Source organism: Stenella coeruleoalba, assembly GCF_951394435.1.
Source record: "Stenella coeruleoalba genome assembly, chromosome: 20".
NCBI lineage: Eukaryota > Metazoa > Chordata > Mammalia > Artiodactyla > Delphinidae > Stenella > Stenella coeruleoalba.
The window spans coordinates 58,295,905-58,367,993 of NC_137166.1; the positions used below are offsets into that span (position 1 = coordinate 58,295,905).

The following is a 72,089-nucleotide window of genomic DNA, read 5'->3' on the forward strand; positions in this document are numbered from 1 at the left end:
AGCCTGGGCTACCAACTTTTCCTATGGTGTCATCATTGCATGGGGCCGGGTTAGAGTCCCTCACACCTTGCTTGGGTTCTGCCCAAGGTGGACCCATAATGATCCCAATCCAAGCTGGCTTTCTTCCATATCAGGTCCCATTGGATGTCTGCTCCCAGCATGACAAGAATCTCCAGAGCACTGGGTCTAGCGGATCGGGGTTGGGGCCAGGAGGTCTATATTTTTAATAAGCCCCCAAGTGACTTTTAGGATCAGGAGTTTGGGGAGCAAGGCCAAACTTAGTGACTTTCTGCTGGAAAATCTGATCGGGTTCCCTGTGATTCGGGCTCCCAGTTCTCCACCTGGGGACCCTCCATCCTCAGGGCATAAATACTTGTCTAGACTCTTCAGCAGTTCCTCCCACCACGAGGACCCACCTTGAGAACATTGCTGCCCATAAGTGCTGCTCACTCCATCTGCAGAGCGATTTTGTCTCTGTGACGACACAAGGGAGGGTGTTGCCTGTGCAGACAGAACAGCATCTGCAGGGAAGGCTGGGATGAGCCCTGACCCTCGTGACTCGAAGACTCTGTGTTGCTGGAGAGCAGGACCACCCACATTCCTGGCCACTTCTCTCCTCTGCCCACAAGGTGAGTCTGATTTGTGGTGTCTTTGATATCCACCCCCACCCCCCATTTTATGGCCAAGCCTTCTGACTAGTCCTTCTCCCACATACAGGTGTTCTTGACCATCTGTCTATGATTGCGAAGCCCTTCTCCCTGTGGGCACCACTCCACAGTCACCCCCAGTCTCCTCTCCCTGGTCAGGAGACCCAGGATGATGAGAACTCATGGCCACCCCACCTGATGAGGTCGGGCTGCTGGGAAGCACAAGCAACAACCTGCTGGTGTGTTCCAAGCACTCACAGAACCACTGGACACTAGGGACACAGCACGACCAGGACCAACGAGGTGCCCTCCCCCATGGAGATCACAGCCTAATGTGTGGTTTCGGGAGATGGTGTGGACAGTAAGGAAGGAAAAAAATAGACCAGGTGATGTTCTGTAGTGACGTGTGCGATGAAGCAAGTAAACAGGGCAGTGAGGTGGAAAGTGAGGAGAATTCGTTGACTGGATGGTCCGGCATCACCCACAGCTGCAGTGACACAGCCTCTGGTTCAGGCTTCCCGAGGAGTGGAATCAAGGCAGGGCTTTGGAGTAGCTGAGAGACAGGCAGAGACTACATCACATCAGGCACATGTTTCTCCACCCTGCCTCCACAGAGCCCTGGGCTGGTGAATCACATTTCAGTTATCTTGTGAGGTAAGAAGTCAGTGATTGGCTTTCTGATGCCTTCACCTCTCCATCCTAGTATCCATCCTCCCACCCCTGAATTCAGTGGGGTTTACAGGGACCAGGATCTGATCCTGTCTCATGTATGCATAAAAACTGATGGAGTAGCTGCTTCCCTAAGAGAAATAAATGTGCTCACTGGCCAGGCAGTAAGCAATTTTCTGAGCATAACTATTTCAAAAAGAAAAACACCACACTGGATTACAGATTCCACCAGAAGCACGTATATTAGAACAGATGGACCAAAATTTTAACTTAGTCAATTAAGTACATTTAAAGAGATATGGCATGATACTAACAATAGGAAATGAGAATAAGAACACATAAAAGAGAACCAAGTAGAAATATTAGAAATGTAAAATAGTGGTTGAAATGAAGACACAATAGAGGAAATGAGCAGCAAAATGGACAGCTGAGAAACAAATTAGCAAGCTGAGGAAATGTCCAGACAAAAGGAAGAAAGGAGAAGGAACTAGAGGACATAAAAGAGCAGGTAACAGATATGAACAACAGACACAGATATGCTGACATCTAAATAATAGGAGTCCTAAAAAGAGAAACTTTTTAAATGGCAAAAATGAAATATTAAAAAATAAGAGATAAATTTCCCAGAATGTAAAACGTAATAAAGACATCAGATTAAAAGGCCCATAGAAGTGTCTTATGAAGTTAAACATTTACTTACCATACAACTCAGCTGTTCCACTCCTAGGTCTTTACCCAAGGTAAATGAAAACCTGCATACACAAAAAAGCCCTGAAGAAGAATGCCCATAGCGGCTGTATTTACACTAGCCCAGAACTGGAAACAAGTCAATGTCCATCTAGGTGAACAGGATGACTACTACCTGTGGCACATCCGCATAATGGAAAGCTACTCGGCAAAGAAAGTAGACCACTGATAAATGCTACAACGTGGATGAGCCTCCAAAACATGCTGAGCAAAAGAATCTGCATACAAACGTAGCATATGAATACTGTATGATTCTATCTTTATAAAACCCTAAAAGACAATTCTAATATGTACTGACAAAGCAGACATGTGGTTGCCCAGGTCTTGGGGTAGGGTGGAGATTAACTATGAAAAGACATGAGGGAACTTTTTGGAGAAGGGCAAATATTCTCTATTTTTGTTGTAGTGGTGGTTGCAAGGGTGTTGACATTTTTCAAAACTCATCAAACTGTGGCCTTAAAGGGAGAGTCATCAGCATACCAGTTGTGTTTACAGGGCTTCCAGACTGGATGAGATCAAGGCACTGTGAGCAGATGGGAAGTGGGCAGTCTGACAGTAAGAGGTAAAGGAGGTGGAGAAGGAACAGCAAATGGGGCCTGAAATGAGAGAGGCGGGAGGCAAGTCCCAAAGGCCAGGTGAACGTGTTTCAAGGAGGAAATGATCTATTATCTAAGAATCTAAGATGCTGCTGATAACGTCAAGGAAGAAAACAGAACTGACCACTGGATTTAGCAATGTGGAGGTCATCTTGCAGCAACGCAGGTTTTGGAGTGGGTCCAAGAAAGAATGGAAAGGAGTCTTCCCTGGTGGTCCAGTGGTTAAGAATCCGCCTTCTGATGCAGGGGACGCAGGTTCGATCCCTGGCCGGGGAACTAAGATTCCACATGTTGCCAGGCAACTAAGCCTGCGTGCCACAACTAGAGAGAAGCCCATATGCCACTACAAAAGATCCCGTGTGCCCCAACTAAGACCCGATGCAACCAAAAATAATAATTTTTTTTAAAAAAGAAAGAAAGAATGGAAGGGAAGTGAAGACTGCAAGAACAGACAACTTTTGAGATATTTTGCTTTCTGAAACAAAGCAGAAAGTGATTCAGGAGCCAGAGGATTTTTTGTTTTGTTTTTTTTAAGTATGTTTACATGTCCATGGGGATAATCCAGTATATACAGAAAACCTGAGGATACAAGAGATACGGGAAACTTGCTGGAGCAATGTCTTGGAGTAGTGGACATGGGACAGGCTCTGGTGCCAACCCAGTCAGTTCATATACACGCACAAGTGGGAAGGCACGGAAATTATGGAAAGTGGGCAGAGAAGGTGGACAGATGTCATGCAAGGCCTCTGCTGGCTTCTATCACTCAGGGAAACAGGAAGCAAAGTCTTCTGCTGGGAACAAGCGTAAGGGAAGATTCAGTGAAGGGAATGTTGGAATCTTGGTACTAAACAGCCAACTAGCTTAAGAAAAGACACTTGAAACCGATGGTGGGGAGGTTCCAGTCACTGGTAATGGAATGGTCCTAGGGATGACAATGGGAGTGACTGTCTGTTGCAGGGTGGGTGACAAAACCGTGAGCAGACAGGTCAAAGAACTGTGAGGTCAGGACACAGGAAGATCATCTACTGGACAATAAAATCAGGAAGTATTACGATGGGGGTGGTTTTAGATGCAATACAGCAAGAGCTGAAATCTTTACGGATGGGAAGAGTGAACCATTCATAAGGTGACTGCAACAGAGGGAAGCAGGAGTGATATGACAGTTTGGTGTCCCAAGAGTCAGAACTCAGTTTTAGAGAGAAGGGAGGGGAAACAATCTAGAAGCAACAAATGAAGAAGAGTGGGAGACAAAGCAGCCACTCCCTGCAAGGATCGTAAGAAAAGGTACTGTGCAGAGGGGAGACCCAAGTTTCAGTCACAGCAGAAGATGGCTGAATGGAGAGTTCCAACTGGGCCCAGCAGGTTTCAGAGTTGGGGAAGAGTGGAGCGTGGGGATCAAAAGGGCAATGAACTGAGCTAGATGTGGGTTAGAATAGGGAGGTAAGAGGGGACCTGGGAGCCCTGGGCATACATAAGGTTGTGTAATAGGTGGTAGGGAGGTAGGGAATCCTTCTAGGAGGAAGCAGAAGTCTGGGACCCTTTTAGAAGGACACTTTAAAAGTCCAGGAGGCCCTTTTAGAAATATTTTTTAAAAGATACTAAGCTTGGTGGTACAGTTACAGAACTTGCCAGGATGCTTGTGGAATATTTGTGCATAACTTACAAAATCCTTTGTAGTCCCTAAATCAGAAAATCTGGGTTCAAAGTGTATTACTTTGGGTATTAGAATACAATACCCATATATTGGCAGTACACCTCTTGATGCATTAGGCTGCTGTCTCTTACAGAGGTTAATAGTGCTGCCTCTATTCTCTCCAAGGATCTCTGCACAAATCATACAAGAAATCCAATTAATTTACCCCTGCAACCTTTACTGGGCAACCCCTATACATTAAGGTAGGGTCACTGTTACATACCTATGGAAGCGCCAGCTACAGGAGTTTGACAGTGAGCACAGAGTCCCACCATACCAGCAGGCCACTTTTTCTCAACCACTGGAGAGTCATGGACCCCTCGAGAACTAGATGAACCTTCTGTACCCTGGATTTCTAACCAATGCCCTTGAAACCCATCCAGGAAGGACTGCTGGCCCCTAATTATAGCCCTACCTTAGGGAAATACAGGAAATATTTGTGAACCGAAGAAATGCCACCCAAGTCCTCCTAGTCATCTTGCCCCCTTTCCACTCTGAGCACTCAGAGAAACTTCCTCATTTTATGACTGATTAGCTCCCTTTCCTTCTGAATCTTCCTTACTATCAAGTAATCTCTTCATCTGGAGAAGATAAAGAAAATATAAACATTGAATTCTACGGAGACCTTGAGAAATGGTGCTCTCATGTGCAGATGTGTCTCTTGCCCTCTGCCTCATGAAGGGCATTCTAAACCCATCAAGGGGCATTTCCTCTGACTTGCCCAAACCTCCAGTGAGTCCTCCAGCCCCTGCTCTGCTGTAATCTTCAGGGTCATAGGTGGTGAAATTCTAGGGAACCCAGGGCCCAGAAAATGCACTGATTCTGAATGTCCAATCCAGACTTCATATTCCAAAGGAAGGTTTGCTCTCATGGTACCCGAAATCCCACAGGGCAGAAAGCCAGGTAACTTTACTTCTCATTGTTTAGGAATTTGATTTTTATTATCAAATATCTACTATAAGAACACTGGACAAAATTAAAAAAAAAAAAACATTAGGGGAAAAAAAATCACTGCAGAGGCAGTGCAACACAGTGGTTAAAACAATCTCTGGAGCCAAACAATCTTTCTATTCCTAACTAGCTGTGTGTCCTTAGGTAGGTTTCTGATGATTTCTGCCTCAGTTTCTCCCTTTGTAGAACTGGGATAATAGTACCTATCTCATAGAATTAAGGGGACTGAACAAGTTAATATTTGAAAAGTATTTAAAACAAAGTTTAGCATGTGATAAGTGCTGTATGTGTTTGTAAAACTTAAAAAAAAAACCTTAACGGGTTAATTTATCCATGGGTCTTTCCAGTCGTTATGCATATACACTTTTTAGATGTTATAGTAGATATGTATATACAATTTTGTGTCCTTTTTAATTCCTTTTTTGTTATGTATATTGACTCAGTATCCATAATTATAACTTACAGTGACTGCCTAAAACAGATTACAAACTAATTGTCCAACAATGCAGTAATGAGTAAACCATGGTCACTGACACACTGGGTTATTAAGTATCACCTTTTGTTCCAACAACATCAGTCTCATACTTATGGGCAATACTTTTCCATCATTAGTAATCTCATTTACTAATCTTTTCTAAGGTTAATCTCAATCAACAGTAGATATCCCATTCAACACTTTTTTTTTCCTTAAATTCAGGTTTAGTATTCCATATTCTATTCCTTAAAGGGCACCCAGACCCTCCCCTTATAATAGCACAATCTGTGTTTCCATAATGATGCACAAAATGTTATTGTAAAGCTTCCATCCAATATTCCAGCTTGATGCAAAACAGCGGATTTCTAGTTGAAACACTTTTCCTAGGATAAAGTTTTTCCTTAACAATGCACTCTGATCCACAAATAGTTGAGATCTCTTACAAAAAGATGTCTCATTCCCTACGTTCATGTTGCTCAAGTAGGATTCCTGGTGTCCTCTTCACTGTAATTATTTGATGTTAAATAAAGGCTACACAACTGTGGAAGGATTTTGCCTATTCTTTTCATTCACAGGTTTCTTCTACGATGATAATTTCTACTGATTAATAAGGGGAGAAGTCTTACTGAACTAGTATTAAAAATTTCCCCTCTTGATTATACTTATAGGTTTTTTTTCAATGTGTTATCAAATGTACAATAAAAGAAAAATCTCTCATCAATTCAATTCACAGAGTTTCTCTTCACTATGATTTCTCTGGTGTTGAAGTAGGGCTGAGTGACCACTAAAGGCTTTTCCACAGTCAGTGCATATAAAGCGTTTCTCTCCACTATGCATTCTCTGATGAATAATAAGAGAAGAATTCTTACAGAAAGCTTTCTCACAATGATTACATTTGTAGGGTTTTTCTCCAGTATGGTTTCTCAGATGTACAATAAGGGAAGAACTCTCATTAAATGCTTTCCCACATTCATTACATCTATATGGTTTCTCTCCAGTATGAGTTCTCCTGTGTGCAATAAGATGAGAGCTACAGTTAAAGGATCTTTCACATTGATTACATTTGTAGGGTTTCTCACCAGTGTGGATTCTCCGATGGGCAACAAGGTGGCAACTCTGGCTGAAGGATTTTCCACATTTATTGCACTCATAGGGCTTCTCTCCAGTATGAGTCCTTTGATGTCTAACAAGGTGAGCCATCTGGCTGCATGATTTTCCACATTTATTACATTCATAGGGCTTAATTCCAGAATGAATTATTTCATGTTTAGTGAGGGCTGAACGTTCTCTGAATGCTTTGCCACATTCCTGACAGTTATAGGGTTTCTCTCCTGTGTGAGTTCTCTGATGGGCAATAAGGTGGGAGCTCCAGCTGAAGGATTTTCCACATTCAGTACATTTATATGGTTTTGCTCCAGAGTGAGTTCTTTCATGTTTACTAAGGGCTGAGTAATCCCTAAAAGCTTTTTCACATTCATCACATTTAAAGGGCTTCTCTCCAGTATGCATTCTCATGTGGGCAATAAGATGGGAGCTCCAGCTGAAAGATTTCCCACATTCAGTACATTCAAAAGGTTTCTCTCCAGTATGAGTTCTCTGATGTCCAATAAGATGGGAGTTCCAGTTGAAAGACTTCCCACATTCATTACATACATAAGGTTTCTCTCCCGTATGAATTCTCTTGTGTACAATAAGATGAGAATTCCAGCTGAAGGCTTTTCCACATTTATTACATTCATAGGGTTTGATTCCAGTGTGAGTCCGTTCATGTTTAGTAAGGGCTGAACGATTCCTAAAAACTTTTCCACATTTATCACATTCATAGGGTTTCTCTCCAGTATGAGTTTTCTTATGTTGGATAAGGTAAGAGCTCCAGATAAAAGACGTCCCACATTCATTATATTCGTAGGGTTTCTCTGCAGTGTAAGTGCTTGTATGCTGTGTAAGGAATGAGTCATACCCAAAGACTTTCTCCCATTCATTGTATTTATATGCTTTCTCTACAGTACCAATTTTTTGATGTTCCATAAAGGATGAAAAGTAAAAGATATTCTCATATTCTTTGTAATCATACTGGTTTCCTCCAATATGAAGTCCTGGATGTTCACTAAATGACGGGCTCTGGTTAAAGATTTGATGGCATTCCTTATATTCATATAGTTTTTCTCCTGTATGCATTCCCATATGATCACCAAAATGCAGTATATGATTGAAAGATTTAACAGCATCAGTACATTTGAAAAGATTATCTCCAGTTTGCACCCTTGCAGGGTGAACAGGTTGCATGGAGTGGTAGAAGGCTTTGTCATACTCATTATTTTCACAGGTAATCTTATCTGCATACATTATGGCTGAGTTACATCTCCAACTTTCAGCATTTGTATCAGGCTTATAGAAATGTTCTATTTGAGAAACTTTCTGAGATGGAACAATGCTTAGTCTCTGGCTACACCCTGCCCCAAGTTCACAGAACTCAGCGCCTCTTTGAGACAGTACTTGCTTTTGCATGAAGACCATTTGCCTCATAGCTGTACTCTGGTTCATGTGATACATTTCTAATTGGTCTTTACATCCCAAAACTTCTAACCTGGAGAACCAAGGATCATCCCATATGTATCTCTCCAACTTCATGCTATGGGACTGTTCCTCCTCAAGAATGCTCTGTGTTGGGATCAACGCTTTGCTTTCAAGATTTCTCACCCATTCTGAAATAAACAGAAAATATCCATGAGAGCATAGGGAAAGAACTTCTAAGAGTAGAGTGGAAAAGGTAAGATTTACTGTCCATATTATTGAAAAGGTAAGCATGAACTTGTTTCCAAATAGACTTGTAACCCAGAGGAAGATTGTAATAGGAAAGAGAAGAATAGTAAAAAGTGAACAGAAGTAGTTTACCAGAATACAAAGTGTGCACTGAATATGAATAAAACCCATTTAGGAGTATCTTCCCATGAAAAGGAGGACCAGTTATTACGTGTGTGCAGGAAAGAGTTAACTCTACACACTTGAGTTGGTCACACTTTGCACATTCCCAAGAAGGCCTGTTTCATGACTGGCCCTCGGCCAACTCCTAAGGCCTGAGATCCTGCAATGTTCTAACTCATAAGAGTGTTCTGCATGCTTGAACCCTTGAAGTATACTGTACCAACTTCTCTAGATAGTTTGTACAAACAATGTCATTTATGGTGAACACCTGCTTCCTTCTGGGGTTCTGGAGCTTCCATGATTACTCAGTCAGTCATGTGTGTCTAAATGACCAACCCCCAATAAACACCCTGGACTCACAGGCTTGGGCAAGCTTCCCTAGTAGATGACACTTCACACAACTCATTGTTGAAGGAATTAAGTGTGTTCTTTGCAACTCCACTGGGAAAGAACTACTGAAAGCTTGCATTTGGTTTCCTCCAGACCTCGCTCCATGCACCTTTACCCTCTGCTGATGTTGCTTTGTGTCCTTGCACTGTAATAAACCATTACCCTGAATATAATGCCTTTTGAGTCCAGGGAGTCCTTCTAGTGAATCACTGAACCTGGGGGTTGTCTGGAGGATCCAGATGCATTTAATACTATTAAGGTGAAAAAATAATAACTGGCTTAACAAAAGACAGATGAACAACCAGCCCCTCAGAAACTAATGTTTAAATTATTAAAGTGTGCTAATTCATTTCTATGTTATAATGTCCTTACTGTTCCCCTACTTTGACACCTGCCAAAAAAAGAAGGGGATGGGGTTAAGAGAAAGTATCACCAACAAAGCCTTCAAGCTATCACATTATTTCCTATCTCACAGAGTTCAGTCAATAACACAAAATCATCCTCCTGAATGGCAAAAATCACGTGGTTTCAGGATACTCCTAAAGTTCTTCTAACATGTGTAGAATAATGACAAAAGAGATAGACTGGAAAGACAGCACACTGCAATGAAGCAGATACAGGAGTTATAGTCTGATAATCTGTATTTAAGTACTGGCTCTGCCACTATCCTTACGTGACTTTTCTGAAGATTAAATGAGATTGTGAATCCAGCAAAATGTCTGGCAAATTCAATACGTGGAAGCTACCTATCATCACTGCTGAGGTATCAGTCCTCCAACAACAGGGGTCTGTATTAGTTTCCTATTGCTGCTGTAACAAATTACCACACATGTTGTGGCTTAAAATAACAAACTCACTGTCTCACAGTCTGAAAGTCAGAAGTTCTAAATGGCTTTCACTGGGCTAAAATCAAGATAACTTTCCTTCAGAAGCTCTAGGGGAAAATCCACATCCTTGCCTTTGCCATCTTTAAAAGCTGCCTGCATTCTTTGGCTTGTAGCTCCCCCCTCCATCTTCAAAGTTTATCATTCCAACCTTTGCTTCTGTCAGTCACATCTCTGTGTCTCTGACACTCCTGCCTCACTCTTAGAATGACCTCACAATAACATGGGCCCATCCAGACAATCCAAGATAATCTATCTCAAGATCCCTAGTTTAATTCACATCTGAAAAAGTCTCTTTTGCCATATAAGGTACCATATTCACAAGTTTCAGATGTGGACATTTTGCAGGGGTGGGTATCATTCATTATTCAGCATACCACAGGGTCTAATGCTGCAGGTACCCAACAGGGCCTAGACCCTTGTCCTCTTTCTCCAGGTTTTTCTTCTTCTTCACTATACACCATTTTCCCTCTTTTATTACCCAAGTCCATTACAACAGGAGAGATCCTACTCTGCTCAAGAAATGGCACTTACTATCAATTTTAAGCTTAGCTTCTAGTAGTTAGGGAATGATCTTCAAACAACTTTTGAATTTTTCCAGTAGAAACTTTAAAAAATGGTAGCTGACCAAGTCACTGATTAGATAAATAATGTCCGTCCAGCTTCATACTCAGTACTTACGGCCTGAGTGTCTCTTCCACCTGTAAATTATAATCTATGTGATGAGGTGACGATCTAAACAGTTATGAATACACACATTACATCACTGAGAGTTTGTGGGGTTGTAGATGCTAAGCGGATGGGAGGTCAGAAAAGGAGACCACGACAGAAGCAATCAAGGAAGGTTTCACACAAGAGAAATAACATGAGCTCAGTCTTCGGGCATGGCTCAAGTACAGACAGACTGCTGGTATGGCATGAGCAAAGGCATGCGTGATGTGACTGAAATGTAAGGAGGGCCTTAAGGATGCCAGCTGAGTAAACTGCAGGAACTAGTCAGGAAATGAGCAAAATAATAGAAAAAATTGGAAGGTCTTGAAATCTGGTCAGAGTTATTTAAAAGGCAACTCAAGTCACTGTAGGTTTACTGGCAGAGACCTCATAATGGAAGATTTCAGGGATATAAATCTAGAAACAACATCTGAGGGGGCTAATAACAAATAATAATTCACTCACCAACTTGAGCTGGAATTTTATGAGGATGCCTACCTGAGGGTGATGTTGGTGGAAGCTGAATGACACAGCTGACATTTCAGAGGAAGAAAATCTCAGAAGTCAGACAAGAGATTACTTCTTAGAGAGGAAAGAGCAGGCAGTCAGGATGACTTCCCCATTTCCAGCTTAGCAGACTCATAGAAGGTTGGCATCAGGGATATAGATCAGGAAGACGGGGAAACAATCTAGAAGGGAGAGCTGAGATTCCTGGTTCTACCAAGATCAAGGAGACAGTTGAGATGATTTCCAAGAAGGCAGAAGTGTAAGGATGGAGGTGGTAGAACCACAGGGCTCAGGACAGTTACTTAGAATGGTCAGCACTGACCATTAAAGCTTCTGGAATTCATGACTCCTTGGTGGAAGGTTTCAGATCCAGATAGGGGGCAGCTGGTTAAGACTCCACAAAAGTTCACTTCGTTAGATGGGAAGATGTCCAACTTCAGGACTCAAGAGGGGGCCATGGTATATCGTTAAATTAAAAACAACAAGATACAGAATGATGTGTATTGTATTCTACCTTTGGAAAGGTGAAAAGTAACTACATATGCCTATATTCTTATAATTGCATAAAAAAAACTCAGGAAACAAACAATAGAAATTATTGCAAGCAATTAACCTCGGTAAGACGTCAGTGAAATTTCACCACTCCATAAAAGCAACCATAAAACTGGCAAAACCTGACAGAATAAGTTTCTTCTGAATTCTCTAAATTAACCAAAGACTTGCAGCAACCCAGGGAGAGTTTATTCAAGGAAAACTGAGTTTCAATAATAACGGTGAGTTTTGTGGCATTTTAACTTACCCTAATCCCATCTGACTCCTCAACTCAGCAGTAGCCTTGGAAAATAACAGCTCACATTTCTGGTGATAGAAGGAACAGAACAAAGCTAGAGCTTTTTCAAAGCCTCATTCCCAAAGAACAGTCATCATCTGACCTGTTTGGTGGTTCCCAGGAAGACCCCACTTGAAAGGCTTGTGGGAACTTGCACAGCGCTAAAAACTTCTAGGAAGTAGGTATTTGTCAAACGTTTAATGGCAATGTTTTAAAGCATTACTGTCTGAGGTGATGGAAAACAGACGGGGTACACAATACACAAACCAGAAAATGAAAGGAAAACCTGAGGAGTGAGATGTCCATAGATTTGAAAAGTCCTAACATATTCCTGGGAATCTAGAAGGCCCATGCATACACACTGTAATTAAACTTTCAAAAGCCAAAGCCAAAGAGAGAATCCTGAAAGCAACAAGAGAGAAGCAAGTCATCATATACACGGGATCCTCAACAAGATAAACAGCTTATTTCTCATCAGAAACCACGGAGGCCAGAGAGAAAAAGAAATATGTCAACCATGAATTCTATACCTGGCAAAACTATCATTCAAAAGTGGAGAAATCAAGACATTCTCCGATAAAAAAAGCTAAGAGTTTGCTGCTAGTAAACCTGCCCTACAAGAAATGCTAAAAGGAGTTCTTTAGGCTGAAATGAAAAGACACTAACTCGAAATACTGACTACCAGTAAAGGTAACTACATAGGTAAATACAAGAAGACCATACAAATGCGTTTTTTGTTTGTTTCCTATCTGATTTAAAAGACAACTACATAAAGCAATAATTATAAATAAATTAAAGATCTGTTATGAATCTATGTTGAAACACAATGTACAGATGTAATTTGTGACAATAATAGCACAAAAGAGGGAGGACAGAGCTATACAGAAGCAAAGTTTTTGTATACTATCAAAATTAAACTGATAGTAACCCAAACTAAATTGTTATAAATTAAGATGTTAATTATAATTCCCAGGGCAACCACTAATAAAATAACCCCAAAATTTATAGTAAAAGGAAAGTGGTTACCTGTGTGTGCCTCTGTGTGTCTGTGTGTCTATCTGTGTGTCTCTCTGGAGAATAATAATAATGTGGATAAGAGGAGAGAGTATAAATGAGATTTTTTTCAGCTTACACATTTTATATAGCTTTGAGTTTTTTGAATCATGTAAATACATTATCTATATTAAAAAAACATTTTTTGTTGTTTTTTTGTAAGAAGAGTTAGTGACTACAGGCCACAAGTTTGGCAATAAAACATTAAAAAGCAGGTAAATGAATGAGAAGTCTTCTTAGACAAAGGGACAAAGCAAAGAACATGAGAGGTGAGGAGGGAAACTGTAGCATACAAAAACTGTTACCGTGTTAAAAAGGTGGGCATCTTTGCTCTGAATCAACAGCAGAAAAAAGTCAAGGGATAAAGGGATAAAGCTCCTTGGAAGGAACTGTGACCGTCTCTGAGGAAGTGAACTCCTCACAGCCTCAGCCCACTTCCCAAACAAGGATGGCTTGGAGGAAGGTTCCTCGCTCCCACCTGGGGTCTGCTCTCACCTGGACAAGTGCCTTGAGGAGGATATGCCTGCTCCACTGACCACGGTTCTTCTCCTTGCTCCAACAGGGAGATGACCTCGGGCTTGGCGATCTTATTCCCTACATGTGGAGGAAAAACACAGACTTGTAGAGCCATGTAACCCTCCCTTGTCTATTTCTCATGAATGACTTCACTTCATGCTTTATGAGCAATAGGGATTTCATCCTTGAACCTCAGGGCTCTAGATCATCTCAGCCCTTCTGAGGCCTCGTAAGCTTGTAAACAGAGAGTAGCACAGGGGATTGCAAGGGGGACAGCATTGTTTACTTGGGCAGTCCCCGCCTTACCCACAGAGAGCAGATGCCCATAGGTCTCCAGCATCACATCACGGTACAGGGTCCTCTGAACAGGGTCCAGCTGCCCCCATTCCTCTTGGGTGAAGTCCACAGCCACATCCTTGAAGGTCACTGGTTCCTAAAAGAGCACACATGTTCCTCCTCAGCCCGGAGCTACCCCCACTCCAGTGTTTTCTGGGGCTGGAGTGAGGCTGACAGCCCTGGAGAGGAGATAGTACATAGAGGAATTGTCCTGGATGCGTTCGGTATTCTCACTGACGTGGGTCAGGTCTCACTGGGAGCCACCCAGGGCCCTGCATTTGGGATGTACTCTTAGGGAGTTAGATATCTGGGCCCACAATAACCACAATAGAGATGAGCAGGTCTCTCCTAAGATCTTGCCCAATTCTAGTTAACACTGGCTAGTATGGACAGGACTCCCATCTGGGCAATTCCTCCTGCTTCTCTGGAACTGCAGACACTTAATAAGACCGAGACCAGGACCAGGGTGGATGCAGACTCTGAGCCCTGGTCACAGACCAGAGAACCTGGGGCTCAAGTCTGCTCCACGTGTAGATCTAGGACCTGGAAGGGTGACCGCCTTCTTGGCCACAGCAGAGACACTTCCACTCCCAGATTGTCTCCGACCCAAGGACTGGAGGTAGGGGTGAGACAGGATTAAGCAGAGCAGCCCAAGCCAAAGAGAATCACTTACAGTTGCTGTCAAAGCACTTTGATTTTGAAAAAGTTCAAACTGATGTTTTTAGGAAAAAGAGAACCAAGAATACCCACTAGAAAGCTAAAGGGAAGTCTGATTTTTGCAATGAATGCATCCCTTACAGTCCTTTGAAGCCATCAACGTGAGCCTCAGGTATCTGGGCACTTCCAGGTTGTGGCAGGGGGACTGGGGAGCGAGCTGTGCTTCATGGGAGGTGAGTGAGCGACAAACCCCACAGCCCCTGTTCCTTCCTAGGGCCCCCTCTTGGGCTGTCTGTGCACTACAGTCCTCCCTTCCATGTCAGTGCAGAATCATCCCCAGGACAAACACCCACTGAATGGATACATGTGCAGTGCGCTTCCACTCCAAGCATCCCTCCACTTCCTCACAGCCTGCTATTCACTTCTCTTCCACCCACATGTGGCCTTCCTTTCTGTCCTGAGAGTCATCCCCGACCAGGGTCAGCCCTCATGCTGGTCTTCAGTGTAGACTTTGCTCTGCTGGTCTGAACTGCTCCTCCTCCACCTTCACATGGCTGGCTTGAAACACAGAACTGCTTCTGCTCCAGTGATTCTCTAACTCCAAAAAGCATTTACAACTGCTATTCACAACCTCCTTTAGTGAAACCCTCCTTAGCCTTGGACTCCTCCATTCCAATATTTTATTTTCCTCTTACAGACATGCCCAGGCCTCAGTTTCCTTACTGGCTGCTGCTTCTACATTTTTGGGGTAAACTTTTTTTACTTAAATGTAACATTCGGGTAGAGAAGTGCACAAAACCGAAGTGTGCACCATACCTAAACTCAATGCACTTTCAGAGTGATCACACTTGGGAGACCAGCTGGGAGGCCAGGCTTCCTGCCCAGGGTGCTCCTGGTGTGCCCATCTCATGCTCCCTAATCTCAAGGGTGGCACCTACTTAGATGGCTTCAAAGTTCAATAGTTAACAAGGTCCAAGCCCACACCGTGGCAGCTGTCAAGCTGGTGGACTGAGCCACAAGTTCACCTCCCACCCTTCCCAAGACCCCAACAGATCCCCATACACATACTTAAAAAGGAACAAAACCACCACATCTAATTGACACAGAAGGAATGAAATCACTAGAGAGATTCTGCAACCCCTACTAAAATAGTGGACATTGGCAATGATCATCGATGACTGCTAAACCACAGGTGAAAGGCATAAGGGAAATGTCCGATGGAGGGGTCAGGCTGACAATACCTGCAGCCACTAATCCATCACATCACCTGGAAATGGGCCAACCAGACAACCTGTGCCCACTGATGCAGGACAGTAAGAAGGACCCAGCACCACCTATCAAGTACTCTTGCCCAAAATACAAAGCCTGAATCTGCCCTATCCTCTAGCTCAACTACCAGTCTATGGGAGACAGCTGGATAGAGGAACTCATCCAAGGACATCACAAAGGCAAAATCAGGCAACCCAAGACAGGTGACCTGGTTTCTTCAGTATATGAAGCACATGCAACATGTGGTCCTTGCTTGGATCCTGATTTGAATAACAACTGCAAAAGACATTTTGGGGACAAGTGGGGAAAAGTGAATACGGGCTTGGTATTAGGTAATAGTAAGGAATTACTGTTGTTAATTTTGTTGGGTGTGTAAAGGTATTGTGCTTATCTTCTAAAAGGTATGAATGTCTCAGATACATACACAGAAGTGTGAAATGATACAGTATCTGTGCTTTGCTATAAAATACTCTAGTTTTTTTTTTTAAAAGGTTGTCCGAATAAATGAAAAGGCAGAAAGTTGGAAGGTGACATTTGCTAAGGCTGGTGAATGTGGGTGTCTGTCGTCAGCTGAATAATGGCACTGCCAAAGACGTCCATGTCCTAATGACTGTTACCTTAATATGACAAAAGATGTCATAGTTACAGAGATGTGATTACGTTAAGGATGTTGAGATGGGAAGACTATCTTGGATTATCCAGTGGGCTCAATGAAATCACAAGGGTCCTTACAAGTGAAAGAGGTAGGAGTGTATGCGTCAGAGAAAAGGACACAATGCAAGCAGAGGTCGGAGTGATGCACACTTAAGATGGAGGAAGGGGCCATGAGCCAAGAAATGGCAGGTAGCCTCTAGAAGCGAGTGAAAGCAAGGAAGCAGCCTCTCCCCTGAGCCTCCAGAAAGAACACAACCCTGTAGACCCATTCTAGACTTCAGACTCCAGAACATGAGAATAAATTCATGTTGTTCTAAGCCATTAAGTTTGTGGTAATCTGTTATAGCGGCAACAGGAAACTCGTAGGGTTTTTAAATCTCCAAAAGTTTTTTTTTTTTTTTTTTCTTTTTTGCGGTACATGGGCCTCTCACTGATGTGGCCTCCCCTGCTGCAGAGCACAGGCTCTGGACGCGCAGGCTCAGCGGCCATGGCTCACGGGCCCAGCAGCTCCGTGGCATGTGGGATCCTCCCAGACCGGGGCACGAACCCACGTCCCCTGCATAGGCAGGCGGACTCTCAACCGCTGCGCCACCAGCGAAGCCCCTCCAAAAGTTTTTTTTAAGAAAGTAAACGACATAACGGGCCAGCGAAGAGGCCGTCGGCATGTGGTGTTCTACACATTCCCGCAAGATGGGGAGATGAGTGTGGCTGACCAAGGAACCAGAGCAAAGGAGACCCCAGGCCTGCACATTAGAAGGGGCTGCAGGGGAAGCAGGACCCCAAGAGAGGCTCTGGGCTCTGAGCTTAAATGCCACTGAAGCCAGGAGAATCAGGCTGCAAGGTCTATACTCAGGACCTCTATATTCAGGACAACTTTGCCAGTTGCCCCACATCCCTGCCAGCCAGTTTGCCTTGTGGGAAAAACTCCCTGGACCCTCCTCATACTCAAGAGTGTGGGAGGTTCTCAGGCTGCCTGGATGAGTGACTACCCTGGAGTTGAGACCCCTTCAGCCCAACACAGGGAGAGGGGAGGGGTCTGTGGCCTAACAGCCAGCTGTGCACCCAGGAAACCGGAAGCAGAACCGACCTGGTGATCCTGGCCCACCGAGGCACATGGAGATTAGAGTGAGACTTGTCAGGGGAGGGAGGGAGAGAGACAGATAGAGACAGAGACCTAGAGGCAGGTCAATCAGGAACCAGACCTACTCAGGTGCAGAAAGCAGATCTGTCAGACACAGCCTCACAGCTCTTCTCTGGTAAACAAAGACAGACCAGAGGGCCCCTGCACACATGAGGAACATCTGCACAGGTGGAAAGACTGAACTTAGCAGCTAAGAGGACAGAGAATCCAGGCAGCAGTCACATCCAACTTCCAATGACCTATACTTCTAATTCCCAGATTGGAAAGATTCGGTATAAAATAGGACAGGATAATACAAGAGGCTCAGAGAATATGAAGAAGAGATAAAAAACACAGCAGTCAGGGGGCCATCTAACAGACAACCTCAGAAAAATAATATAAAGGAAAACAGGAGGGAATTTTTTAAAAACACAGGACTTCTTTAAAAAAGACACAACCAACACTAGCCATAAACAAAGACAGATATATTTGACAAAAATATACCAAAAAACATTTCACTGATAAAAGACACCATAGAGACAAGCTATAGATTTGGAGAAGATAATCCATATGTGGCAAAGACTCAGGATCCAGAAAGCATGAAATGCCTACATATTAATGTGAGAATCTACAGAAATCTAGGGATGGGAGACACACAGAGAAAGAAGGAAATACAGATGGCCAATAACTCATTTAAAGATATTCAACCTCACTAGCAATCAAAAACATGCAAATTAAAATAATGCAATAAACTTTTGTGGTCTTGAGGTAAACAAAAATTAAAAGACCCGATATTAATATCGTCAAGTGGCAGCAAAGATGCAGGGAAATACGCACCTTCTGAGTGGGGAGACTGAGAAGGGGCTTTGCCCTTTCAGAACCACGTGGAAGCACTGGTCACACGGAAAACACAAACACCCTAAAACTCAGCGAAGTGCTGCCTCCAAGGTATGCCTAGATAAACTTAAATGTGCGCACAAAGCAAAACTAAAAGAACTTCCACAGGGCTTTGTTTGGAATAGGAAAAATGGTGGAAGGAGGAAGGACTTATAAGCTTATTCTCAGAAGAGATGAGTAGAGTGCGCTTCTCTGATGTGGCAAAAGGAATGTACTTGACCTTCATCTACCACATGGATATACCTCAAAATTGACCTTGAAAGGTGTAGAAAAGCTACATGTAGAAAAAGCATTGTTAAAAAAAACAGATTATTACCTTATAATGTCTATATAGTTTATTACCTACATGAGTATGAAAATGGATTAACTATGTACGTATCTTAAGTGGTTGTTGTCAGGAAGGGTGCAAAAAGAATGTGATTGGGGACGAAAAAGAACGAAAGGTAAATATGGCAAAACATTAACGATGATTTGGAGTGGGACCCTGTTTAATCACTTTTTATACTTTTCTGCAGTTATGGAATTTGTCAAAATAAAAATTTAAATAAAAAATATTTTCAGAGTTGAGAGATGTCATCAAAACTGGAAGGGCCCATGGACTGCCAATCAGGAAGAAAAAAGACCCCTAGCAGAATATGCCCCAATGTCAGGGCCCACAACTCCTGGAGGCCTTAGGGATACAAAGAAAATGCAAAACTGAGGCTGGTGATGAAACAGAAGAGACAGCAGAAGATAGGCACCTAGTCTCACCAGCTGTGGAGACAAGAGGTGGGGCTGGGAGACGAAAGCCTCAGTTACCTAATGCTTAGGAGCAAGGAAGCAGAACAGAGAAGGGCCCCACCCCCTAGGTAGGAGTGAGCCCTTCCATTTCACAGGTAACCCTTACCTGAACTCCTACTTTCCAAATATCATCTGCCAGGATGACTTGCAAAGATGTTTCACCCAAATTCTTGTAAACATTTTTGGACATGTTGCTTTGTACACAAGTATAATCATTTATCTAGACATTCTAAGGCACTTTATGAAATCTGACACACCAGCCTCACGTTTAAACTACAGGAGGGTTTAAGAGAGGATGTAGGGGGTTCTGAGCTGGGTCTTAGCTGTTTACCTGACAGCTAAGGATCTCATCTGATTGCTCCTGCATTACCTGAATTCTCTGACAACTGGCCCCTTCATGGAACCTGGGGAAGTCCAGATATACTCTCTGGCATCTTCAGAATTTCATTATTTATTAATATTTTAGGGCAAGCTCTTTGCAAAGAAGGAAAATATAACTAAACTGTGCTCAACCTTGAAACAACCAAAGACGGAGGCAGAGTATTCCATTAATTCGTGTTTTATGTCAATGTTTACTGTGCAGAAATCTTTGGTGTATTGTTATAGTGGGGGTTTGAGAGTTTCCATGTTTGGGGGGGTCTGGCTGGGGTTTTTATATGGGCTGGGATATTATTATTATTTTCCCTATTCATCAAAATAATGGGCTCCCACTAGCTGAAACTTCACTAACCAACATGTTTGTAAGATCAGACTATTCAGATAACAAGGGATGACAGCATTTGATATTTTCACCAGGTGAATGCTTTATTTCAATAAATATTTAATTTGGAGGGAACAATAGAGGGATAAGGCGCTCTTGTTTGTGTTCCCAAGACCTCACTTAATACAAAACTCACACATTCAAGTCTTGAGTTTCCCACAGGGAAAGATCCAAAGTGGGTGTGGGAAGGGGCCAGGAGTACATGCTCACAAATCACAACTCTTCAGACATTAGAGGGTGGTGTTATTTTAATTCTCCGTTTTATTTTCTCGGCATTAACTCTAATAACTCTCAGAAACCCTCATATAAATGGACAGCAGAGTGCAGCACAGTGGTTATTAGAATTTCTTCACAGCACTTCACTACAGCTAACTTCTGTTCCCAAGCAACTGATCAGGGCCCATCTTTCAGCCTAGTCTAGCTTCACTATCGATTGTCTGCAAATGACCGCACGTTGTAAGAGCAACGAACACCAGTCACCCAAGCTGTGAAGCCCTCATTACGTGGCTCAGACCTGAGACGGCAGTGCTGTGACGTGGGGACAGCATACTCACGACGTGCTTCACCAGTCAGCCTTGAAACCGTGGGAGGTTTTGTTAATTTTTTTTTAACTTGGCGGGAGGCGTAATGCTAAGCAGAGATGTTATTAACATTTTTATATCACAGTATCTCACATTTGCTTGATTCATTATTTTAACTTAGAAATGAAAAATCTAAATATAGTAATGAAACTATTTTTGTCTTTCACAGCAGACAATCATTAGAGTACATGTAAATGTGAAGAACTAGGATAAAAATCTCTCATTTAGAAAAAACCCTAAGAAACTGAAACATAAGTTAAAAATGGCTACTTCCAAGTCATGAAAAGAAATAAAATACTGATAAACGATATGACATACAGGACCCATGAAAGCCAGACACAAAAGGCCATATATTATATGATTCCCTTTATATGAAATGCCCATAATGCGCAAATACAGAGAAAGTAGATTAGTGGTTGCCAGGAGCTGAGAGTTGGGGAAACAGGGAGTAACTACTAATGGGTATAGGGTTTCTTTTTGGAATGATGAAAATGTTCTAGAATTAGATACTGGTGATGGTTGCAGAGTTCTGTGAATATACTAAAACCCACTGAGCTACATACTTTAAAAAGTTGAACTTTATGGTACATTAATATTTTAATAAAGCTTTTATTAAAAAAATTTTTTTAAGTGGCTGCCTCAAGTAAGGGGGCTGAGCAAGAGGGGAGGAGGGAGATGACACCTGTCCAACATCATGAACTGTGTTGCCCTATTTCTCTTGGGAGCCACCCTTGTGCCCTTACAGTCACGAAGTCCTCCTGCTTCGACTCCCTTATACCTCTCAGATCTGGCTTCCAGGTGCTGGTCAGACTGAAGCCTGATACGCCAGCCTGCTTCCCACAGCCCCCATTCTTTCCACTCCCCTGCCAGAGGCAACTTTCCAGCCACATTCTAGACCCTGGTTCCTCCTGCTTCCAACACTTCTGAGGCTTCTCATTACCACCAGGATGGAGACCCAGCTCGGTGGCGGGCATTCAGGATGCGGCTGGGTTTGTCCTGGCCTCTTTGGCCTAAAATCTAATTATGGCCAGCCTTCACCCAGATGCTGGTCATGTGGTGTGTCCCCATGGTGCTACAGGAGGCCAGATTCCTGCTCAGCAGGCTATGCCCACCCGGCTGATGTGTCCCCTTTACCCCTTGGCTCAGGGGTGTTCTATCTCCCAGGCAGCCTCCTCTCCACAGCAAAAGGACCCCAGGTGCTCTGTGCCCCACGGCCTCTATGCAGACTCTCCCAAGGCATCAGTTGTGCTCAGCTCCTCCAGGGCTCAGGGCCTCCCTAAGCACCTCTGGCTTGTGTCCTGAACCACATGTGCAGCACTAGGCAGATGGTGAGGTCTCAGCAGTTGACTGAACCACCCTGGAAAGTGGCATGGGAGCTCCTCAGGATGGGGGCTAACACTTCACCTTGTTCTCCTCCCAGTAAGCACAGAGCTCAGCAGACATCATCAATCTGAGTCAGGCACTGAATACATGAGGGAAGGTGGGAGGGAAAAAGAGGAGGGGGATGCTAGCCAGAAGAGGGTTGCCCCTTATCCACCAAACAGCCCACAGCACAGCTGGGGCCCGGGACTCTGAACAGGCTGGTTGACAGTGAGGCTGCAAGTCATGGAAAACAGAATTCTCCCGACCTGTGCTCAGGAATCAATAAACTTCTAGCTGATTCCTTCTTTACCCAAACCCTAGCTGTGGTAAACTGAGGAAGTACATCGACTGGGATGGCCGGGAACACCCTGAACACCTTAGGGAACAGGGCAACCCTTCACGAAAAAGCAGAAGCCCCATCTCACCTGGGCCTGGGCTGTCGGAAGCCTGGGGGCCCTCCTTCTCTCCTCAGGGGTCTTCTCCATGCACCAGGTAGAGTCCTGAGGACACAGAGCTGGGGGAGGAAAGTGAAGTCACAGAGGCAGTTCTCCCTCCCAGAAGTGTGACCACATGAGTCCCACCTCCTGACCCTGTCCTTCCCCTTTGGGCAAGGGAAAAACCCTACCTCCTCATGTTATAGATGAAAGCAGTGGGGCTGAGAAATTAAAGAATGTGCCTAAACACAGGGATAATCTCCCCTTGCTGAGGTACTGTCTTAGACAAAGTGTCTCTTCACAGACTTTCTAGGCCTGAGCCCTAAGTGGCCACACATTCATTCTCATGCATCCTGTCCTGGAGATATCATCACACTGTACCCCCCAGTGGAGTGTTCTGGTCCCTCTCTGTTCCAGCTCTGCCCAGAGACAGAGCTGGACCAGACCCCACGCCCCCGGCCCCCTCCTCCCCAGCTCTAATTCCCTGGCAATGGCAGGTTACTGCTGGGAGAGACCACAACATGTTAACCAATGTGGCTGATGGGGACACAAGTTGTTTTTTTGCCACACCATGAGGCATGTCGGATCATAGTTCCCCGACCAGGGATGGAACCCGCATCCCCAGCAATGGAAGTGTGGAGTCTTAACTGCTGGACCACCAGGGAAGTCCGGGGACAAAAGTTCTTGACTCACCCCAGGAGGCCCACGGGTCAACAGCCGCCATCCCCCAGGACTGGTCCGTAAAGATACCTGCATCAGAGGATCCGGTTAGGACAAGGAAAGGAAAGAACTGTGACACCAATCCTAGTGACTAAAGGCTACAAATGGAAAAGGAGAACTGTCTCACTAATGCGCAAAACAAAATTCCATAAGTAGAGACCAAGGACGTGTGAAACAAACCCAACATAAGCTAGATTTATAGCAGAAATGCACAGGTGGGTCACTTTCAGGAATTTTATTGATATGACACAGCAACAGAACAATTAAGGACAGAACTACTTAAATAGGCTGGACAGGTATTTGATAAAATTTAACATTACTTAATTTTTAAAAAATATTAGTAGAAAGATACTCCTTTGATATCTTTAATGACAGATACATGAAAGCTCGCTTAAAGATAAAACACACCACTGACACTATTTTAACATTGTTCTTATATCATAAAACACTGCTATATAATAAGAAACAATAATAATAGTAAAAAAATACGGGAGTAGTAGAGAAATTTTGGTTGTACGTACGACTGTCACACAAATCACTAGAAAATCTCTTAAAACTAATGAGACTTCTCAGGAGATGACTATGAAATACACAAAAATTACACTGACTTTAATACAAACAACCAACTTTTTAAAGAAATCTCACTCAGTTCTAATTCTATACCAAGACAGAGAGACCCCCCCCCTCCCCAATCCCAAAAGCCCTCAGCCCCTCTCCAGCACATCATTGCTGGGGAGGCCCAGAAGAAACAAGATTTGTACTCACCCCAGGAAGCCCACGGGTTGATGGCTGCCATCCTGCAGGATTAATCCACCAGGAGCTTGCCCAGGAGCAGTGGATTTGGGTGATTACTGAAAGCAACTGCAATACCCACCTAGTGATAAAAGTGTAAAAAGACAAAAAATGGTCTTTCCTCACAGAAGATCCAGTGGGAATAAAGAGAACACATCCACAGAAACAAAAAAACTCCTACAGAGCAATATAAGAATACAATTTACATGTCAAAAACATAACAGAATTTCTTAAGAGAAATGAAGGGTGACAAGAATTAGCTGAAAAATGGGCACGTTCCAGAATAAGAGAGCAGAAATTTGTCAACAGTTCTCAAGAGACAGCTACTGACAAGGACAAGGTAGCTTTTCTGTTGATTTAACGAAAATTACTATAAAATCTACGTACAACCTTCACATGTAAGTGGCTGTCTAGAGCAGAAAGGAAGGAGGAACGGGGGAATGAATGCTTAATGGGTTCAGGGGTTTTTTCCTTGGGGGTTGTTATGAAAATGTTCTGGAATTATATAGTGGTGATGACTGCACAACGTTCTGAAAGCACAACAAAATCACTGACTTGTACGATTAAATGGTTAATTTTATGTTACGTAAATTTTATCTTTAAAAAAAAAAAATCCACCTGGAAGACCTACCAGGCCCAAGTCTGTCTGTCTCTGCTGGTGCAGAGGCCAAAAGAAAGCCGGGTTTGGAGCCCAGACCATCCCCAACTCCCTAAGTTCCAGGCTTATTTATGCAAGTCCCGCACCTCTCTGAGGGCCCGACGCCCATTGGCAGAGCTCTGCGGATTCCTGGGAGAGTGCACAAAGCGCTGGGACGCCCACTGGGCACCAGGGGCACCGGGATCTGCGCCCGAACTCCAAGTCGGCACACTGAGTATTCTGCACTCTTGCCTGCAACTTGACAAAGTCCTCGGTCACTGTACGTTTAAAGGAGCCCTGGGCTGTTCCCAACCCACTTTTGACTTGCCTCTGCGTCAGATGAGAACGGACTCGTACGAGAAACGCCCGCCAGGGAAGGAAAGGTAGACTCCCCGGAACGGCCTCGGAGGGGTCCTCGCCTCCTGCTTCCTGGCCTCCCGCCCCGGATTTCCTCCGCAACCCTGCCGCGGGTGCGATGCTCTCAGCCCGTCCCGGGAACGGCCGGACTCACCTGGTTCGCAACCACCGGCCTCGCACCCCTGAGGGCCAGTGCCCGCCGCTCTTCGCGGGCGACTTAACAAGCTCGCGTTTGCTTCGCCGGGGACGTTCGGCCCGGCTCGCCCGTGCGTCTGGGGTTCCCGCCCGGAGGACAAAGGCCCGACGCGCAGAGCTCACCCAGGCCCGCCCAGTTGTTCCAGCGCGGCCGCGAGGCCGTAGGCGGGCCGAGGGACCTGCCCTGGCGTCGCGCCCGCCGCGAGTGTAGGCGTCGGCTCTCTCCACCCGTTCTCCCGACCTCCCGGCCAGCGGCAGCGGCAGCGGCAGCAGCAGCAGTAGCAACCCCACGGACTGGGCGACCGCCTCACCTCAGCAGCGGACAATGGCGGTCGCTCCCCCCACCCACCCCGGCCCGGCGTCGACCGGGACGCGCCGCGCAGGCTGCTGGGAGTGGTAGTTCCAGGCGGAGCGCTTCCGGTTAGACCTTGGCAAGTTCCTGGAGGTGCTCGGCCTCCGAGTTCCTCCTTCTAGGGATTTACCCGGACCGCCGTGCCAGAGACCTCGGCGAGGCGGGCGGTGCTTTCCCAGCGGCGGACCGCGCTCCCCAGCCACCGCTGCCTGACGTTAGGGGGCCTCGGTAAATCGCCGGTCGGCGAGCCTCAGTTTGCCCGTCCGTAAAACGGCGGCTTGCTGTAGCCGCACTTAGCGGTGGGAACTTGGTTGAAGTCTGAGCACTTTCCTTTTCGTTCAGTAGTTAAAAGATTGTAAGGAAGTGGTTGTTAGGATACCCTTTTTGGACAAGGAACCTAATTTTGAGCTTCCCCTCACATATGAAGCCCTACTCCTTGTTACCGAGACGAATTTGAGTCCGCTGGACCGAGGCCTCCTTCCCAGCTGTGTTGGGGGTGACCCTTGCTCAGAGCTCCCTAGCCCCTTCCTCCTTGCTCCTTATTCGCCATGCCTGTTCATTTCTCCACCCTAGTTTCGACTGATTAGTTGGGGGGACAGCATGGTGGTCAGAGAGTGGCCAATTGCAGAGAGCCTTAGGGGCATCGGAATGGCTCTGGCTGTGAGCCAGGGCATGGTTCTGAGCAGAGCAGTCATGGGCTCTGGCCTCCTCAAAGGATCACTCACTGTGGCTTCTGTGTGGAGAGCAGAGTTAAAGAGGGTGAGGGAAGGACCAGAGTGACCTTTGTACCAATGCAGTAATCAACGTGGGTGGTGATCCGTGGTCAGATTGTGGAAATGTTAGCGTTCAAAAGGTAGCGCCAACAGGCAGTAGGTTAAAGGTTGTGCATCATGGGCTGCGGTCCAGTCTGTAATACCCAGAACAAGGAAGGGCATGGAGGAGGCCTCTCAATGCAGAGCAGTTCACCAGGGCCCGGTGGGGAGTGGGTTACAGGTGTGTGATGATACTGCTTCCCTAATACCCAGGCCCTCTCCTACTTCAGGTACCCCAGCTTGTTGGATGCTACCTTGTTCTCTCTGTCACGAGGTGGCAAACGCTGGGGCGAACAGCCATCTTGGATGCCACATTATGGAACTCTGGGCTACGTCTGAGCTGTTACTGAGGTTTCTGAGTGGGGAGAGACCAGAGCAGTAGGAGAATCTAGGTTGTCTGTGGACATGCCCTTCCTCTGAGAGGTGCCCAAAATGTGGTCACTCCATGCCACGTGAAGGGCTTCAGCTGGTTCCATTTCCTCATAACCAGATAAGAATGAAAGGTAAAGGGGGGGCTTCCCTGGTGGCTCAGTGGTTAAGAATCCACCTGCCAATGCAGGGGACACAGGTTCGAGCCCTGGTCTGGGAAGATCCCACATGCTGCAGAGCAACTAAGCCCGTGTGCCACAACTACTGAGCCTGCGCTCTAGAGCCCATGAGCCACAACTACTGAAGCCCGCGCACCTAGAGCCCATGCTCTGCAACAAGAGAAGCCATCGCAATGAGAAGTCTGCACGCCACAATGAAGAGTAGCCCGCACTGGCCACAACTAGAGAAAGCCTGCACGCAGCAAGGAAGACCCAGTGCAGCCAAAAATAAATAAATAAAACTTAATTAATTTTTTTCTTTTTTTTAAGGTAAAGGGAGGAGGAGTCCAGGATACATTACTTGGAATAAGTAGGGTATTTTATGAACTGGGTTGTAGGGTCGCCAATAGTATAATAACTAGCACAAGTCAGCTAGACTTGAAGTTACCTTATGCTCTCAAATCCTAGGATTAACTCATCTTCTCCAGCTAAGAGTCCAAGAGTCACTAAGGTCAACACTATGGGATTCTGAGTCCCCCCAGAAGGACGTCAAGATGCTTCTTTACTGCTGGTGACCATGCAGAAGCTCCCCCTTCCACAGCTTTTCTTTGCCACCAGTTCACCATTCAGCATCCAAATTCTCACATCTCTGGAATTTAACGTTAGACGTCTGCTCGTTTTTCTTTTAAGAAAAACATGTAAAATATAGTAAACTCGTCAGAGATTCAATGAAACCCTGTGAACACACTCCTAAGCTGAAAAAAAAAAAATCAACCTACAGGCTGAAACACCTGTGTTTCCCTCGCCAATAGAAACCCCCCCTTCCTCCAGAGGCAGCCACTATCCTGAATGAGATGTGGATCACTCCATACATTTCCTGAAACTTTACATGCCTGTGTTCGAAAGCAATACAAAGCACGTTTTGCATTCATATAAATGCATAAGATTTCATCTGCAACTTGCATTTTTTGCTCCATATATAAGGAAAGATTTATCCTTTCAGTGTTGTTTTTTTTTTCCGTGTGGCATGTGGCATCTTAGTTCCCCAACTAGGGAATCGAACCCGGCCCCCTGCAGTGGAAGCATGGAGTCCTAATGCATTATTTAAAAACTGCATTATTATTATTTTTGCATTATTTTTAAAGATTATTTTTTTGACGTGGACCATTTTTTAAAAGTCTTTATTGAATTTGTTACAGTATTGCTTCTGTTTTATGTTTTGGTTTTTTGGCCATGAGGCATGTGGGATCTTAGCTCTGTAACCAGGGATCGAACCTGCACCCCCCTGCACTGCAATGCAAAGTCTTAACCACTTGACAGCCAGGGAAGTCCCAACAATTGCCTTTTTATATGCTTATAATGAACAACTGGAAATTGAAAATAGTAAAAATACCATTTACCGCAACATCAAAAAATATGAAATACTTAGGGATAAATGTGACAAAAGATGTGAAGAATTCATACATTGAAAACAAAATATTGCTGACAGAAATTAAAGAAGACCTAAACAAATAGAGAAATATACTTGTTTATATGTTAGAGGACTCAATATTGTTAGGATGTCAATTATCTTCAAATATATAGATTCAATGCATTTCCAATCAAAATCCCAGCAGGAGTTTTTGTAGACATGGAATCATATGAAAATGCAAAGACCTAGAATAATAAAAACAACTCAGAAATGAAGAAAATTGGAGAGTTAGCACTATCTGATCTCAAAAATTATTATAAAGTACATAATCGAAACAGCATGGTATTGGTATAAACAGATACATCAATGAAACAGAATATATAGTTCAGAAATAAACCCATACATCTATGGATAACTGATTTTTTACAATGGCACAGAAGGCAACACAGTGGGAAAAGGATAGCCTTTGCAACAAGTAGTACTGGAACAACAGGATATCTATCTTTATTTTTTTTTTAAAAAGAACTTTGATCCTTAACTCACACCGTGTACAAAAATTAAAGTGGATCAACAATTAGAACCCAATTTTTGAAAAAAGAGTAAAATATTTTCATGAAAGAAGATGGGCAAATGACAAACAAGCACTTGAAAAGATGCTCAACATCAATAGTAATTAGAGAAATATAAATTAAAACCACAATCAGTGGCTTCCCTGGTGGCGCAGTGGTTAAGAATGCAGGGGACACAGGTTCAATCCCTGGTCTGGGAAAATCCTACATGCCACAGAGCAACTAAGCCCATGCACCACAGCTACTGAGCCTGCGCTCTAGAGCCCGTGAGCCACAACTACTGAGCCTGCGTGCCACAACTACTGAAGCCCGCGCACCTAGAGCCCATGCTCTGCAACAAGAGTAGCCACTGCAATGAGAAGCCTGTGTACCGCAATGAAGAGTAGCCCTTGCTCACCAAAACTAGAGAAAGCCCACGCGTAGCAACAAAGACCCAACACAGCCAAAAATAAATAAATTAAATAAATAAATTTATTTAAAAAAAACAGGGCTTCCCTGGTGGCGCAGTGGTTGAGAGTCTGCCTGCCAATGCAGGGGACGTGGGTTCGTGCCCCGGTCCGGGAAGATCCCACATGCCGCGGAGCGGCTAGGCCCATGAGCCATGGCCGCTGAGCCTGCGTGTCCAGAGCCTGTGCTCCATAACGGGAGAGGCCACAACAGTGAGAGGCCCGCGTACCGCAAAACAAAACAAAAAAAACACAACGAGAATCCAATACACATCTACTGGAGTTGCAAAAATCAAAAAGACTGACTAGACCAAATATTGATGGGGATGTGGAGGAACTGGAACTCTCATACTTTGCTGATGGGAATGTAAAATGGTATAACCACTTTGAAAAACAAAATGACAGTTTCTTAAAATGCTGAACTTACACCTACTGTATGATCCAGATGTTTTAATCCTATTTATCGAAAAGGAAATATATGTCCATACAAAGACTTGTACACTATACTAGTGTTCATAGCAGCTTTATTTGTAATAGCTCCAAACTGGAAACAACCCAGATGTCCACCAACAAATGACTGGATAAACAAATTGTGGTAGATCCATAAAATGGAATACTAGTCAGCAGTAAAATGGAATGACCTATTGATACATGCAACAACATGGATGGATATCAAAATAATTATGCTAAGTAAAAGAAGCCAGTTCCCCCTCCCCCCAAAAAAAGAGTATGCAACATATCATTCCATTTATATACAAGTCTAGAAAATTCAAGCTAATCTATAGTAACCGAAAGCAGACCTGTGGTCATTTGGGAACAGAGGAATGGGGAAGGATGTGGAGAGGTAGGAGGAGGGACTTCAAGGGGCATGAAGAAACGTGCGGGGGTGATGGTCATATTCATTTTCTTGATTGTGGTGATGGTTTTACAGATTTAAACGTCAAAATTGGAACTTCCCTGGAGTTCCAGTGGTTAAGACTCAGCGCTTCAGTGGTTAAGACTCAGCGCTTCCATTGCAGGGGGCACGGGTTCAATCCCAGATAGGGGATCTAAGATCCCACAAGCCGTATGGCGTGGCCAAAAGAAAAATAATTTTTTAAAAAAAGGTCAAGGGGGGCTTCCCTGGTGGCGCAGTGATTGAGAGTCCACCTGCCAATGCAGGGGACACGGGTTCGTGCCCCGGTCCAGGAAGATCCCACATGCTTGAGTACCGCAAAAAAAAAAAAAAAAAAAAAGTCAAGTGGACTTCCCTGGTGGTCCAGTGGTAAAGAATCTGCCTTCCAATGCAGGGGACGCAGGTTCGACCCCTGGTCAGGGAACTAAGATCCCACGTGCTGCAGGGCAACTAAGCCTGTGCGCCTCAACTAGAGAGAGAAGCCCGCGCACCCCAGTGAAGGATCCTGCATGCCGCAGTGAAGATCCCGCGTGCTGCAACTAAGACACGATGCAGCCAAAAATAAAATTTTTTTAAAAAGGTCAAAATTTATGAAATTGTACACTTTAAATACGTGCAGTTTATTTTTATTTATTTATTTTTTTGGCTGCGTTGGGCCTTCGTTGCTGCGCTCGGGCTTCCTCTAGTTGCAGTGATCGGGGGATAGTCTTCATTGTGGTGCGCGGGTTTCTCATTGTGGTGGCTTCTCTTGTTGCGGAGCACAGGCTCTAGGCACAAGGGCTTCAGTAGTTGTGGCACGCAGGCTCAGTATTTGCGGCACACACGCCCTAGAGCGCATGAGCTCAGTAGTTGTGGCTCACAGGCTCTCGAGCACAGGCTCAGTAGTTGTGGCGCATGGGCTTAGTTGCTCCGCAGCATGTGGGATCTTCTAGGACCAGGGATTGAGCCCGTGTCCCCTGAATTGGCAGGTAGATTCTTAACCACTGCACCACCAGGGAAGTCCATGTGCAGTTTTATTATGTGTCAATTATATTGCAATTAAGCTGATTAGAAAGTCTTTTAGGAGAAAATACAAGCTACTATTTTTAGGACCCAAACGTAGTTGGGATTTTGAACTGAAGACATAAAACACAAACAATGAAAGAAAAAAGACATTTTTAAAAATCCTTCTTTTCTTCAAAAGACACCATAAACAAAGTAAAAGACAGGACTCCATGCTTCCACTGCATGCACAGCTTGAGGAATCCCAGTTCCCCCACCAGGGATTTGAACCCAGGCCACGGCAGTGAAAGCACCAAATCCTAACCACTAGACCACAAGGGAACTCTCTGCAATTAATTTTTTTGAGTACTTAGGATTTTTGTTATTTCAACTGTTTAAAAAACAACAAAAACAAAATGGAAAAAGATCTTTCCAAAATAACTGGATATTTACCTAAGGAAATTATTCTCACATAAAATCTCTAAAAGAACATCATTAACAACAACAACAAGAAAAAGTTACTGTGGCCAATAACACTGAAAATATTCCTCTTTTTATAGCAAAACCCAGGCCATGGCAGTGACAGTGCTGAACCCTAACCACTAGACCACCAGGGAGCTCCCTGCAATTTTTTTTTAAAAATATTTATTTATTTATTTATTTGGCTGTACTGGGTCTTAGTTGTGGCATGTGGGATCTTCGTTGCCACGTGCCAGATCTTTAGTTGCGGCATGTAGGCTATGTTAGTTGCAGCATGCAGGATCTACTTCCCTGACCAGGGATCGAACCTGGGCCCCCTGCATTGGGGGCGCAGAGTCTTAACCACTGGACCACCAGGGATTTTTGAATATTGATCTTGTATTGTGCAATCCTGCTATACTCACTTGCTAGTCCTAATAGTTTTTTTCTTTTTTGATTCCATCAGATTTTTACATTGAAGATCAGTTAATCTGTAAATAACAGATTTTACTTCTTCCATTCCAATACGGATTCCTTTTATTCCATTTTCTTGCCAATTGCCTTAGCTAGAACCTCCATTACAATGTTGAATAGAAGTGGTGAGATCAAACATCCTTGTCTTGTTCTCATCTTAGAGGTAAAGCATTCCGTTTTTTACTATTGAGTGTGATATTACCTGTAGGTTTTTGTAGATGCCTTTTATCAGGTTGAGGCAAGGGACATGAAAGAACTTGCTAGCGTAATAGAAATGTTGTGTCTTGATATGCATTTGTCAAAAATGATTCAATGGTGCCTCTAAGATATGAGCACTTCACTGTTCTGGGTACACAGCAAAATTCTAGGCTAAGGGGATTCTCAGGATGAGAAAATTACTTTTGCACTTGGAGTTCTTCCTGCCCCAAGTTTGGGGCTCTGTTCCACCCGCTCACTGTTGTCCAGGGCTCTGCTGCTCTCTCCTTCTTTGTTCAGAGTTGCTCTAGCCAATTTTGAGGCCTACCTGCACCCAGACAAGTTGCTTGTCCCCAGCGTGCTCACCTGTGAAGGGGCCACCTCCTTGAAATGCATCAAGGCTTCCTTGCTCCCAGCCCCTCTTTGGTAGTGTACCATAGGAGAGTATAATTTTTAAACTTTGTTTTACTCATTGTTACATTGGGAGCTAAGGTTGTTCATGCACTCCTACATCTTCACTGGAAACAAGTTTGATGTTGTCATTTTCTTTAAAGCTACCTCTGTGATTAAAATGTAGTCAGGGGGAGAATCACAGGTGAGGGCCCCAGTAAGCTTTTCCATGTTAAGGATCTGAATCTTAAATTCTGGATAAAATGGGAAGACACACGAACTTTCTCCACAGAGGCTGGCATGACAGGAGTTAACGTTTCAGCAGGAATTCTACTTGCTGTTTGAAGAATAAACAGGTAAACAAATCTTTGCAAACTCTGATAAATGGTGTGACGAAGGATCAGCTAGGTCTGGTTGGTCATGAATATCCTTTCTAAAATGATGTCTAAACCCAGACCAGAAGGATGGGTCTCAGCTTCCCAAAGGTTATGCTGGGTGGACTGTGGTTCCAGATGGAGGGAAAAACATTTGCAGGCACCTTGCCAAGATTCCAGGAACCAGAACAGGGCCAGTGCAAGCCAAGCAGGGTGAACACCTGGGACAGTGCTACGGTGGGAGCATTCAGAGGCAGGCAGAAACCAGACACAGGCTGAGAAGTTACTTATTCTGGGAACTGTGCTGAATAAGTAAGCTGCATGTGTATCAAATGGTACACATTCACTGTAAACAAAATCGCTTAGGAAAAGGTAGAGCAAACATTGCTTAAAAGTCCCATTACCCATAGATAATCAATGTCAACATGTGGGTGACATTCTTCCACAGAGTTCCCCTGAGATTTATGGTTTCATAGAGTTGGGATCATCCAGGTTGTTATGAGCCTAATTTTGTCTCCCAACAATATGCCATTTAATTTCTGCACCATAGTTACTTAAACATTCTCCTATTGGTGAGCATTTCTTATTTTGCTGTTACAAACCGTGCTATAACAAAGGTCCTAGGGCCGTGTGCGTTCATAACTGGGCAGTTATTTCCACGGGTGAGACTGCTGAATCAACTCATGAGCATACTTTACATATGGACACTTCTAACCTGACCACCCTATAAAGAGGGGGCACCCATATAACCATCCATGGGTGCTGAATAATAGGGTCAATTTCCCTACTAGTTTTGCCTACATCCAACACAGTCTTTTAAAATCCTTGCCAGTCTTTACCTGTCAGTTAGCCTCCTGGGACTGAATTTTCTGCAGTCTAAACAGAACTTCCTTACTAGGATTTTTGTATTAAATGAGGTTACTTAGACTGAATGCTTGGGATACTGCCTACCTCATAACAGGTGCCCAAGTATATACTTTTATCATTTTTATTTATATCTCTTTGATTATTGATGAGCTCATACACTTTTCCATGTATTTATTGTCCATATGTACTCCTTTTGTTAACTGCCTGCTCATACATAAGGCTGGTGAGCAACCTTGCCTTGGTCCTTCCTGAATGGAACAGGAACGGCTCTAGATCAGGAATTGGCAAAGCTTTTCTGGCATTTTGGCTTTTCAGGCCATGCGACCTCTTTCACAGCTACTCTACCTCATAAAGCAGCTACCGACAACATGGAAATGAGTGGGTACATGCTATGTTCCAACAAACCTTTACTTACAAAAACACATGGGCCAGATTTGGCCTGTGGGCCCTAGTTTGCCATCCTCAGCTCTAGTGCCACCATTAAGCCTGATATCATCATATTATAAAAATACTTTTTCCGGGCTTCCCTGGTGGCGCAGTGGTTGGGAGTCCGCCTGCTGATGCAGGGGACACGGGTTCGTGCCCCGGTCCGGGAAGATCCCACATGCCGCGGAGCAGCTGGGCCCGTGAGCCATGGCCGCTGAGCCTGCGCGTACGGAGCCTGTGCTCCGCAACGGGGAGAGGCCACAACAGTGAGAGGCCCACGTACCGCAAAAACAAACAAACAAAAATACTTTTTCCATTACGAGGGTTTTTTTCTCCCCCGAAATAATAAATATTAAATTTTATCAGCTTCTTTTTCATTAATCATTGAGATGACTTGTTTTTCTCCACTGCTTGATTAAAATGGAGCATGGTAGTCGTATATTTCCTAATACAAAGTACCCGTTTACTGGAGTGATTGTTCCTAAATCCAGGTGTACTCTCTGTAATGTCTGATCTGGAACTTTTGCATTAATATTCCTGAGAGATATTGGCCTTTTTCTTTCTTTGAGCTTTGACAGACTGGTATCACAAAAGAGGTAGCATTCAACTCTCTATATGTTCTGGAATAGTTGTATATCAAAGAATTTTCTATTTCTTGAAGGTGGAAATAATTCAGTGGTAAAATAGCTTGGGCTTGAAATTTTGTGGAGTAATTTCCTGAGAACTTCTTCAATTTATTCTGAAATGTTTCATCTATTAGGTTTTCTGTGTCTTCTTCAGTCAATATTATGTTTTTCTAGAAAACTATCTTTTTCGTCTAAGTTTTTCAGGTGTGTTAACACAAAAATGTACAAATCTTATGATATAATTTTCTCTATGTTTATTTCCCTTTTCATTCCCAATGGTGCAAATCTGTGTGTTATTTTTCTTGATTGTGTTAGTTTGGAATTTATAGTTTGTTTTTCTCAGAATCATCTTTTACCATGTATTTTCTCCTTTTATCACTATTACATCCTTGTTTCTGCCTTGATTAGAAATATTTTTTTTCTAATTTCTTGTGTTTAGCACTAAATTTATTTCCATTTCTTCTTGTTTTTGCTACCTTAGTGCGCCCATTTCTAATGATTCAGACTGACATTTGAGCTTCTTTCTCCTCCTTGTATTTTTTTTTTTTTTTTTGCGGTACGCGGGCCTCACTGCTATGGCCTCTCCCACTGCGGAGCACAGGCTCCGGACGCGCAGGCTCAGCGGCCATGGCTCACGAGCCCAGCCGCTCCGTGGCATGCGGGATCCTCCCAGACCGGGGCACAAACCTGTGTCCCCTGCATCGGCAGGCGGACTCTCAAACCACTGCGCCACCAGGGAAGCCCCTCCTCCTTGTATTTTTATTTGTTGTAAAACTGTACCAATTTTTAGAGAAACATAAAAAGGCCCAGTATTCCCAGACTCTTATTAAATTAGCTATGTTCATTTCTGTTTTCTTCTAAGCCCTTGTCCAGCTGCACACATAGGATAACACAGCCACAACAATTCTGCACTTCTCAGTACACATTACAGGTGCTTTCCGTATTTCTACACAGTGTTCATAATAACAGTTTATGGTGACTTCCTGAAACAAATTAGAAGTACCCTAACTTTCTAGCACTGGAGAACAAAGAAGTAAATCATAGCACTCTGGCTCTTTGAAATAGTACATTCAGTCTTTGAGTCAAATATCATCAACCTATTCTGACTTCTCAGCAACGGCCTTTCCCACACTGGTTGATTGTATTAACTAGTATTATTGAAGGGAGTTTTGATTTTACTAATTATTTTTCATTGGCAATTTACCCAGGTATCAAATACCACCCAGTCTCAGCCCTTCTCTGGAAATGGTTAAAAAAGACAAAATATACATATACTTGTACAGCTTTTGTGAATTAAAATGAAATGTGTAATTTCCTCCCCCTGGTATGAGTTCTTTGGTGCCCAATAAAGTTAGAACCTTGATTGAAAGCTTTCCTACACTGATGACATTCATATGGTTTCTCTCCAGTGTGTGTTCTCTTATGTTGAGTGAAGGATAAATGAAAACTGTAAGTTTTCCCACATTCATTACATTTGTAGGGTTTCTCTCCAGTATGTGTTCTCTTGTGCACAATAAGATTACACCGTCCACTGAAGGATTTTCTACATTCATCACATTTATAGGGATTCTCTCTAGTATGAGTTCTCTGATGTACATTAAGGTGAGAATTTTGGCTAAAAGATTTTCCACATTTATTACATTTATAAGGTTTCTCAAAAGTGTGAATTCTCTGGTGCAAAATGAGGTGAACACTCTGCCAGAAAGATTCCCCACATTCATTACATTCATAGGCTTTTTCTCTACTGAGATTTCTTAGATGGTGAGAAAGAGATGAAAGCTTCTTAAAGGCTTTCCCACATTCATTACATTCATAGGACTTCTCCCTACCATGAGTTCTCATGAACTGAGAGAGGTGTGACCTATGGGCAAAAAAATCCCCACTTTCCTTATATCCATAACATTTTTCTCCAGTATTAATTATCTCATGTGTAGAAAAGCATATGCTCTGGTTGGTATATTTACCATGCTCATTCAACTTACACAATTTTCCAGGACTTTTCCACATGGATTGCCTTTACAAGATTTCTTTTCTACCAAGATTTCCTGATGATTCTGAAAAACAAAATTATGCTGTAAACTGTGAACCCCTGAGTCAGTTTATTAAAATGTTCTTTGATAAGAAATCTCTGTGAAGAAACAAAGTCGGAATAGAAGCTGCATTTCCCCACAACTTCAGCATTTTACCAATCCCCATCCGGGGTCACTAGTTGCCCTTGTTCATATTCCACTGGCCCCACACTAACACTGTACATCTTCTGCTTTTCGGATTCATCCTCAGATTTCCAGTCATCTGCTATGGTAGAACACCAGGAATCACCCATTGTGTATCTTTCCAGGTTCATGCTGCTGGGTAATCTGTCACCAGAAATGGCCTCTGTTGATGGTGACTCTTGGCTTTTAGGTCTGCTTCCATGCTGGAAGGAAATGAAAAACAGATGCTTGGAAAAAAAAACTCCTAGAGTGAGAATGATGAGATAAAAGCAACAAGATGTGCACAATACAAGTAGATGTTTTTAAATATCAACTAAGGGAACAGATGGAACTTTGAGAAGAGAAGCCACAAAATGTACACACAGAACAAGAGGAATCCACAGGAAGACTGATCAGCTAAAAAAGTCATCAGCAAAACAGGGGGAGAAGACATATTAGGGGAAACATCATGGAATAAGCAGACATCGCCAACATAAAATATTCTGAACAGCCACCCCTCTTTAATCCTTAGATATCTCCAAATTCTGATCCATCTCCCTAGTTAGGTCCATTCCTCCTGTAACTGACATCATATTAACCTTCCTAACAAACAAGTTTCACAATGTCAAGAGGATACCTCTTGATCCTCCCAAGCACTCAGAATCAGGGTCAAACTACCACAGCTCTCCTTGTTCCATTTTCTGCTGGATTTCTTTAGTTCTCCCTGTAAGTGACCATTTCCCCCATTAACACACAATTCCTGTCTGTTTGAGGCCTGTCTGTTTTGATTCCCAAGGTCTCAGGTGACAGCAACCCTTCCCTTTCTTCTCATCATTCAGGTCACAACTCCCAGGTAAACTCCTCTAAGAGACCCTCTCTGACCTCCCCTCCTACATGGGTTACTCCTCATTTTCCAGCTCACTGTCCTGTTTTATCTGCTGCTCAGCACTGGTTAGTGCTATTTAACATCACCTTGTTCGTTTGGTCCTTTATTGTCTGCTCTTCCCCAGACACCAGCACAGCACTGGTAGCTCTGTGGGTGCCTGGGACATGTCTGTGAGGTGGACAGAGGGTACACAATTGTGCTCCTGCCAGGCGGAGAGGCCTTACATTCCTGTCCACAGGGAGGAGGCTATGGAATTGTCTGTGAGGAGGGCTTTGCAAAGTCAAGCAGAGCAAAGGAGGGGACCCAGAAACCTGCAGTGGGTTTCTCCATGAGTCCTTAGCTGGACCCTAACTGCAAATGTATTGGAAAAGGCTCTCAAAGACCTGGCAAAGAACAGCTGCTAGGTTTCTGAGCAGAGGTTTCAGGAGTTACACAGTGTTGGGAGGCATTAGAGTTCTGACCCAGCTTGGGCAAAAGAACATCAGTAAGCACCCAAGGCATTCAGCTGAAACCCTAGAAAGCTACATCCCAGAAGGAAAGACCATGCCCAAGAATAAGGGCTACACCCAAGGATTAAGCAAAATCAAAGTAACTCTACCTTAATCAATCCTAAACCAAGCCTCATCAGGATTAAGGTGATTTGTAATTATTTAACCGCCTACCAAAACAAAATTCACACTCTTTAGTAGAAGATAACAATCTATATTCCCTACAAGGTATCATCCACAGTGTCCAGTACACAAAAAAATGACTAGAATCAGGAAATGTAAGAATCAGGAAAATGTGACACATAATCAAGAAAAAAAAAGTCAACAAAAACAGATATCCCAAACATCAGAAGTAGCAGGAAAAGATTTTAAAATTATTATAAACATGATAAATAATTTCATGGAAAAAAAAGAAGAAAAGAACCCAAAAAAATTCTACAACTAAATAAAAATATAATATCTGACGTAAACCATGAATGCACTTAACTGCAGTCTGGACACAGTAGAAGAAAGGATTGTGAATTAAGGCAGTAGGTGGAAACTTTATGATGATACAAAGGAAGTGAAAAGAATGTAAAAACAGAGCATCTGACACAGGATTAACGTGTAACGTGTAATGTTAAAGCAGAGAGACAGAAAGCAGCAGAAGGCATATTTGAAGAGATGTGGGAGAGTTTTCCTAGATTGATTAAAGGCACCATCCTATAGATCCTACAAGCTCAGCAAACTCCAAACAGAATCATTTCAAAGAAGACCTCACCTAAAACATCACAATCTGTTGAAAACCAAATAAAAAGTAAAAATCTTAAAAGTAATCAGAAGAAAACAACAGATTATATTCATGGAACAACAAGAAGGAAAACAGCTGACTTCCCACAAGAAACAATGGAAACAAGGAAACACCTTATTTTTTTTTTTTTTTTTTTTTTTTTTTGAGGTACGAGGGCCTCTCACTGTTGTGGCCTCTCCCGTTGTGGAGCACAGGCTCCGGACGCTCAGGCTCAGTGGCCATGGCTCACGGGCCTAGCCGCTCCGTGACGTGTGGGATCTTCCCGGACCAGGGCACAAACCTGTGTCCCCTGCATCGGCAGGCAGACTCTCAACCACTGCGCCACCAGGGAAGCCCCAAGACAAACATCTTTTTTTTTTTTCCCCACATCTTTATTGGAGTATAATTGCTTTACAATGGTGTGTTAGTTTCTGCTTTACAACAAAATGAATCAGTTATATATATACATATGTTCCCATATCTCTTCCCTCTTGCGTCTCCCTCCCTCCCACCCTCCAGATCCCACCCCTCCAGGCGATCACAAAGCACCGAGCTGATCTCACTGTGCTATGCGGCTGCTTCCCACTAGCTATCTACCTTACGTTTAAAGCTGAAAGAAAAAACCTAAAATTTTATATCCAAGAAAAAAATCCTTCCAAAATGAAGGCTTAATAAAGACATTTTTAGGCACGCATGCACATACACACACACACACACATAAAGTGGAGAGAATTTTTCATCATCTGAGCATATCACAAGAAATACTACAGCATGTTTTGTTGTTGTTTTTACATAGAGTAGTTTATTCCCTATCACTCTACAGTCATAAGAAATGATATAACAATAAAACTGAAAGGTAACTAACATAATACTGATGATGAAACTCAATAACAAAGCAGGTACCTGAAACTGAACATCGTTTAACAAAATGGAGGAAAAGCCACGAGCTGATGTTGTCTTTTAACTCTTGACCCTCTATCTTTTCACTACTGCATTCAGCCAACATTCCTTACTAGTACTGGCTTCTATCAGCTGCCTGCATAACCTGGGTTTTAGAAGATTACATGTCTAAATAGAAGCCTCTCCCCTTCCACCATTATCCTTCATAACAGCAGGAGTATAGGTATGTGCATTTATTTCCTGGCAAATGTTCTATCCCTAAGGTCTGATATTTGTAACATTAGCATTTAAATTTTATTATTATCTTTCAAAAACTATTCTTCTGTTTGTTAAATCAATTATCATCGATGTTAATTTTTTATCTACAGGTAATTTCTGTTGCTAATACTCTATGGTGATAGTAAAGCAACCTCAAAACTCTAGCATAAGGTTACCCTCTGAGAGTTAATCTAGTAAAATTAACAAATAATGACTGAGACTCATCATCTGTATAAATAAGCAAAATGTCAATTATTGTAAATGTCTGCCTCAATCTCAACCAGGGTAACGGCAGTCTGATCTTGGGGAGAAATTACTGATACATGATGTTAAGTAAGAAAGCTAGAACCGAATCAGTACAAGAAAGATCATAATAATAGAAGTAACTTGGATGGTGGTATTTACAAAGCACTGAAATCTGGCATGTTACATCTGTTAGATATATAACCTGATATATAACAAATATTTACTGAGTTAAGTAATCTGAACTGAGAATAAAGAAGCCAGATATGGTGATAATGTAGTCCTTACCCTAATAGATGTTTACTGTTCAAGGGCAACAACCTGCAGAGAAAATCTTATGATTCTGACGTTTGACATCATAGTTTTTAGCATGTCATTACACACTTCAATGTATGATAAATACAGCTAGTAACGTCATTCTAAATGACAGTCTCTGGGGGGAAACTACACATGAAAACCAGATTTCCATTTTACCCCCTCCCCACTTAATTTCCATTTTTTTAATGTAACTTTTTTGTTGAGCCCGTATTAAACACTTACCAAAACAGAATCAAAAAAGTGAAAGGTCACAGGCAGTGTGGGTTTAAACTTTAAAGCACCAAACCCAGAGACACAGGAACTGAACCATCAGTTCTAATCTCATTAATTTGTTTCCTGTAGATGCTCTCTGCTCCCTTAAAAACAGTTCATGAACTGCACCTCCCTCCCAGAGAGAAGTGAGACACATGTGGGAGCCTCATCCAGGCTGGAATGACAGAAGAAGCAGCCAAGACTTTAGAATGATGACAGACTCATCTGAAGTCTCCTCCAGGTACAGTAAGTTTTTTAGCCTGAAAGGAAACCATCAAAGACAGAAGCCTGGGTCTGCAGAAAGGAATGAAGAGCAACCCCAAAACTAATTAACTAGGAAAAAAATATTGTACAAAATTACTTTTAAATTTCTTTAAAATGCTGGTGACCGTACAAAGCAAGAATAACAACAATGCATAGGTCTTCCCTGGTGGCACAGTGGTTGAGAGTCCTCCTGCCGATGCAGGGGACACGGTCCGGGAAGATCCCATATGCCGCGGAGTGGCTGCACCCGTGAGCCATGGCCGCTGAGCCTGCGCGTCCGGAGCCTGTGCTCCGCAACGGGAGAGGCCACAACAGTGAGAGGCCCGCGTACCGCAAAAAAAAAAGAAAAAAAAATGCATAATGGACTTATATAATATGTAAAAAGTGATATATACGACAACAGGGAAAACTGCAATTATACTAATATATAAGTTCTTACATTAAGTGGCATAATATTAATTCCAGGTAGATTATTATAAAATAAAATTTGTATTGTTAACCTTAGAGCAAATAAAACATAAGATTATACAATATTACAAAGACATAAAGCTAAGAAGAAATAAAAGGAGATGAAATGGAATAAATACCCAATTAATCCAAAAGAAGGCAGAATGGAAAAACAAAGGTACAAAGACCAGACGAGACAAACAGAATAACAAGGTGACAGACATAAACCCAAACATATCAGTATATAATAAATACAAATTTACTGAACAAATTAAGAAATAAGACTGCCAAAATGGATTACAAACAAAACCCAATTAAATGCTGTTTACAAGAGACTCACTTTAACATTTCAACAGGTGAGTTGAAAGTAAAAATGAAGAAAAAGACATGTGGGACTTCCCTAGTGGTCCAGTGGCTAAGGCTCTGCGCTCCCAATGCAGGGGGTCTGGGTTCGATCCCTGGTCAGGGAACTAGATCCCACATGCAATCTTCGCATGTAGCACTGAAGATCCTGTGTGCGGCAACTAAGGCCCGGCGCAGCCAAATAAATAAATATTAAAAAAAAAAAAAGTGTATGTTCAATAGGAAGACTGAACAATCTGCCATGTCATTAAGCCCAGTAACATAGCTTCAAAATACATGAAGCAAAAATTGATAAAAAATATTCAGAGATACAAACTACTATGTATAAAATAGATAAGCAACAGGATATATTGCACAGCACAGGGAAATGGTCATTGTTTTGTAATAATTTTAAATGGAATATAATCTATAATACTGAATCACTATTTTGTACACCTGAAACTAATATAACATTGTAAGTTAACTATACTTCAATAAAAAAATAAAGTTACGCTAGCTTCATAAAAACTTTAAGTTTTCATCACAAGAAATAAAAAATTATAGCTCTGTGGTGATAGATTTTTAACTAAACTTATTGTGGTATTTCAAAATATATACATATATCAAGTCATAATGTTGTACAGCTTAATGTAATACAATTTTACATGTCAGTTATATCTCAATAAAACTAGAAAAAGAAAAAAGAATTGATTTAAAAAAATAAAGAAATCCAGTAATGGTTGGAGATTTTAACACTCTTCTGTCAGTAGCTGACAGAACAAGCAAACAAGAAAATCCATGAGAATAAAGTGTGCAACACAACTAAGCAACTCGACTTAATTGACATTTATCACGCACTATGCCTAACAAGAGCAGAATACACATTCACTAAAATAGATCATATGCTGTCTCATAAAGACATTTCTCAATAAATTTAAAAGGACTGGATACATACAGATATGTTATTTGACCACAATGGAATTAATCTGGCCATCAATAATAAAAATCTCCTCATATTTAGAAATTAAACAGTGTATTTTACAAATCAAAGAAGAAATCGGTTTCATATATTCAAAGAACTGACCGCTAATGAAAATATAACATATGAAAATGTGCAGGATGCAGTTAAAATAGGCTTAAGGGAAAATGTGTAGCTATAAATGCAAGCATCAGAAAGGAAGGATTAAAATTAATGACCCAGAGACTTCCTGGGTCCAGTGGTAAAGAATCCGCCTTGCAATGCAAGGGACACGGGTTCGATCCTCAGTCAGGGAACTAAGATCCCACATGCCACAAGGCTGCTAAGCCCACATGCTCCAACTACTGAGCTCACGCGTCTCAACTAGAGCCCACATGCCGCCAACTACAGAGCCCTGGAACATGTGCGCCACAACTAGAGAAGAGAAAACCCTCACGCCACAACTAGAGAGAAGCCCGAGTACCACAACGAAGAGCCCGGGCCACAAGGAAAGATCCCGCCTGCCTCAACAAAGATCCCGCGTGCCACAAATAAGACCCTATGCAGCCAAAAATAGATAAATAATAAATAAATCTTAAAAAAAAAATTAATGACCTAAGCTTCTACCTCAAGAAGCCAGGGAAAAGGAAAGCAAATTAAACCAAGAAAAGGAACAAAATAGTCAAGTGGGGAAACCAAAAGAACAAAGGTAAAAACAATACCATCATGACAATACATGCATGTAGAGTATTTGATAAAATATAATGCCCACTCATGATAAAAACTCAGCAAACTAGGAATAGAGTGTCCTCAATCCGATTGCCCTCAATCAAATAAAGGGCATCAGATCACATTTAATGGTGAAATATTGAGTGCTATTTCTTGGTATCATGAGCAAGGCAAGTATGTCCATTCTCACTTTTATTCAAGATTGTACTGGATAATCTAAAGCGACAGATATCATATAACAATGGCTGTCACCTCTGGGGGTACTAACTGGAGAGGGACATAAAGGAAATATATCGGGAGATGAAAATATTCTATGTGTGGATTAGAGTATGGGTTACATAAATATACAGTTCTAAAACTTTACTGGACTGTACTCTTAAGGACAGCATGTCTCACTGTTAAGTACTAGAGATCCTAGTCAGTATAGTTAACATTAAATAAGGAAAACATAAAGGCTGGAAAGGAAGAAGTAAAGCAATTTTTTTTGTTTGTATATGACATGACTGTGTAAGAAATCCAAGGAAACTAACAAATTTCTAGAACATGTAAGTGATTTTAGCAAGTTCACAGTGATGAAATAAAATTTATATTTCAAGGCAGGACAAGAAAAAATTAAACATAAAATTATCTGTGTTTGTTTGGGCCTTCTCCCTCCCTCCCTAATGTGCAGCGTGAATCTGCATTACACATTAACCAGAGCTCCTCAAAGATGGGAGTGCCTGCTTGACGGTAAAGATCAATTTTTTTCCCTTTCTTCTGACCCTAGAAACGTAACTTCTTAAAAGAACAGCATTCTTGGGACTTCCCTGGCGGTCCAGTGGTTAAGACTCCACACTTCAAATGCAGGAGGCGCAGGTTCGAACTCTGGTTGGGGAACTAGGGTCTCACATGTCGCGCAGCGCGGCAAAGAAAAAAAAAGAACAGCATTCTTTCCCAACTCTGTAGGGGTCATAGTGACTTGCTGCTCGCTTTGTACGTGCTTACCTGGACTACCTTTGGAGAACTTTATATAAAATATAAGCATTTTGATGTACTGCCCTCCTACTCTCAATAGGAGGACTCCCACCACTATCAGGATTCATGCCTAAATGAATGATTATTCAAGAAATAACAAAAAACAATACTATTATCCTACCCACACTCATAACTACCACAGCACTGCTCAACCTGTACTTCTACATACAACTCACGTACTCCACAGCACTGACCTTATTCCCCTCTACAAACAACATGAAGATAAAATGACAATTTAACTCTACAAAACAAATAATCCTTTTACCAACCATAATCGCAGTATCCACAATACTTCTACCTCTCACACCAATACTGTCAATCCTAGAGTAGGAATTTAGGTTAAACCAGACCAGGAGCCTTCAAAGCCCTAAGCAAGTACAATTTACTTAATTCCTGCCTAATAAGGATTGTAAGACTGTATCTTACATCAATTGAATGCAAATCAAACACTTTAATTAAGCTAAATCCTCACTAGATGGGAGGGATACATCTCCCATGAACTTTTAGTTAACAGCTAAATACCCTAATCAACTGGCTTCAATCTACTTCTCCAGCCACGAGAAAAAAAAGGTGGGAGAAATCCCGGCAGGGTTGAAGCTGCTTCCTTTAATTTGCAATTCAAAATGATCAATTCACCACGGGACTTAGCAAAAAGAGGACTTAACCTCTGTCTTTAGATTTACAGTCTAATGCCTGCTCGGCCATTTCACCTATATTCATAAATTGCTGATTATTCTCAACCAACCACAAAGACATTTGTACTTTATACTTACTATCTGACTCTTGATCCGGAATGGTGGGCACTGGCCTAAGCTTATTAATTCGCACTGAACTAGGCCAACCCAGAACACTGTTCGGAGATGACCAAATTTACAACGTGGTAGTAACGGCCCACGCATTTGTAATAATTTTCTTTACAGTTATACCCATTATAATTGGCAGGTTTGGAAACTGGCTAGTACCCCTAATAATTGGGGCGACCAATATGGCTTTTCCCCGTATAAACAATATGAGTTTCTGATTACTCCCTCCTTCTTTCCTATTGTTACTAGCATCATTAATAGTTGAAGCCGGTGCGGGTACAGGTTGAATTGTATATCCACCCTTAGCTGGAAACTTAGCATACGCAGGAGCTTCAGTTGACCTTACTATTTTTTCTCTACATTTAGCTGGTGTATTCTCAACTCTTGGGGCTGTTAATTTTTTTTGTTTGTTTTTTGCAGTACGCGGGCCTCTCACCGCTGCAGCCTCTCCCGTTGCGGAGCACAGGCTCCAGACACGCAGGCCCAGTGGCCATGGCCCACGGGCCCAGCCACTCCACGGCATGTGGGATCTTCCCGGACTGGGGCACGAACCCGTGTCCCCTGCATCGGCAGGCGGACTCTCAACCACGGCGCCACCAGGGAAGCCCGGGGCTATTAATTTTATCACTACTATCATCAACATAAAACCATCCGCTATAACCCAGTACCAAACACCACTATTCATATGCTCAGTACTAATCACAGCAGTATTGCTTCTACTATCCTTACCTGTCCTAGCAGCCAGAATCACCATGCTATTAACTGATCGAAACCTGAACACAACTTTCTCCGATCCTGCGGGAAGAGGAGACCCAACCTTATATCAACATCTGTTTTGATTCTTTGGACACCCTGAAGTATACATTTTAATCCCACCTGGATTTGGAATGATCTCACACATTGTAACCTATTACTCAGGTAAAAAAGAACCTCTCGGGTATATGAGTATGGTATGAGCTATAATATCAATCGGGTTCTTAGGGTTTATCATATGGGCCCATCAAATATTCACAGTAGGTATAGACGTTGATTCGCGAGCACACTTTACATCAGCCACTATAATTACTGCTATTCCTACAGGGGTAAAAGTATTTAGCTGACTGGCAACACTCCATGGAGGCAATATTAAATGGTGCCCGGACATGAGGTGAGCCTTAGGTTTCATCTTCCTTTTCACAGTCGGCGGACTAACAGGTACTGTCCTAGATAATTCATCATTAGACATTGTCCTTCATGATACCTACTATGTAGTCACACACTTTCCCTATGTGCTCTCAATGGGAGCTGTTTCTGCTATCATAGGAGGATTTGTACACTGATTTCCACTACTCTCAGGATATACACTCAACATGAGCAAAAATTCACTTCGTGATCATATTCGTGGGTGTCAACATAACCTTCTTCCCACAACATTTTCTAGGCTTATCTGGCATGCCTCGATGGTACTCCGACTATCCAGACGCCTATACAACATGAAATACTATTTCATCAATAGGCTTATTCATCTCACTAACAGCGGTCATACTGATAGTCTTCATTATCTGAGAAGTATTCACATCCAAAGGAGAAGTATTAACAGTAGAACTTACAAATTAGAGTGGTTAAATGGATGTCCTCCACCATACCATACATTTGAATAGCCAACTTACGTTAATCTAAAGTAGCCAAGAAAGGAAGGAATCGAACCCTCTTTTATTGGTTTCAGGCCAACATCATAGCCGCTATGTCTTTCTTCATGAACGAGGTATTAGTAAAATTTTACATAACTTTGTCGAAGTTAAGTCACAAGTGAAAATCTTGTATACTCTATGGCATATCCCTTCCAACTAGGTTTTCAAGATGTAACATCACGCATGATAGAAGAACTGCTACATTTTCAAGACCACACACTGATAACTGTTTTTCCTAATTAGCTCCTTAGTTCTCTATATTATTACGCTATAATACTTACAACTAAGTAAGTATTCTATATAATACTTATATTACTTATAAGTATAATACTTATATTACTTATAAGTAATACTTATATTACTTGTAAGTATTCTATATAATACTTATATTACTTATAAGTATAATACTTATATTACTTATAAGTAATACTTATATTACTTGTAAGTATTCTATATAATACTTATATTACTTATAAGTATAATACTTATATTATATTCTATATAATACATCTATATAATACTTACAACTAAGCTAACACATACTAGCACAACAGATGCACAAGAAGTAGAAGCTATCTGGACTATCCTACCGGCTATTATCTTAATCTTAATTGCCTTGCCATCATTACGAATCCTTTATATAATAGATGAAATCAACAATCCATCTCTTACTGTAAAACCTATAGGCCACCAATGATACTGAAGCTATGAATATACAGACCACGAAGACCTAAATTTTGATTCCTATATAATCCCAACACTAGACCTAAAACCAGGAGAGCTACGACTGCTAGAAGTAGATAACTGAGTAGTTTTACCTATAGAGATAACAATCCAAATACTAATCTCCTTCGAAGACGTATTACACTCATGCGGTACCCTCCTTAGGCCTAAAGACAGACGCAATGCCAGGGCACCTAAACCAAACAACCCTAATATCAACACGACCAGGCTTGTATTACGGACAGTGTTCAGAGATCTGTGGGTCAAACCATAGCTTCATGCCAACTGTCCTTGAGCTAGTGCCCCTAAAATACTTTGAAAAATGATCCACGTCTATGCTATAAACTCATTAAGAAGCTATGTTAACCTTTTAAATTAAAGACTGAAAGCTAAAGTTCTCCTTGATAGCATGACACAACTAGATATATCAACATGATTTACTACTATTTCATCTATATTTCTAATATTATTTATTATATTTCAACTAAAAATCTCAAAACACATCTACTACCCCAACCCAAAATCAGCACTCACTAAAGTGCAAAAACAACCTGCCCCTTGAGAAACAGTATGAACGAAAATCTATTTGCCCCTTTCGTAACCCCAATAATAGGCCTCCCTGTAGTCGTTCTAATCATTATATTCCCAAGTATTTTATTTCCAACATCAAAAGGACTAATTAATAATTGCATAATTTCCCTTCAACAATGACTAATTCAACTCACATCAAAACAAATAATAGGTATCCATAATCATAAAGGACAAATCTGATCACTAATACTAATACCACTCATTCTAGTTATTGGCTCAACCAATCTCCTTGGACTATTACCCCACTAATTTACCCCCACCACACAGCTCTCAATGAATGTGGGAATGGCCATCCCCCTATGAGCCAGTGCCATCATTACAGGTTTCCTTAATAAAACACAAGCATCCCTAGCCCACTTCTTATCACAAGGCACACCCACCCTCCTTATCCCTATGCTAGAAATTATCAAAACTATCAGCCTATTATTCATCCAACCAGTAGCACTGGCTGTATGACTAACAGCCAATATTACAGCAGGCCACTTACTAATACATCTAATCGAAGAGACAACCCTAGTGCTAATAAGCACCAGCACATTCACGGCTCTCATTACATTTATCATTCTTGCCCTACTCCCCATCCTCAAATTCGCTGTTGCTATAATTCAAGCCTATGTATTCACCCTCTTAGTAAGCTTATACCTGCATAGCAACACATAGTGACCCACCAAACCCACACGTGTCACATAGTAAATCCTAGTCCTTGACCTCTCACAGGAGCTCTTTCAGCACTTCTCATAACATGATTCCACTTCAACTCAATAGTTCTACTAATACTGGGCCTACTAACTAATATTCTAACAATATATCAATGATGACGAGACGTCATTCGAGAAAGCACTTTCCAAGGCCACCACACACCAACCGTCCAAAAGGGACTGTGAGACGGAATAATCTTATTTATCGTATCAGAAGTCCTATTTTTTACCAGCTTTTTTTGAGCCTTCTACCACTCAAGCCCCGCCCCTACCCCCTGAATTAGGCAGGTGCTGGCTACCCCTTATGCATTCACCCCTTAAACCCCCTAGAAGTACCACTCCTCAACACTTCTGTGCTATTGGCCTCTGGCGTATCCATTACCTGAGCCCATCACAGCCTTATAGAAGGAAATCGTAAGCACATACTTCAAGCCCTTCTTATTACAATCGCCCTCGGTGTTTATTTTACACTCCTACAAGCATCAGAGTATTACAAAGCCCCATTTACGATCTCAGATGGAGTCTACAGATCAACTTTCTTCATAGCCACAGGATTCAACGGACTACATGTAATTATTGGGTCTACTTTCCTTATTGTTTGTTTCCTATGCCAATTAAAATTCCACTTCACATCCAACCACCACTGCGGCTTCGAAGCTGCTGATTGATACTGACGTTCTGTAGACGTTGTGTGACTCTTTATGTATCTGTCTATTGATGAGGCTCATAGTCCTTTTAGCATTAATTAGTACAACTGACTTCCAATCAGCTAGTTTCGGTACACCCCAATAAAGAACAATAAACCTAATACTGACCCTATTAACAAACACAACACTAGCCTCATTACTCGTACTTATCGCCTTCTGACTTCCTCAACTAAATACACAGAAAAAACAAGCCCCTAGGAATGCAGATTTGACCCTATAGGATCCGCCCGCCTACCCTTTTCCATAAAATTTTTCCTAGTAGCGATCACCTTCCTCCTTTTCGACCTAGACAACCTAAAAACAATACTTACCATAGCCCTACTTTTAATCTCATTATTAGCAGTTAGCCTGGCCTATGAATGAACTCAAAGGTGATTGGAACGAGCTGAATATGGTATTTAGATTAAAATAAAACAAGTGATTTCGACTCATTAGATTATGGTTAAACTCATAATTACCAAGTGTCCTTAGTACATATAAATATTATCATAGCTTTCACTATGTCCCTCATAGGGTCACTGTCCCACCTAATAGTCTCACTACTATGCCCAGAGAGCATGATACTGTCACTATTTATCCTAGCAGCCCTGACAACCTTAAACTCACATTTCACCTTAGCCAGCATAATACCAATCACCTTACTGGTATTCGCGGCCTGCGAAGCAGCCCTCGTATTAGCCTTATCGGTAATGGTATCAAACAAATATGGAACCGATTACATACAAAACCTCAATCTTCTCCAATGCTAAAATTTATCAGCCCCACAATCATACTAATACCCCTAACTTGGCTATCAAAATGTAGTATAGGGCTTCCCTGGTGGCACAGTGGTTGAGAGTCCGCCTGCCGATGCAGGGGACACGGGTTCGTGCCCCGGTCCGGGAAGATCCCACATGCCGCGGAGCGGCTGGGCCCGTGAGCCATGGCCGCTGAGCCTGCGCGTCCGGAGCCTGTGCTCCGCAATGGGAGAGGCTACAACAGGGAGAGGCCCGCGTACGGGGGGGGGGGGGGGGGGTAGTATAATCTGAATTAACTCCACAACCCGCAGTCTACTAATTAGTCTCACAAGCCTACTTCTTCTTAACCAATTCAACGACAATAGCCTCAACATCTCATTAACATTCTTCTCTGACTCCCTCTCCCCACCATTACTAATCCTAACAATATGACTCCTTCCCCTAATACTAATAGCCAGCCAATCTTACCTACTCAAAGAGCCACTAATCCAAAAAAAGCTATACATCACAATACTAATCATGTTACTAATACCAATCATTCCTAATCACAACATTCACCGCCACAGAACTATTTTCCATTATATTTGAAGCCACACTAGTTCCTACCCTCATTATCATTACCTGTTGAGGTAACCAAACAGAGCAACTTAACACCGGACTCTATTTTTTATTCTACACACTAGTTGGGTCACTCCCATTACTAGTGGCACTAACATATATACAAAACATCATAGGCTCTCTAAATTTCCTAGTACTTCAATATTGAGCTCAACCACTATTCAACTCCTGATCCAACGTCTTTATATGATTGGCCTGCATGATAGCCTTTATAGTAAAAATACCCCTCTACGGCCTCCACCTTTGACTACCCAAATCACACGTAGAAGCTCCTATCGAAGGCTCTATAGTCCTTGCAGCCATACTACTAAAACTCAGGGGCTATGGCATACCACGGATCACATCAATACTCAACCCCCTAACAGAGTTCAGAGCATACCCTTTCCTTATGCTTTCCTTATGGGGAATAATCATAACCAGTTCTATTTGTCTATGTCAAACAGACCTAAAATCACTCATCGCCTACTCCTCAGTCAGCCACATGGCACTTGTTATCGCAGCTATCCTCATTCAAGCCCCTTGAAGCTACATAGGGGCTACCGCCCTAATAATTGCCCACAGCCTCACATCGTCTATATTATTTTGCCTAGCAAACTCAAATTATGAACGAATCCTAGCCGAACTATAATCCTAGCCCGAGGCCTACAAATTATCCTCCCACTAATAATCACTTGATGATTACTAGCAAGCCTAACAAACCTGGCCCTACCCCCTACTATTAATCTAATTGGAGAACTGTTCGTAGTTATATCAACTTTCTCATGATCAAACCTCACTATTATCCTAATAGGAACCAATATTGTAATTACAACCCTATACTCTATGTATATACTAATCACAACACAACGCGGCAAATGTACACACGACATCAGTAATATTACACCCTCCTTCACATGAGAAAACGCCCTTATAGCTCTCCATATCCTGCCACTTCTACTCCTGTCACTAAATCCTAAAATCATCTTGGGCCCCCTATACTGTAAATATAGTTTAAAAAAACACTAGATTGTGAATCTAGCAACAGAAGACTAAAACTTCTTATTTACCGAGAAAGTACTGCAAGAACTGCTAATTCATGCCCCCATGACTAATAGTATGGCTTTTCCAAACTTTTAAAGGATGGTAGTTATCCATTGGTCTTAGGAACCAAAAAACTGGTGCAACTCCAAATAAAAGTAATAAACCTGTTCTCTTCTTTTGCCCTAATCACATTACTAGTACTAATTATTCCAATCATGATAACTAGTACAAACTCCTACAAAAGTGATAAATACCCATCATATGTAAAATAATACCGTCTCATGTGCTTTCATTACCTGTCTAATCCCAACAATAATATTCCTTCATACAGGCCAAGAAATAATCACTTCAAACTGACACTGAATCACTGTCCAAACCCTTAAATTGACACTCAGCTTCAAATAGATTATTTCTCAACTATGTTTGTACCAGTGGCATTGTCTACCACATGATGCATCACAGAGTTCTCAACATGATACATACATTCAGATCCTTATGTCAACCAATTCTTCAAATACCTACTCTTCTTCCTCATTACTATACTAATCCTTGTTACAGCCAACAACCTCTTCCAACTTTTTATTGCGTGAGAGGGGGTAGGAATCATATCTTTCCTACTCATCGTGTGATGATATGGAAGAACAGACGCAAACACAGCTGCTCTCCAAGCAATCTTACATAACCACATCAGAGATATCGGATTCATTATATCAATAGCATGATTTCTGTCCAACTCAAAGGCATGAGACCTACGACAAAATTTTATACTCGACCTAAATTCTCTAAACCTCCCCCTCACAGGACTCGTACTAGCCGCAGCCGGAAAATCAGCCCAATTTGGACTTCACCCTTGACTCCCTTCAGCAATAGATGGTCCTACCCCAGTATCAGCCCTACTCCACTCAAGCACAACGGCCATAGCAGGAATTTTCCTACTTATCCGATTTTACCGTTTAACAGAAAACAACAAACTCATTCAAACAATAACATTATGCCTAGGAGCTCTTACCACCCTACTCACAGCTATATGCGCTCTCACCCAAAACGACATTAAAAAAAATTATCGCTTTCTCTACCTCAAGCCAATTAGGTCTGATGATGGTAACAATCGGTATCAACCAACCCCGTCGAGCATTCTTACATATTCGCACACATGCTTTTTTTAAAGCCATACTATTCATGTGCTCTGGATCCATTATCCACAACCTAAACAACGAGCAAGACATTCGAAAAATAGGAGGCCTATTCAAAACCCTGCCCTTCATTGCAGCAGCCCTTATCACTGGGTGCCTGGCACTGACAGGAATGCCTTTTCTCACTGGTTTTTACTCTAAAGACCTAATCATCGAAACCACCACCACGTCTTATACCAACGCCTGAGCCCTATTAATAACTCTAATCGCTACCTCCCTCACAGCCAGCTATAGCACTCGCATCATCTTCTTCACGCTACTGGGACAACCCACTACTCTACCTCAGCTCCTATCAATGAAAACAATCCCCTCCTAGTTAATTCTATCAAACACCTACTAACCGGAAGTATCTTTGCTGGATTCATCATCTCCAACAACATTCCCCCAACAACCATCCCCCTAATAACCACACCTTTGCACTTAAAACTAACTGCCCTCGTAGTAACAGCTCGGGTTTTGTACTAGCATTCGAAAGCAACCTTAACGCACAAAACTCAAAATATACTTATACTCAAACTCCTTTAAATTGTCTACTCTCCTAGGATATTTCCCTACCATCATACACGGCCTACCTCCCCATCTAAACCTATTAATGAGCCAAAAATTAGCAACCTCCCTCCTAGACTTAATCTGACTAGAAACTATCTTACCAAAGACTATAGCCTTCATTCAACTAAAATCCTCCACACTAATCTCAAACCAAAAAGACCTTATTAAACTATACTTTCTATCATTTCTCATCACCGTCACCCTTAGTATACTCTTATTTAATTACCCCGAGTAATCTCCATAATAAGCACAACACCAATAAATAATGACCAACCAGTAACAATCACCAACCAAGTACCACAACTATATAATCCACAATCCCCACAGCCTCCTCACTAAGACACCTAGAGTCACCAGTATCAGAAATAACCTAATCCCCCAACCCATTAAACTTAAACACAATTTCCACATCCTCATCCTTCAAAATACAAAACACCAGTAAAAACTCTACTGTTAACCCTAAAAGAAACGCCCCCAATACAACCTTATTAGAAACCCAAACCTCAGGATATTGTTCAGCGGCTATAGCCGTTGTATAACCAAACACAACTAATATGGGGAATATTAGTATGTAATGTAATCATTGATATTACATAATACATATTATTGATCGAACATAGTACATTAAGTTAAATCAATTTAAATCAACATGCTTGGAATCCCGTCCATTAGACCACGAGCTTAATCACCAGGCTGCGTGAAACCATCAACCCGCTCGGCAGGCGTCCCTCTTCTCGCGCCGGGCCCATAACTTGTGGGGGTTTCTACTGAACTTTATCCGACACCTGGTTCTTACTTCAGGGCCATCTCACCTAAAATCGCCCACTCTTTCCCCTTAAGTAAGACATCTCGATGGGTTAATGACTAATCAGCCCATGCTCACATATAACTGCGATTTCATATATTTGGTATTTTCTGTTTTGGGGGGGGTGCGAAGTGCTTAGACTCAGCTATGACCTTAAAAGGTCTTAACACAGTCAAGCAAATTGTAGCTGGACCTGGATGTATTTATTAATTGGCAAGAGCAACCTGTGTTGTACAATCACTTAATGGTCACAGGACATAGCACTTTACTATTCCCCACCCCGTCTTAAAATATTTATCCATCACAATAAATCAACCTCAACCCCCTCCCTATCATACCAATGAGCTACTTAGATATTCACCACCCATATAGACAGACATCCCCCTAGATTCGCCAGCCATCTTATCAAAAATTTAATACTAAGTCTGACATAAGCCACATAATACAACCATACAAACACCAGCTATGTGCAACAAGTTAATGTAGCTCAAATATTTCCTAAAGCAAGACACTGAAAATGTCTAGATGGGCTCACTAGCCCCGTAAACATAACGGTTTGGGCCCAGCCTTTCTATTAGTTTTTCATAGAATTACACATGCAAGTATCCGCACTCCGGTGAGAATACCCTCTAAATCACTAAGATTAAAAGGAGCAGGTATCAAGCATGCTACACCAGCAGCTCACAACACCTTGCTTAACCACACCCCCATGGGAGACAGCAGGGATAAAAATTAAGCCGTAAATGGAAGTTTGACTAAGCCATATTAATCTGGTTTGGTAAATTTCGTGCCAGCCACCGCGGTCATATGATTGACCCAAATTAATAGAACTACGGCGTAAAGCGTGTTAAAGAACCATACAATATAAAGTTAAACCTTAATTAAGCTGTAAAAAACCATAATTAAAATAAAAATCAACTACTAAAGTGACTTTAACATATTCTGATCACACGATAGCTAAGACCCAAACTGGGATTAGATATCCCACTACGCTTAGCCCTAAACCCAAATAATCATAAGAACTAGACTATTCGCCAGAGTACTACTGGCAACAGCTTAAAACTCAAAGGACTTGCTGGTGCTTCACACCTCTCTAGAGGAGCCTGTTCTATAATCGATAAACCCCGATAAACCTCACCAACCCTTGCTACTCCAGTCTATATGCCTCCATCTTCAGCAATCCCTAAAAAGGAGCAAAAGTAAGCACAATTATAACACCTAAGAACGTTAGGTCAAGGTGTAACCTATGGGGTGGGAAGAAATAGGCTACATTTTCTACACCAATAACACCCTTTACCCACACGAAAGTTTTTATGAAACCTAAAAACTAAAGGAGGATTTAGTAGTAAATTAAGAATAGAGCGCTTAATTGAATAAGGCCATGAAGCATGCACACACCGCCAGTCACACTCCTCAAGTGCCATGACAAAGCCACAATTCATTAACACATGCATGGCCGCTGAGCCTGCGCGTCCGTAGCCTGTGCTCCGCAAGGGGAGAGGCCCCAACGAGGCCCACGTACCGCAAAAAAAAAAAAAAAAAAAATCTGCCTGCCAACGCAGGGGACACGGGTTCGAGCCCTGGTCCGGGAAGATCCCACATGCTGCAGAGCAACTAAGCCCGTGCACCACAGCTACTGAGCCCACACACCACAACTACTGAGACAGTGCTCTAGAGCTCGCGAGCCACAACTACTGAGCCCAAGTGCCACAACTACTGAAGCCCGCGTGCCTAGAGCCTGTGCTCCACAACGAGAAGCCACCACAGTGAGAAGCCCGCACATCGCAACGAAGAGTAGCCCCCGCTCACTGCAACTACAGAATGCCCACGTGCAGCAACAAAGACCCAACACAGCCAAAAATAAATAAATAAATAAATAAATAAATAATTTTTTTTAAATGGAAAAGGTAACAAAAGAAATTTGTGAGGTAATGTAAATGTCCTCAAGCTCAATTTGAATGATTACATATAGGTACACGTTTGTCAAAATTTTTCAATTGTACACTTAAAATTTGTGTATTTAACAAAGCACTGTTAGCAAAAATACATACAAAAAGGCCCACTGTCTTCAAAGTAACAATAATAAGACGGAGAGTTGACTTCTCAACAGAAACCATGGAATACAGAAAACAATAGCATGGTGTCTTTAAAGGGCTGGAAAAAAAAAAAAGAACTGCCAACTTAAAATTCTCTGCTTAAAGTATCTTTCCAAAATGAAGATGAAATAAAGACATTTTCAGGCAAACACAAAGTGGGGAAATTCTGTCACTCTAAAAGAAATGATAAAGGGAGCTCTTCAGACAAAAGGAAAATGATCCTAGGAGGAATTATGGAAATACCAAAGAGAGCGAAGAGTATACGAAAGGGTAGATATGAAGGAAAATATAAACATTGACTGTAAAGATCCTTTCTCACCTGGGCAGGAATCTTGGGAGAGTCCTCTGTCCATTATCCATGGCTCTACTCCGAGTTCTAGCTGGGCCACGATAGCTGGTTTGGAGATCCAAGACACTGTCCAAGTGAGAGATCAGGCCTTGAGGGCTTGGAAGAAGAGAAACCCTTCTAGGGTTCACTGACCTCACACTCCCAGCCAGGTCACACCCACTCTGCCAAGACCCCAGGCAGATGCAAGTCAACACAAGGCACAGCCTCACCCACAGTGACCAAGTGCCTAAAGGTCTCCAGCATCATGTTGTGGTACAGGGTCTTCTGGCCAGGGCCCAGCAGCCCCTACTCCTCCTGGGTGAAGTCCACAGCCACATCATCGAAGGTTAACTGCCCTTGAAATGTCACCGTCGTGTCTGCTTAGCTAAGACCCTGATCTCTGCAAAGCTCCCACAAGGGCTGGGAGCAGCATACATGAGAACGTGAGGATGGACTCAGGCGTACAGAGAGATGTCCTGAGAAGGTTCTGGCTTCGGAGGGATACTCAAGGTTCCCCGGGGGATCTGGGGGCCTCCATCAGCCATTTCAGAGGAGAGCCCCCATAATACTGAAATGTTTACCCCCTAAGAATCTCACGCATTTCTTGATAAACTAAGGATCCTCCACGAGATCAAAATGTACAGTCATCCTTCACGATTCCTCTTCCTTTTTATATATCAGGCATAAAAAGATGATGTTATTAACTGCTGATAATAATGTTAACATTTGCCAAGAGTTCTCCAGGCTGAGCGCAATGCTAAGTCAGCACTTTCGCTAACGGAAATTCACTTAACCCTGGAAACAGTCTGAGAAAGTAGTTGCCACTTCCTGGAGTCTGTTTTGTTGTCCTTTCAAAGGAGGAGCCTGAGCTGAGAGAAGTGCACAAGTTTTGGAACACAGGTTACGTGGGCTTCATAAGAATTAACAGAGACATGCTCCCTCTTTTAGACAAATCATTCCAGATGATGGAAATACCAGAATCGTTTGTTCATTAAACGGGTGGTAGCTGAAGCCATTCGGGTCAGGAAGTTTCTTGCTGGGGGGCTTTGTGACTAGATCTTCACTGGCTCTAGGGCTTTATTGATACACTTAAGGACTGCAGGACAAGGCAGTTTTCTGCCTCTTCTGTTCATCCCTCCTCGGCCAGAACGACGGGCTGAGGGTCCGAAGTCGGGGGAGTTATGCCCCCTAGCCTGGGGTCCAGGCCTAGCCCATCAGGAGGGAGAGGAGAGGCCACTCACCGGGAGGCAGGCAGCCAAGAGCCCCGTGGCCGTCATCTCTTCCGACTCCGAGCTCTCGACCGAGTCAGAGCTGGGAAAGGCGAGTAACAAACATCGACGGCGGTCAGGTCCGACCCGCAACGCCCACCCCGGAGTCTCTGCACACAGGGAGGGGCCAGGGCCACGGTTCTCGGGTCCCGTCAGCTCCCGACACCGTCCGCCCCAGGCCCCGGCCGGCCGGACCCCGCAGCTCTCCCGACGGTTACTCCGTCCCCAGACCGCGGACTCCGGAGACCTCGGCCCAGAGCGCCCTCCGGGGAAACTACCAAGACCAGGAGACCCGCGGCGCGGCTTGCCGACCAACACATGTGCGCCGCTGCCGGAGCCCTGTTCCTGAGCGCACAGAGAGTCAGACTACATTTACCAGAAGACCCTGTGGCGCGACCTACCGACCAACGCGAGAGAGCGACAGGGGAGCCCGGGACGTTGAGACGCCGCTGCGCTGGAGCTTCTGGGAGTTGTATTCCTGCAGCCGACTCTGGATCAGGGCGTCCAGAGAGTCAGACTACATTTCCCAGAAGGCGTGGCGGCGCGGGGGAACCGCCCAATGGGTTTGCGGGGCCGGGCCTAGGCTGGGAATAGGGCCTTCGGGAATCAAAGTCCTGGCTCCCGGGCCAGGTCTAGGACTCACTGAGACCACTTTATCTCACTGTAACACACAGAAGCGACTATTGGGCGGGCATCCAGAGGGTCCGGGGAGTCTGAAGATGAGCGTTCTGGGCGTTCAGGGCGTCCTAGGAACTCATAATCACCTTGTCCGCCAGGCGCCGCGCGGGCACCTAGAGCGTCCTACTACATCTCCCAGGGGGCTTCGCGGTGCAGTGGGCGGGTCCAGTCTGCGACCTCTTGGCGCGAGGCATTCTGGAAGTTGTAGTCCATTGTCTCCAGGCCTCGTGAGGCCTCTGAGGACAGCCTGCCCTTCACCCCAGGTGTGGAAGATGCTATCTTCACAAATATACCTTCCTGGAGATGAAGTAAAAATAAATGTCACCTTACTTGTTTATTTGGTTTGTTGTTATTGGTTTTTTTTATATATATAAATTTATTTATTTGGCTGCGTTGGGTCTTCGTTACTGTGTGTGGGCTTTCTCTAGTTGTGGAGAGCAGGAGCTACTCTTTGTTGCAGTGCGCAGGCTTCTCATTGCATTGGCTTCTCTTGTGGAGCACGGGCTCTAGGCACATGGGCTTCAGTAGCTGTGGCACGTGGGCTCAGTAGTTGTGGCTCATGGGCTCTAGAGCGCAGGCTCAGGAGTTGTGGCTCAAGGGCTTAGTTGCTCTGCGGCATGTGGGATCTTCCCAGACCAGGGCTTGAACTAGTGTCCCCTGCATTGGCAGGCGGATTCTTAACCACTGTGCCACCAGGGAAGCCCTGTGTTTTTTAAATAAGAGACAAAAATGTATTCATTTATTTTAACAAAGACATTTAAATATTATATCCTGTACCTGGGTGTTTTTCTTTATTAGGTGGGTAATGAAGGCAAGCATCAGTCGTAGGTTGTTGGATAGTTCTTTCATAAAATGTCATTTTTCGGCTACATCACTCCACAGCCACAGTGGACTTGCCATGTAAGAAGAGGAGATTGGGACACAGACATGCACAGAGGGACGACCATGTGAGGACACAGGGAGAGGGTGGTCATCTGCAAGCCAAGGAGAGAGACCTCAGAAGGAATCAATGCTGTCGACATTTTGATCTTGAATGTCCAGCCGTCAGAACTGAGAAAATTAACGTCTGTTCTTTAAGCCACATTGTCTGTGGTATTTTGTTATGGCAGCCCTTGCCGACTAGGACAGCAACTCTCACCCATTCTGCCACCCCTTCCTTTGGAGATTAAATTGCTGTTCTGACCACAATGAGATAGCATCACACCCCACAAGTCAAAAGACCCAACAACCCAAAGGCTGTTGAGGATGGGTACGTTGGGAGGCATGATGTTACCCCCTAAAGCCACACACATCCTTTACACACTTTAAAGTGTCAAAAATAAGCACACTCATTAACATGACCCAAATCTATGTTACCCTACAATGCGTAGAAATATGAAGTCAAGGTAGAAATACAAAATCTAGGGAATTCCCTGGTGTCCAGTGGTTAGAACTCCACGCTTTCACTGCAGGGGGCCCAGGTTTGATCCCTGTTCAGGGAACTAAGATCCTGCAAACAGCATGGTGCGGCAAGAAAGAAAAAAGAAAAAAAAACACCAAATCTATTCTTTGTGGCCAGACTTTCAGTATTCTGACTTACTTAGAAATTGTTCCAGTATCCAAAGATCGTTAAATAATTAAGAAATTAGCATGAGTCCAATCTCTTAATGTTAAGTTAGGTTCTTGGAAATTATCCTTCAGTTGATACCACATGGATCATAATTACTATTGATATAAAAATGTGTCAGAATGATAATTCAACTTAGTTGAACATGTTTTTTGTTTGTTTTGGCCGCACTGTGCTGCAGCATGTTGAACTTCCCTGACCAGGGATGGAACCCGTGCCCCTGGCAGTGGAAGCTCAGAGCCTTAACCACTAGACTACCAAGGAAGTCCCAGGTTACATTTTTTAAAAATCTTAAACATTATGTGAAACTAATAGTCATATATCTGATTAGATTCTAAAAGAAACAGAACACAGTTAAAATTAGCTCTTTCAGGACAAATACCGTATAATATTACTTATAGGTGGAATCTAAAATATGACACGAATGAACATATCTATGAAACAGAAACAGAGTCACAGACACAGAGAACAGACCTGGGGTTACCAAGGGGTAGGGGGTGTGGGGGAAGGATCTCAGAGAGGCAGCAGTGAGTGGTGGCGTGAAGCAAGATCTTAATTCCCTGCCCAGGAATTGAACCTGGGGAGCCTGGATGAAAACCAGGAATCCTGGCCACTACACCCCATGGCTTTTGCCCCCAGTGAAAAGTGCATTTCTCACGGAGGCAAAAACTGTAAAAACAGGTACAGAGTTTATTATTAGAGACAGCACAACAACAAGTGGGAGAGCACACAGAGAAGCAGTTTGTTTCGTTAAGACAGAAGCAAGGCAGAGATGCACACCCGGAGAGAAAGGGTGTGGGCATCCTCCCTAATGAGGAGGAGACCAGTAAAGAGGCGGTTAAGTCATTCATATAGGGCAGTTCTTCCGGGTCTCTGTTTACCTCTGGTCAATTATCTGGTTTCTTTTTCCACACCTGCCCTGCCCTAGGACCCTCCCCAACATGCGTGCTCAACCTTTTTTTTTTTTTTTCAGTACGCGGACCTCTCACTGTTGTGGCCTCTCCCATTGCGGAGCACAGGCTCCGGACGCGCAGGCTCAGCGGCCATGGCTCACGGGCCCAGCCGCTCCGCGGCATGTGGGATCTTCCCGGACCGGGGCACAAACCCGCGTCCCCTGCACCGGCAGGCGGACTCTCAACCACTGCGCCACCAGGGAAGCCCGTGTGCTCAACTTTTTTAGAAGATGGATTGCAGCCCAGAGGCCTATGGGACGGCCTTAGCATCACCTATTATGGGGTGGCGCCCCCTCCTTTTTGGCCCCCAAGGAACCTTTCTGCGCATGTGCAATGTTTCCCTTGCTCCAAGGATGGGAAATGTATGACCTCTTGATCTTTTAACAGGGTTTAGTCCCACTCCGTCCCTGCCATAAGAATGTCCAATCTCCAATTATTTACCCTGTTTCTGTTGCTGGTTTTTATATCGAGGTGCAGATCTCAAAATATAAACAGGAGTCTGGTCATAAATATGTAGTCCTAGAGGCCGTTTGTCTCTTGCTTCAGGAAATGTAAACAGGGGGCTGGTAGTGAATGTCCAGCCTGGAGCCCACCTTCTTCTCACCCTAGTAAGTGTGAACAGGAGGCCGGTTGTAAATGTCTAGCCTGGAGCCCATCTATCTCCTGCCTCCAATGGACTGGGAGATTGGGATTAGCAGATGCAAACTATTATATAAAGGATGGATAAACAACAGTGTCCTACTGTATAGCAGAGGAAACTATATTCAGTATCCTGTGATAAACCATAATGGAAAAGAATACGAAAAAGAATATATATATATATATATATATATATAACTGAGTCACCTTGCTATACAGCAGAAATTAATACAATATTGTAACTCAACTATACTTCAATAAAATTAAAAAAATAAAATTAGCTCTTTCAGAAGTGAGGGGAAAAAATTCTGTATTTTTTTGTTTGTTTGTTTGTTTGTTTTTTTAACTGGGGCATGACAATTCAGCCCAAGCCCCAGGGGTTATTCTGGTAATTTTCTGAATCTCCTCTCTCTGGGCAGATTACACAAAGAATCGCCTTTTTACTACCTGTTGCTAAGAATGGTCTGAATATGCCAAGACCAGTTTGGCATTTTAACAGAAGGAAAACCAAATTCCAGACTTGTATTAATATAATATATGACAATAACAAATTCACAAGGCTCTCTCTCTCTCTCTTTTTTTTTTTGCTTATGATATGAATGAAGTTTTATTATTGTGTTACCACCTGATCAATTTATTTTCAAACTGGATCATCATTTCAGTTGAGGCAATGCAGCTACAACCATCTATGTGCCTGTCTTAAGCAAGGACCAATTGTTTCTGCAACTTAGCAGCTTAAAAAATCACGGATTTTTTAGCTAACATCTTCTGTGGGTCAGGAGTGAGAGCATGGCTTACTTAACTGGGTCCTCTGCTCAGAGTCTCCCAAGGCGGCCAGCACGGAATCAGCCAGGGCTGGGCTCTCATCTGAGGTGTGGGCTCCACGTCCAGGATCATTGGTTGTTGGCAGAATTCAGTTGCTTGCAGTTGTAAGAGTGAGGTCCTGTTTTCTTGCTGGCTCTTGGTGGAGGGCCCCTCTCCACTCCTGGAGGCCACCTCAGATTCTTGTCACATGGCCTCCTACTCTCAAAATATGGCCGTTTCCAAGAAGAACCTACTGTACAGCACAGGGAGCTATACTCAAATTTTTATTTTATTTTATTTTATTTTATTTTATTTTGCGGTACGCGGGCCTGTCACTGTTGTGGCCTCTCCCGTTGCGGAGCACAGAATCCAGACGCGCAGGCTCAGCGGCCATGGCTCACGGGCCCAGCTGCTCCGCGGCATGTGGGATATTCCCAGACCGGGGCACGAACCCGTGTCCCCTGCTTCGGCAGGCGGACTCTCAACCACTGCGCCACGAGGGAAGACCTCAAATTTTTGTAATAACCTATAAGGGAAAAAAATCTGAAAAAGAATATATATATAAATATATATATAATGGATCACTTTGCTGTACACCTGAGACTAACACAACACTGTAAATCAACTCTACTTCAATAAAAATAAATAAGTTAAAATCTAAAAAAGTTTTTAATAAAAAGATAAATTATCTCAAAGGAAAAATATCAGTATGATATCAGTATGATACCGTTTAATTCTCCTTTATGTCAGAAGAGAAAAGTGTCTCTTCAGGCTACTCTGTCGAGTCTTGTATGATGTAACATAATCACGAAAGCGAGGGCCCCAGCGCGCTCACAGGTTGCTCTGGCCGCTCAGGGTCGGGGACCATAGGGGGCGTGTGCACCCGCAGGCAAGGATCTCAGGGGCTACCTCAGCATCCTGCCCCCCATACAAGCGGTCTTCTTTAGATGGCATCTTGCATTCACAGCCCTGTCAGAATCCACAGATAGCTGTCCCCAGCTTCTTCCCCTGTAACAGCGGTGTGGTTACTTGCAGAGGTTCTCTAAGACTCCTTTTTATCAGGAGAGAACTGGACGAATCAGTCAGACAGCCGAGCCCATACCTGGAGTGTCACACTTAAGAATAAACCGCGTCACGTGACAAGCCCTCCGAGGAGGAACCAGGGCTGGACTTCCTCTGTGGCACCCACACCCCGAAAGCCCCGCCCCCAGAAATGCCCTGGAACCTATTCTGTGACTTATAAGGCCCCAGCTTCACGGGTAGGATGGAAATCCTCTCCCGGCAGGACTGGGAACCTAGCAGATTTAAGGCTTCAAGGAGAGAATTCACTCCAATATATAGTTTCAAAGTCAAAATGAATAGATTTAAATTGGAATCCTCAGACAATGTGGTGGGAATGTAAAACCGCGCAGCCACTTTGGAAAATGCTCTGTTAGTTCTTCAAATAGTTAAACATAGAATTACCATGTGGCCCGTCGAGTCCACTCAAATCCCCAAGAGACTTGAAAACACACATACACAAAACCTACCCTGTTCACAGCAGCATTATTCACAATAACCAAAAAGTGGAGGCAGCTCAGATGTCCCTCAGCTGATAAACAGATAAACACGTCGTGGTCCATTCATACAATGGAATATCACTCAGCTATAAAATGGAATGAAGCTCTGATAGATGCTACAACACTGATGAACCTTGAAGACATTATGGTGGGTGAAAGAAGCCAGACACAAAAGACCACATGAGACATGATTCCATTTATATGAAATGTCCAGAAAAGGCAAATCCATAGAGATGGAAAGCAGATTAGTGGTTGCCAGGGGCTGAGGATGATGGGAAGGGTGGCTCATGGGTTTGATGTTTCTTTATTGGGTGATGACAATGTTCTCTGATTGTGGTGATGTCTGCGTAACTCTGAGTGTAGACTAAAAGCACTGAATTGTCCACTTTAAGTGGGTGAGTGGCGTAGTGTGTGAATTCTATCTCAACAAACCTGTGAACGTAGGAGCCAAATTTAAAGGAAGACAAGAAGATGACCACCGTCGTAGGGATGACACCCAGGGCCTGAAATTTGGGGAACGCCAGGTGGTGGCATTCCAAGCCTCCCTGGGTGAGCTTGGACCCATCATTGATTTGTTTCTAAACCTCACTTTCCTCGTTGATGTCACAGGGATTGAGGTTCCCTCACCACCAGGTTATAGTGTGGAGTAAAAATAGTGTCTGGCACATAAAGCATTAGCGGGAAACCTGGCCGGTAGTAGCGAAAGCACAGTTTGTGAAGGGGACAGGCTTTGGGGTGATTCACCTTGGGAAATTTATAGAGCCCTAGGAGCCAGGCCATGGGGATGTGCAGGGCTGACCACATGTCTCCCACTAGGTGGTCACGCGGGATCTTAGTTCCCCGGCCAGGGATCAAACCCGTGCCCTCTGCAGTGAAAGCACGAAGTCCTAACCACTGGAACGCCAGGGAAGTCCCAGGCTCTTTCTTTTTTTTTTTTTTTTTTTTGGCTGTGTTTGGTCTTCGTCTCTGCGCGCGGGCTTTCTCTAGTTGGGTGCGCGGGCTTGTCATTGCGGTGGCTTCTCTTGTTGCGGAGCACAGGCTCTAGGTACGCGGGCTTCAGTAGTTGTGGCTCGCGGGCTCTAGAGTGCAGGCTCAGTAGTTGTGGTACATGGGCTTAGTTGCTCCGCTGCATGTGGGATCTTCCCGGACCAGGGATCAAACCTGTGTCCCCTGCATTGGCAAGCGGATTCTTAACCACTGCGCCACCAGTGAAGTCCCGCAGGCATCTTTGATAACAGGCAACAAAACTTGCTTTTCGTGTGTCTATTTCATATTTATTTGACTAATTGGTATTACATGGTCCGATAGCAGACAAGGTAATCCTCTTTTTCCTTTTTCATAGGTGGTATCATCCCTTTGTTATACTTGGGCTTTGATCGCTTTTTTAAAATTGAAGTATAGAAACTAATATTATATTAGTTTCAGGTGTACAACAAATAGTGTCCAGTATTTTTATAGAATATACTCCATTTAAATTTATTGTATTAATTACAAAATAACGGCTATATTTCCCTGTGCTGTACAATAGATCCTTGCTGCTTATCTATTTGAAGTTCTTAAAATACACTCAATGTGAAACATGCTAATCCTAAAAAACACTCATGGTTATCTCCAATTCAATTCTTAACTGGGCCTCTCCTATTTTTTAAGTTGCTAAATCTGGAAATCCTATACTGGGACATATTACACTAACCAAGACATACTTTTTTTAAAAAAATTTTTTGGTACTTCCCTGGTGGCGCAGTGGTTAAGACTCTGCGCTCCCAATGCAGGGGGCCCGGGTTCCATGCCTGGTCAGAGAACTAGATTCCACATGCATGCCGCAACTAAGAGGACACATGCCACAACTAAGGAGCCCATGTGCGGGAACTAAGGAACCCGCCTGCCTCAACTAATACCTGGCACAACCAAATAAATAAATATTTTTAAAACAATTTTTTTAACATACTAAATATGAGACACACTCATAGTCAAAAAGAAAAACTTTCTTCATTTGTCTGGAATTTCGGCCTTATCTAGCAGCTGAATTGCAAAGGGAGCACGTTTGCACAGCACCGCTCAGAGGCAGTGCAGACACTGCACATTCTCCGCCCCCTCTCCGGACAGGGCACCCCGTTACCATGGCGACCGAATCCGTGTCCCGGGAACACCCAGACTCCACTGGGGCGGGGAACACAGCCTAGGCGGCTTCCGATTGGCCGCTAGCCTGGTAGAGGACCTCACCCAGATGCCGCGGCAGGAAGGTGAGGGGGCGGCCGCACCGAGAGCCTGCGGGTGCCCAGTTTGGGCTCCAGCCCACGTCTCCATGGCCCGGTGCCCACGGATCGCTTCTTTTTCCTCTGGGATTTACAGTGTTGCATCCACCCAGCCCTGCTCTCACCCCACCACCCGCTCCAGTCCCAGCCCCCTCCCCGCACGCAGCGCCCCAGGCCATCCCAGCAAACCGTGTCCCTGCACACGTCCTGCCCAACATGCATCGAGTTCCGTGCACCTGTGCTTTTAATTTTTGCTTTTTACATAAATGTCACTGTGCCGCACGCCTCTGCCTCACTTCTCTCGCTCCGTCGGTAACTGGAGAGCCTCCATTTTACCACATGTCCATCTGGCCTGCGGCTTGCGTCTGTCTGCTCTCCGTCAGAAGGACACCGGTTCCCCCCGGCGCTGCTGCAGACCAGGCTTGCCCCCGACCCGGACCCTGGGCCCTGTCGGAAACCCTCCCCTGCGCTAGGTCGGTGGGGCGCAGACCCTGTCCCAGAGACTCGCGGGCTGGTTGTGCAGATGGACGCCCGGGTCTGTCCGGGAAAGCTCAGCAGAGGGGACTCGCCCTCGGGCGGCCCTGACCCCACGCCGCTCTGGGCTCCCCTTTCCCCTGAAGAGACTTCGCCCCTCCTTGTGCTGTCTTGCCCCTGTGACCCCATGTGAGCTTGCATCCTCCCAGGGCCGGCTGCATGGAACAGGGCTCGCTCTTTCCTAGGAATGTCAACAAAAGTGCAGGAATTGGACACTGAGGGGCCCCCCAGAAGCAGACGTGGATGCGAAAGCCAGGCGACGCAGGGTGGAATAGCGAAGGCTTGTGGGAGGAGTGTCAATGAGTTCATGGTGAACAAGAGGGGAACACCAGGCGGAGGGCACAGCAGGAACAAGAGTCAGGGGTGAGAAGGGCCATTCTGTGCACGGTTGCACCCTCCTGTCGCCAGCTCCAGGAGTCCATGGGGTCGCGGGAGGGATTTTTATCCATCGTGCACGTGGTCATTTGTGCCTGGCTGCCCACCATGTGGTCAGGCCCCATCACAACGTCTGGAGCAGGTCCATCACGCATGAGTGCTGAGATTAGGGCGTCTCCAGGCCCTCGGTTCAGAATGGACTTGCCGTTTACAGAAAACAGGGTTCTCGGTTCCGCACGCTGCCCCGGGAAGCCGGGTGACACATGCGGCTTTGCAGAGGCACGAGCCTCGTCCGCATCCGCAGGCGCTGAGTGGTTCAGGTTCCTGTGGCGTGGTGACGTGCGGCAAGGCAGATAAAGCAGCCCTTGGAGTTCCTCCCCATTCCCCAGGGAGAGGAGCCCAGAAGCATTTGCTATGGTACTTGGGGGACCCGCGCAGCCTGCAGGGCCCAGGCTGGCTTTAAGCCTTCCCCGTTGCCATCCTGAAGTTCCAGCAAGGGGCTTTCCTCTATGTTGTGCCTGGGTCTATGGAACGGTGAGGTTATGGGGGTGGCGGGTTGCTGGGCCTGATACGGCTTCTCCACCTCCCGCTCCAAGTCCTGGGAGCCAGGGACACGGCAGGTGTATCACACGGTGCTCCCAAGGAGGCTGGGTTTCATTTCTCAGATGGGAAGCTCCTGAAGGGTGTTAAGTGGGAGGGGGGCAGAGAAGGAGGACAGCGACGTGAGCACAGAGGTCGTGAAGACCGCAGAGAAGGTGGGGAGGAAGGGGCCACAAGGCATAAAAATGTGGGGACACCAAGAGCTGAGAAAAGGCCAAGAAATAGACTCTTCCCTGGAGCCTTCAGAAGGAACGAGCCTGGCAGACACCTGGGCATGAGCGCAGGGCAAGTGACTCTGGACTTGTGGCTTCTAGAGCTGCGGGAGTTAATTGACCGTGTTTTCAGCCGCTGCACCAAGCTTTGCCTAGGCCAGGCAGGAGCTCATGCGCACCACACGAACCGAGGCAGAGACGCCAGAGGAATGTAACCTGTTACAGCAGGCATGGGGCTCAGACACACTGTATACACCTAAGCAGACCGAGCAAAGGCAGGGACCCAGGGTTGTATTAGGACTTTTGTGGGTCCTGTGTGGTTTTGCCCCATAAAAGTAATATCAAAACTTAACATTTGCGGTACTTCCCTGATGGCACAGTGGTTGAGAATCTGTCTGCCAATGCAGGGGACACGGGTTCGATCCCTGGTCCGGGAAGATCCCACATGCCTGGAGCAACTAAGCCCCTGCGCCACAACTACTGAGCCTACACTCTGGAGCCCACGAACCACAACTACTGAGGCTGCGCTCTAGAGCCCACAAGCCACAACTAATGAGCCCATGAGCCGCAACTACTGAGCCCGCGAGCCACAACAACTGAAGCCTGTGTGCCTAGAGCCCATGCCCTGCAATAAGAGAAGCCACCGCAATGAGAAGCCCGCACACGGCAACCAAGAGTAGCCCCCACTCACCAAAACTAGAGAAAGTCCGTGGGCAGCAGTGAAGACCCAATGCAGCCATAAATAAATAAATTTTTATTTAAAAAAGTTACATTCTTGAGCTTCAACAAAATAACATTAAAAGTTATATTTGACGGGAATTCCCTGGCTCTCCAGTGGTTAAGACTCTGTGCTTTCACTGCTAAGGGTGTGGGTTCAATCCCTGGCTGGGGAACTAAGGTTCCACAAGCCACACTGTGCGGCCAAAAAACAAAAACAAACAAACAAAAAGTTATATTCGAAAAAAGATCTAATGAGCTAGAGATCAAGATGGTGAAATAGGACATGGAGCTCACGTCCTCCCACAAGTACATCGAAAATACATCTGTATGTGGAACAGTTCTCACAGAATACCTACTGAAAGCTGGCAGAAGATCTCATACAACCAAAGCTGCAAGAAAGATCCCCAGATTGGGTAGGACCAAAGGGGGAAAAAAAAGGAATTGGACGGGACCTGTGCTCATGGGAGGGAGCTGTGAAGGAGGAAGGGTTCCTTTTCCCTGGCAATCCTCCCTGGCTGAGAGATCAGCCAGCACAGATAGGGAGCCTCAGAGGCTCAGAGGTGAGTGCAGCAGCCTTGCATCAGGCAGGACTGAGACAGAGCAGCACAGAAGGTCCTGGTCACTTTGCTGCACTTCCCAGCCAGAGATCTCACCCGCTGGAGTATGCAGTGCCTGGGGGCTGAAACTCAGGCTTCAACAGACAGATCCAGGGACTGGATTGAGGTCAGCTGTGTGGGGACAGCCCAAAGGGCCTGGAGTGTGGTCCAGGCCACAACTGGGGAGGTCATTGTCAATGCACACGTAAAGGGGAGGGCATGACCCCCCCCCATAGCAGCCTCATTCTCAGCGTGCTCACAGTGGGCTCAGCTTAACCTCTATAAGGTCTGGGAGCGCACGAGTGCCTGCAGGTTACCCACACGCAGAGGCAGGGCTGAAATCTGAGCTGATTCCCTGCAGCTGTGTGACTTCCAAGGGTTTACCCCCTGGGGCATCTGGCGCCCCTGTGGCTAGGGCAGGTCTGGCATCAGCAGCCACGGGCTTTTTTTTTTTTTTTTTTAGCTGTGTTGGGTCTTCGTTTCTGTGCATGGGCTTTCTCTAGTTGTGGCGAGCAGGGGCTACTCTTTGTTTCAGTGTGCGGGCTTCTCATTGCAGTGGCTTCTCTAGTTGCAGAGCATGGGCTCTAGACACGCGGGCTTCAGTAGTTGTGGCACGCAGGCTCAGTAGTTGTGGCTCAAGGGCTCTAGAGTGCAGGCTCAGTAGTTGTGGCGCATGGGCCTAGTTGCTCCACAGCATGAGGGATCTTCCTGGACCAGGGCTCGAACCCATGTCCCCTGCATTGGCAGGTGGATTCTTAACCATTGTGCCCACAGGGAAGTCCAGGATACAAGATTAACATGCAGAAATCTGTTGCATTTCTTTACAGTAACAATGAAATATCAGAAAGAGAAAGTAAAAAAAAAACAAAAAAAAAAACCCTTTTAAAAATCACATCAAAGAAATAAAATTAAATTAAAAAATAAAAAATAAAATAAAATACTTAGGAATAAACCTGACCAAGGAGGTGAAAGATTTATATGCTGAGAACTATAAAACATTGATAAAGAAAATTATCATACACAATGTAAAGCAATTATACTCCAATAAATATGTTTAAAAAAAAAAGAAAGAAAATTAAAGATGATTCAAAGAAATTGAAAGATATCCCATGCTCATGGATTGGAAGAATTATAGTTAAAATGGCCATTCTACACAAAGCAGTCTATAGATTTAATGCAATCCCTATCAAATTTCCCATGACATTTTTCACAGAACTAGAACAAATAATCCTAAAATTTATATGGAACCACAAAAGATCCAGAATTGCAAAAGCGATCCTGAGGAAAAAGAACAAAGCTAGAGGCATAACCCTCCCAGACATCAGACAATATGACAAAGCTACAGTAATCAAAACAGTGTGGTATTGGCACAAAAGTGGACATATGGATCAAAGGAACAGAATAGACAGCCCAGAAATAAACCCACACACTTATGGTCAATTCATCTTCGATAGAGGAAGCAAGAATATACAATGGGAAAAAGATAGTTTCTTCAACAAGTGGTGTTGGGAAAGCTGGACAGCCACATGTAAATCAATGAAGTTAGAACACTCCCTCACACCATACACACAAATAAACGCAAAATGGCTTAAAGACTTAAATATAAGAAATCACACCATAAAACTACTAGAAGAGAACATAGGCAAAACATTTTCTGACATAAATTGTAGCAATGTTTTCTTAGGTCAGTCTCCTAAGGCAAAAGAAATAAAAGCAAAAGTAAACAAGTGGGGCCTAATCAAAC

The 72,089-nt window shown here is 43.7% G+C and overlaps 1 protein-coding gene across 5 annotated transcripts; it reads right to left on the reverse strand.

Moving 5' to 3' along the window:
- Positions 1-8,331: 8,331 nt before the first annotated feature.
- LOC307179563 (zinc finger protein 606-like) lies at positions 8,332-25,462 on the reverse strand. Of its 5 annotated transcripts, none has more exons than XM_079908878.1 (8): positions 25,104-25,462; positions 23,929-24,037; positions 23,137-23,193; positions 22,435-22,523; positions 13,904-14,026; positions 13,573-13,671; positions 11,995-12,053; positions 8,332-8,483 (listed from the first exon to the last, which is right to left on the reverse strand). In XM_079908878.1, the coding sequence occupies exons 2-8, from the start codon at positions 23,957-23,959 to the stop codon at positions 8,465-8,467; spliced, it is 477 nt and encodes a 158-aa protein (XP_079765004.1). In that variant the 5' UTR covers positions 23,960-24,037; positions 25,104-25,462; the 3' UTR covers positions 8,332-8,464. The 5 variants fall into 5 exon arrangements, with proteins under 5 accessions (XP_079765004.1, XP_079765005.1, XP_079765007.1 ...); XM_079908879.1 differs by lacking the exon at positions 11,995-12,053 and adding an exon at positions 13,051-13,094 and having other exon boundaries at positions 8,345-8,483; positions 13,900-14,026; XM_079908881.1 differs by lacking the exon at positions 11,995-12,053 and having other exon boundaries at positions 8,345-8,483.
- Positions 25,463-72,089: the final 46,627 nt, after the last annotated feature.

Coding starts and splice junctions, on each gene's coding strand:
- LOC307179563 (XM_079908877.1), bottom strand. CDS start 23,959: ATGGCAGCCATCAACCCGTGGGCTTCCTGGG. Junction 14,027..22,434: donor TTCCGACAGCCCAGGCCCAG/GTGAGATGGGGC, acceptor GTGCTCTTTTAG/GAACCAGTGACCTTCAAGGA. Junction 13,672..13,899: donor TGGGCATCTGCTCTCTGTGG/GTAAGGCGGGGA, acceptor CTCCACATGTAG/GGAATAAGATCGCCAAGCCC.